The 72,089-nt window shown below is 44.7% G+C and overlaps 2 protein-coding genes across 2 annotated transcripts; both read left to right on the top strand.

The window, feature by feature from the left end:
- The first annotated feature begins 17,998 nt into the window (after positions 1 to 17,998).
- LOC122399900 lies at positions 17,999 to 41,562 on the top strand. The gene is made up of 7 exons (XM_043400957.1): positions 17,999 to 18,104; positions 24,941 to 25,806; positions 28,450 to 28,547; positions 28,646 to 28,764; positions 33,161 to 33,329; positions 33,704 to 33,858; positions 41,462 to 41,562. The coding sequence occupies exons 1-7, from the start codon at positions 18,023 to 18,025 to the stop codon at positions 41,560 to 41,562; spliced, it is 1,590 nt and encodes a 529-aa protein (XP_043256892.1). The 5' UTR covers positions 17,999 to 18,022.
- An 11,274-nt stretch (positions 41,563 to 52,836) lies between these two features.
- On the top strand, positions 52,837 to 71,348 carry LOC122399899 (IQ and ubiquitin-like domain-containing protein). The gene is made up of 3 exons (XM_043400956.1): positions 52,837 to 52,905; positions 69,709 to 70,007; positions 70,145 to 71,348. The coding sequence occupies exons 1-3, from the start codon at positions 52,837 to 52,839 to the stop codon at positions 71,346 to 71,348; spliced, it is 1,572 nt and encodes a 523-aa protein (XP_043256891.1).
- Positions 71,349 to 72,089: the final 741 nt, after the last annotated feature.

The raw sequence follows: 72,089 nt of genomic DNA, 5'->3' as shown, positions 1-72,089 counted from the left end.
TACTGGCCTCTTCTTGTACCTGCAACCCTCTGCTCACGTATGCCACCATCTCTGGACATCAGCTGCCCTCTGCTGACCACCCCTGACCCCCCCGATACTTCAGACATCGTACAACGATTACTACTGACCTCTTCTTGTACCTGCAACCCTCTCCTCACGTCTGCCACCATCTCTGGACATCAGCTGCCCTCTGCTGACCACCCCTGACCTCCCCTAACCACCATTGACCACCCCTGACCGCCCCTGATACTTATAAGATGATGTATATGTATTAAAGCTTTGTATAATGTAATCTACAGCAATAAATGATGTAATTTCAAAGAATTCTATCTGTTCTCGTCATTTTTACCTTCCTTTACCTCTCCCAATCATTGCCTTAGTCTTAAGAGACCGTTTTCCCGGTTAAAATTGGATTCCCGAAGTATCCAGCTCTCGTACTTGCCGCCGAAGTCAAAACTTAACTTTTCGAAAAGTCCTGAAACAATTTCAAAGTCCTGAAACAATTGGAAAGTCCTGGAATAGCTGGAAAGTCCTGAAACAGCTGGAACCCCTGAAACGACTTTAAATTTCAGAAGTCCCGAAAAATTGGAAAGTCCTGAAACAGCTGGAAACCCTGAAACGACTTTAAATTTCAGAAATCCCGAAAAATTGGAAAGTCCTGAAACCGCTGGAAAGTCCTGAAACAGCTGGAAACCCTGAAACGACTTTAAATTACAGAAGTCCCGAAAAATTGGAAAGTCCTGAAACAGCTGGAAACCCTGAAACGACTTAAAATTTCAGAAATCCCGAAAAATTGGAAAGCCCTGAAACAGTTGGAAACTCCTGGGACCGCTGGAAAGTCCTGAAACAGCTGGAAACCCTGAAACGACTTAAAATTTCAGAAATCCCGAAAAATTGGAAAGTCCTGGGACCGCTGGAAAGTCCTGAAACAGCTGGAAACCCTGAAACGACTTAAAATTTCAGAAATCCCGAAAAATTGGAAAGTCCTGGGACCGCTGGAAAGTCCTGAAACAGCTGGAAACCCTGAAACGACTTAAAATTTCAGAAATCCCGAAAAATTGGAAAGTCCTGAAACAGCTGGAAAGTCCTGAAACAACTGAAAAATTGGGAAATCGTATCTTATAACTATGGGAATGCTTTGGAGAGGTAAAGGAAGGTAAAAATGACGAGAACAGATAGAATTCTTTGAATTTATATCATTTATTATCATAGATTTACATTATACAAAGGTTTAATACATATACATCATGTTAGAAGTATCAGGGGCGGTCAGGGGTGGTCAGGGGTGGTCAGGGGTGGTCAGGGGTGGTCAGGGGTGGTCAGGGGTGGTCAGCAGGAGGCAGCTGATGTCCAGAGATGGTGGCAGAGGTGAGCAGAGGGTATCAAGTGCAAGAAGAGGTAAATAGTAATCGTTGTACGATGTTAGAAGTATCAGGGGGGGTCAGGGGGGTCTGGGGCGGTCAGGGGAGGTCAGGGGTGTTCAGAAAAGGGGAAGCTAAAGTCCACAGATGATGGCAGAGGTGAGCAGAGGGTAACAAGTGCAAGAAGAGGAAAATAGTAATCGTTGTACGATGTTAGAAGTATCAGGGGGGGTCAGGGGGGTCTGGGGCGGTGAGGGGAGGTTAGGGGTGTTCAGAAAAGGGGAAGCTAAAGTCCAGAGATGATGGCAGAGGTGAACAGAGGGTAGCAAGTGCAAGAAGAGGAAAATAGTAATCGTTGTACGATGTCAGAAGTATCAGGGGTGGTCAGGGGGGGTCAGGGGTGGTCAAGGGTGTTCAGAAAAGGGGAAGCTAATGTCCAGAGATGATGGTAGAGGTGAGCAGAGGGTATCAAGTGCAAGAAGAGGTAAATAGTAATCGTTGTACGATGTTAGAAGTATCAGGGGGGGTCAGGGGGGTCTGGGGCGGTCAGGGGAGGTCAGGGGTGTTCAGAAAAGGGGAAGCTAAAGTCCACAGATGATGGCAGAGGTGAGCAGAGGGTAACAAGTGCAAGAAGAGGAAAATAGTAATCGTTGTACGATGTTAGAAGTATCAGGGGGGCTCTGGGGCGGTCAGGGGTGGTCAGGGGTGTTCAGCAAAGGGGAAGCTAAAGTCCAGAGATGATGGCAGAGGTGAACAGAGGGTAGCAAGTGCAAGAAGAGGAAAATAGTAATCGTTGTACGATGTTAGAAGTATCAGGGGGGGTCAGGGGGGTCTGGGGCGGTCAGGGGTGTTCAGCAAAGGGGAAGCTAAAGTCCAGAGATGATGGCAGAGGTGAACAGAGGGTAGCAAGTGCAAGAAGAGGAAAATAGTAATCGTTGTACGATGTTAGAAGTATCAGGGGGGGTCAGGGGGGTCTGGGGCGGTCAGGGGAGGTCAGGGGTGTTCAGAAAAGGAGAAGCTAATGTCCAGAGATGATGGCAGAGGTGAGCAGAGGGTAACAAGTGCAAGAAGAGGAAAATAGTAATCGTTGTACGATGTTAGAAGTGTCAGGGGGGTCTTGGGGGGTTAGGGGAGGTCAGGGATGTTCAGAAAAGGGGAAGCTAATGTCCAGAGATGATGGCAGAGGTGAGCAGAGGGTAACAAGTGCAAGAAGAGGAAAATAGTAATCGTTGTACGATGTTACAAGTATCAGGGTGGTCAGGGTTGGTCAGGGGGGGTCAGGGGCGGTCAGGGGAGGGCAGCTGATGTCCAGAGATGTTGGCAGAGGTGAGCAGAGATGATGGCAGAGGTGAGCAGAGTGTAACAGGTGCAAGAAGAGGCCAGTAGTAATCGTTGCACGATGTCAGAAGTATCAGGGGGGGTCAGGGGAGGGCAGGGGCGGTCTGCAGGGGGCAGCTGATGTGCAGAGATGATGGCAGAGGTGAGGAGAGGGTAGCAGGTGCAAGAAGAGGCCAGTTGTAATCGTTGTACGATGTCAGAAGTATCAGGGGTGGTCAGCAGTGGTCAGCAGAGACAAGGGGAGACCAGTAGATGTTGCCACAGATCAGCAGAGGGTTGCAGTAGCCAGTCATAGTCGTTATACGTCGCCAGATATATCAGGAGTGGTCAGCAGATGCAGGCAGAGTCAATCAAAGGGCAGCAGTGATCAGCTGCACATAAAAATGCATTACAGATTAAATACACGATATATTTATTATAAGAACATATGTATTTGGTCTTTTGAATGTATGGAAATAATTCTTATACCTAATAAAGTTATTTCTACGGTTCTCTGTGGGTTTTTAATTTATTATACCTGTTCCTAATTTTTCTATGAGATTGTCGAAAGTATCTAAGAGTCATAGGACGAAAGAAGAGTGATTTACGTCTATTATCCGGAGGTTTAATCAGTTCGAGAATATTTAGACAGCGATAGATGTACGTAACTTTGCGCAAGTCCGGTGGACAGTGGAGTATTTATCCGTGCTATTACCAGACGCTACTCGTGCCTGACAATGTTAGCCCCGAAAGTATAGATTGTCAGACTGACCAGTGGGAAATGCGGGAAAGGTCCGATCGTTCGAATTGAAATGAACCGGGACGATGGGGTTTCGATTGAATCGTTTCCCGGGTAAGTGGAGCCGCGAACGCCACGGTCCGTGGGTTTCCATGAAAATTGGGGGACAGCGAAACCGCGAGGCGCCTCGTTCCCGCGGAAATTAAACGTAAACGTCCTGCTGGAGTTAATCGCGGTGTTCTGGTGACGTTAACGTGCTTGTCCGAACACCGGAAGCTTCGCGTTGGTTTATAGCTGGTCGCCCGATTGCAAACCGACCCGAATTCAGTCTTAATCGGTCCTGTTACCGAACGTTTTGTCATCTTATTCAAAAATTATGTGTTTGGAATCTTTGTTAAATAATATATTCCGACGCAATACAGAGACAAATCAGTTAGTTGAAAAATGTTAACAAATTGCTGTATTGTTAGATAGTTTGGACGACCTGAGCCGAGATTTAGGATGTTCGCCAGGGCTGGTTAGCACGTAGCGCGAGAGACGCGAAAATTAGCGAAGCTGGCAAGTTTTAGAGGCGAAAATTAACGCGACCCCGTTCCTTTTCGCAACACGCACACGTCCTTGGTCTGCATAAGCAGGTGGCGGAGTTGCAGTAATTAAGAGTAGGGGTTAAATAAACAACCAGCCTCGTCTGCTTTGTGCCCGCGATGGGGACGAGGGGGTGGGAAGTGGCGATCAAGAATACGAGTAAAACTAGCCGAGCGGATCTCCTCGTCGATTAATGCACTCAGGAGATTGCGATACTCGGCCCATCCAACACCTGCTACGAAGGGAAGAAAAAAGAATGGGCATTGATCGAGTATCGGTTGAACTGTCCTCGCTCGCGAGTATCGCCAGGCTTGTTTAAAAAATATTTTACCTTTGCTATTTCGTTCTGGTTTACCTTGGTCAAGAATCTCGACTGGAAAGAACGGGGCTACGGGAGAGCAGGGAAGAAATTGCGTTCCAGGTGGCCGAGCGGAGCATCAACTGGCTCGCGAGTAAAAACAGGGAAGCGTTTAAGAGCGGTCAGAAGACGAAACGGGGCGCGAGAGATCGGGGCCAGCGTGGTAAATTAAGCGCTTAACTCCGGTTGTTCGTGTCCCGAGGACGGGAACCGGGCTCGAAACCAAGACCAGAAGGCCATCGCCGCGAATTTCTCCATTTTTCTTCCCCTCTTTCTTTCTCCTCCCTGCCGGACTCCGCGTTTACCATTAGCGAAGGTCGGATGCTCGTGATGCAGAAGTGGAATGCAGATGAGATCGCGTCGGGGAAATGGTGAAAATAAAAAAAGAGAACGAAGCGAGGCGAAATAGGGAAGAGAGGAAGAAACGGGGGATGTTCGAGCGAGACGGGAAACGCTAGGAAAAATGCAATCGACGCGAATAGGGAATATTTAGTAAAATCGTAGCGTGCAAGTCGAGACATGGCCACGGTATCGTTATGTACGACCGCCTTTTAGAGTCGTTCCGGGGTAATGTGCCACTTAGCAGCTAGCAATACTAGTTCGGTTCATCCGGCGTGCCGACTGCACGGACAATATTTCCCTCCGCGCGCGAAAAACGTAAAAGCCGACGTAAAGGCAAACACCGAGCAAACCTTTTATACTTCATAAGCGCGCGAGCTATAGAATTTATAGCTCTTCGGCCGGGAGAGCTATGAAATACGTTGCTCGACTATCGACGACGACGACGACGATATAAAACGGACCGGGAATCGGCGAACACGATCCTCACGGACTCGTCTCGTGTTCCGTATCAAGATAAACGACGGTTCCGTGGACCCCGGATCGACGATCATGACGATTTCCAATGCCTCGACCGAGACTCCATTCACGTTACGGAGCACCGACCATGGCTCGTTTCCTATTAACGCGCGACACTTGGCTTCAAAAGAAACACGACGAAGAATTTCATTTCACCGCGTCGCAGAGACACTCTTTCCGCGCGGGGAAAGCTCCAAGACCCCGAGATAGAATCTTTTACTTGCCTGTTGATCACGAAACGCTTTTCACACTCTCTATCCTCTTGACAACTAATTATCAACTTATTCTTTGAAAAAGAATGGAGAAAAATTCTTATCCGGCAGGGCGACCTAGATTTTCGTGCAGTGTATTTCCCCGGGGCGAATATGATCGAAAAACGAGCGCGAAGACGCGTCGGAAACAGCAAAGAGGCGCACTTAACGCGTTAAATCGCCGAATCGGCAACTTTTACGACACCCACTCGGATGTTTACGATCGACGCGTAAAGTGCGCTTTCGTGAACTAGAACGATACGCAAACTTGATGCACTTAATGCACGTGCTTCGACGACGTTACGAACTTTCCTGATAACACCGGGTTACCTTCCCGGTAATGCCCCCGCGTTGCATATCGGTTCTTTAGTGCGAGTGGTCACTGCAAAATGACGGGGAAGTAACGCGAACCAACTTCGAGGAACAGTAGTTTACTTTGGATATCGCTACCGCGATTTCCGCCCTGGTAAACTTTGGATCTTCACTCAGTTTATTTAAATATTACCTGTAAAGTTGATTTTCTCGAGCAGAAGATGGCTTGATGATTCGGGGAAGGGATAAAATAAATGGTAGACACAGGTTTTTCATATATTTTTATACATGTTACTGGTTCGAGGAATAGTAGTTTACTTTGGATATATCGCTACCACGTAAACTTTGGATCTTCACTCTGTTTATTTAAATAATACTAACATAGTAACTGCAAACTAACCAACTAATTGACAAACTAACTAACTAACTGCAATCTCTCTTGATTCTCTCGAGCAGAAGATGGCTGATATTCGAGGAAGGGATAAAATAAATGATAGACACATTTTTTTCATATATTTTTATACATATTACTGATTCGATGTACGAATCGAGTCTGGTTCTTGGTCTCCTATCCTCTGAAACATTCGAAACTACTACTCCAGTACATGGAAAGACAACCCAACGATGCAGCGACATCCAGAGTACTCGTCGACACTCGAAAGGTCCTCTTCTCGCCCTTTTATCGAATGAAAGAAGATGTCTGGGGAAGAATGAACGCAGCTAGTTCTAAATGTCTTTCTTTGGGAATGTAGGGAGTTTCGCGGAAGTCTGATGGTTGTAAAGCGTCGGTCAGCATATCCTGTTTTTTGCACGAGACGCCAGGTTGGTTTTATTCCAGGCAACCGGTGGTCACCGGCTTTCACGAGGGATAAGACCGGTCCCGGAACCGCAGTCAGCTGCAGATATTTCCACCCTCGGCCCTCTCTGATAAGCTTATCTCCGCATCTTTTTGAGGAACACGTTCTGCTCGAAATGCCTTTGAAATCTCGCGTTGTGGAATTAAGACCGGCTTGGAAATATTTTTCCGCGAGAAACGAGACGTATTTTAAAAATACCATGATATCGAGCCACGGGTGCACGAATATTATTTAAAAGGAGGAAAAAAAGCCTGGTGTTTCGTCTAGCCCGAAGGAATGCAGGGATTCGGCGGATTTTTCCAGAAATTCAAGTGGGTCAGCTTTTTGTTTCGGCCTCTAGCGTCGAGACGCCGTGTCAGCAATGTTTTCTTCTCCGTTTCCGGCCGTTTTCTGGCCATTCTATGTGGGCCAGCGGCACCGTTTAAAGCGATCTATCGCTCGAGCGTACAACGATTATTCGCCTGTCCCGATGACGTTAAATTTCGTCGGCTCGACATTGATCCAGCCAGGCAGCTCCCCGACGAGGCTGCGATTTCGCTCGTGCGCGATTATCAGCACGTTACAGATTCAGACACATTGGATTAATATGGCGAGTCCCGTGTTACACAATAGTTCCGAGCCTAGGCACCCTCCAACCACTTCTGTCTCTGCCACTACCAATTACAGAAGCTCTCCGAGAAACTTGGCCCACCAGCGAGCACACGCCTCGCGCTACCTGTACCTGAGTAACTTCGATAATGACGTTTCGTCCTCGAGCTCGTCGCTGGATATTAGCGAACTTGCCACGTTCCTTTTTCACCCTCTGAGCCCACCAAGAGGTCCGATACCACCTCACCCGGCGAACGAATTACTCCTACAGCTCGGATTTCCCCCCCCCCAATTACCAGCTGAAATCACTTCGATACCGAAACAGGCAAAATTAACCTCTTCGAAATAAAAAATGCGATATTAAAACACTCGAGGGGGGCGTTAAACGTTCCAGCAACAGGTATCGAGGCTGAAGAGTCCAGGAACGGATTTATACGATCAATATTTAACCCTTTGCACGTAACACGAATCAATATTTATGTATGGTACGTTTAATCAACGAAGGAATTTTAATCTCGTTTTAATTTACTCTGGCATTGATTTCAACGTCGAACGAAAGTTGCTACGCGCATAACGGGTGCAAGAATGACTTGTATGGACCGCTGGAAATGTTTCATTCCTGTCGTCGTCTCGCCGAGGTCCCCGGAGAACTATTTCCAAGTCGATCCGCGGCGTTCGCGCGAAAATACATCTCCGTGATCGTCGTCGGTTTCCCAGTCACGTGTAACGTTAACGGCCAATCGACTCCGCGAAGCGATTTTAACGGACGAGCGTGTTCGATTAATAAAACGAGACGTTGGACTCGCGGGGCCCGATCAACGCCGGGGAACGACCGCTTCGGGAGTGTTAATTGCGACCGTTTTGTTCTAACGACCCTTCGATCGAGCTGCTCAATGCAAATAAGCAAGGCAAATGTTTTAAAAAATTCATTGGACATGTACGAGTACAGGGGAAATTTATTTCGGAAGGAATTAGGTGAAAGAAGACAATCTGCAGTGCCCAATGTCTTAGGAAACGGTGTATTAAAAATAGTTAAACTTTAGACCTGTGCAGTTCCAAAGCTATTAGTGTTTTATTAATTATCAAGGTATCGTTAGAAGCGGTGAAGCCTCCCCTTTAAAATGGCTTTTGGTTTTTGACGATCGGACATTCCGTTCTCGAGATATCGCAATTTATGTGAAAGGAAATTTATTTTAATCCGCCTCTCTCACTGCGTGTCGCGTGTACAATAGCCTATTCACGCGTATTAAAAATACTAAAAGTTTGGATGCGTGCAGCTCCAAAACTGTTAGTGTTTTATTAATTATCAAGGTATCGTTAGAAGCGGTGAAGCCTCCCCTTTAAAATGGCTTTTGGTTTTTGACGATCGGACATTCCGTTCTCGAGATATCGTAAGTTATGTGAAAGGTAATTTTTCTTAATTCGACTATGTCTGTCTTCGTCTGACGCGTCGCGTGGTACCTCTTTGTCGCGCGTGAGTCGAGACAGTCACGTGACCAGGAAGTCGTAGTATTTCCAAGAATTTACTACGCATTGTTTACGTTTTGATGCGCGCGCGAGAGTTCATTGATAATGCACTTCCGCATTCGGCCAGCGCATCGACTCGAAACTAAAATCGCTATATCTCCGGAACTAATTAAGCTATCGACCTGTACGACCTCTCATTTTAAAGGGCATTTCATCCCCTATCCGATGACTATACCAACTGCCATAATTTATATTTCCTTCTATGTTTATTTTGCAATTTACTTTGACGCAACCTACCTAGAATGTTTCAGCAATTCCTATTGAATAAAATTACATTATAAATTGTTTATTTAATTGAAAATGAATTTAAAATGGTATACGTAATCTGTAAAATTGTATCACAGCACGCACAAAGCATATTATCGTGTACCAATTTTCCCCCGTGCATTAGTAAATTATTTAAACTATTTACTGTTAAATTCTGTTATCGTGCTGGCATTTATTGTCGGTAATGGTACAGGAATTTCAAACCGCGCGTAACCAAGGATGTTGCAGAACCTGAAGAGAAATTGAAGGGGTACGATATAGGCAACCGGTATGCATTAGGCAACTCCCCCCCACACGTAAGGTTGATTATTTGCGAGCAACGCAGGGTTTATCTACCGAACCATCGCTTAAATTGTTGTAATAGTCTGTTGCCGTATCCGTACTTGCTCGAATAAACTAGTCAGGGTACGCGGAATTCCGTGATAATGCATCTAATTTCGCGAATACGTTCCCACAATTATTCCGCGATAATATGTCTAATTTTACGATCAACTAGCACTCAAGTTCGGCGACGACCATCTTTTTTAATAATAGTAAATAATGTCAGGAGTACCAAGATAAAGCCTAATCGTAAGTCTCACGTGCCACCTATTGGATCTCGTATTTTAATTCTCGTTAGTTAAATTAAATACTATATATTAGCTATTAATAAACGTTAATTGAAATAATATACTGTGCAATAAAGTTTCAACAAATAACGTTGGAATATAATTGTAAGGTAAACGTAAATAAAGACGGTGATTCTTGAAATGTTTGGGTCCAAGAAAGGAAGTTTCAAAATCAATCTATAAGGCACCTACTTAGGTTTTCGAATAAAACAAAGTAAGACGCGGACGGGGGAATAAAAGCGTTCTATCGTTATTCGGGTCGACGGGAAGGAACCTCCGTGAGATACTCGAATACCCGGCCATCCTCCCCGATATCAGCCATGAAGCACGCACGTGAGAAACTTTGAGTTCTTCGGTCGCTTTGTTCGCTTCTCGTCTTCGGTTGCCAGGCAAACTTTCCAGCATGCATTCCGTGCGCACGAATCGAGGTATCGTTGGCCACTGAGAGACCCGAAACTTCTACCTACTCGATGCACTCGGATATATATTCGCGAGAAACCCTCTCCGGCAATGGAATCAAAAAACTTGCCGCGGAAGCGACTGGTTAAGTTTCGAGAGCGAAACACCGCCTCTGGTGAAATAATTACCCGCACGTCGAACGATAGCGGGAACGAGTTCGACGTCGTTCGAAATACGTACTACCGACGAGAATAAAAAACGGCGGAGTTCGCGTTAACGCGACCGATATGGCCAAGAGGTTCGAGAACGCTGACGTCTCTCGTTAATATTCCAGAGCAGAGTAAACGAGCTTGATCAGCGGAGTCGATCTTAAAAGCAGCTTGTATCTGGAAATTAATCTTCGTTCGATGCTACCGGACGCGTCAGATTTCAGCTGGAAAATTTCCCCGGCAAGTTTCCCCGAAATTTCCTTTTTTTAAACGGCTTGTCGCTCGAGAACAGAAACGTATCCATTAGGGAAGGAAGGGAGAGGAAAGTTTTTCACGAGTCCCGTCCCCGCCATATATTCATTAGAGCCGGCGGAATACACTTTTGAAAATAAATACGCGTGCCAGCCGGGGTCTCCGGGTGAAATTAGTTTTCTTTAGTGCCCCGTCGTCCTCTCCCCGCGGTAAGATGAAACTTTGCACAAAGGGCCAACTCGAATATCGCGTTTAATTAGGGAACGTGTAAGGCGAACGGGGGGGACAACAGTCGCGTGCAAATTCAACCGCGAAAAGCTCGCGGATTCCACGATTTTTCCGCAGGGAAAATATCGATCGTTGATTACTTCTGCTTATGCGGGGGGAAACAGTCTTCCCGACCTTCGTTCCTTTCGAAAATACGAATTGTTTAAAGTACAAAGTAGTTTTAAGGATCGCGATTAATTCCGTCCGCTGGAACAAGGGAAACGGCGACACAGAAATTCGCCCGGCGAAACAGGATTAAACGCGGTAAAAGTTAGAGCCGTTCGAAAGAAAAGTTTGAGTATATCGAACTGTCGGTGGGGTGTAAGCCGCGTTACTGGGGAGGCCATTACAGTTAAAAAACTTTTTTACGCGTTTCACCCGCAATATATTAATTATCCTCCCCTGGACACGTCGCGAGCGACTACAAATTAGAACCTAGAAATTAGAACCTTCCCTTCGAACCTGTTTAATTAACAAAAAGACGGACAACCATTCCCCGCGAATTCGATTATTGTTGAGCTCTCTATAAACAAACTTTGGTTAAAAATTAACGAATTAAAGGACTAATTTCTTTGGCGAGTTGAAAGGGACTAATGATTCCAGCAGAAGCGAACGTCGCGCGGAGTTTAAATTTACTGCGCTTCCGAGGAACTTTGGAGGTTTCTTTGAACCCTGTATCGGAAAATCGATGGTCAAAAAAGCCTGACGGAAGTTAGCGATGGCTCGCGAGCTAATTCAATACTTTCCCGTTCTTTTTTCGCGACAAAAGCCACCGGTTCCGTTTGTTTTTGTCGGAGGAGGATCGATGCGGTACCGATCCGACTCAAAGTCCCCAACGCATACTGCAATGCGGTCCAGTTTTTGCCCCGTGTTTCGGATCATGTTTCAACTTCTGGATTACAGAGTGCAAGCCGTAATAAAGGATCTGATCTACCGTGCATTCGTGTTCCGTGTACATAGATCTCGAAACGAATCGTCGAGTTATAAGCGTTCGCGAGAATCAAGCTGTGTTCTTTTGTGGAATAATAAAAGCCAAAAGGAAATTTCCAATTGTCGTGCAGTGAGTCTGGTATTAAATTAGATGACTTTTTTTGAATAAATTTTAACTTTTACTCGGTCCAAGGTCGAAGGAGAGAGAAACGAAGGAATCGAAACGTTCGTTCGTTCAGGAGTATAAATTTCATCGACCGTGAAACGAGGATGCGTGAATTATTCATTCGCGAAGGTGTGTTAACGTAATCCAATCGATCCTCGGTTAATCCTGGAATATCCTGGAAGCAACCGCGACGCTCTGCTGGCCCAGATTTCAGATTTTCCCGACAACTTTTGGAAATAGCCCGGGCCAACAAGCCCCGAAATTTATGAATCGTTAAAACGACGTTAGCGAAGAGACGTACGTTTCTAATCTGCTCCCAGGAACGCGTTTGCCCCAAACGTGAGGCCGTCGGCAAATAGGATTAAAGGGATCAGATTAGGTGTGACGTTAAATACTGCGCAGACGAGTCTACGTTCCGTTACGATTTACCAAAGGAACGCCAGGATAATTTCGGAAAATTCTAAAGGCACGCGTCACTGTGCGCTAATCAATGAGAAGAGTGACTCGATATTTAATAATTTAATATCCGGGGATGACTCGGTGCTTTTTAAATCGAGGGAAACTCGCTCGGAAAATTGATCGTTCAAAAGAATATTTAAAAGGGCAAAAATGTCGAGTACAGGTAGGAATAAGAAATGACTATTAGAGATAAACGAAACGACTTGGTTGAACTGGAATAATGGTTATTAGTAGACTGCGGATGTTTATGCATTTATGGGGAATTTTAATTCTCAAGAAAAATATAAGAAATACTTAAAGTAAGATACGAATTATTATATTTAAGGGTTGAGACAATCGTCTACAAATTTTAATCTCCCATTTTATTAATTCTATTGATAAAAATAGGAATTTGCATAAAGATCCGCAGTATAGTTATTACGAATAATGTAATTTCACATTTTCTAATAAGACTAATATAATTTAAAGTTGCTAAAATGTAACCAACATTTTGAGCGTTTCTGAACAATTCTGAATGGGGAGTTGGGAGGATGTGGGGCGTCGGTGGAATTCATAGGGGCACACGTGCGCTGAGATTAAACTGGAGCTCGTCAAATAGATCGAACACAATTAAAAATTGAATTTTCAACGGGGAGACCGGGGAACCCGGGTTCCAAGCATGCAACGAAGGACCGCGGATCGACGAATTCGGTTATATTGTTTCGCGGGCGCGTCGCTTTTTTCGATTCGTCCACTTCCGAAACGAGAAACGAACAAAAATACACGCGCCTACGATTCGACAGGCTTTATTATTTAATAAAATCCGTCACTCCGAGCGGGACAACTTGGCAGGCCATCGGACGTGTGTCGAGAATACCGAAAACCGCCGCGAATACCAAGGGAAGTCCTACCCCTTCCGCTTCCGTTCTTTTTCGAGGTGTTTTTTTCGCGAAGAAACGAACAGGGATACAATTAAGATTAAAATTAGAAGCTCGAGTACCGTTCAAATGTCGAGACAAATGTCTGAAATCGGAATGTTCAACTTCCTCGACCTCGGTAAAAATAATTTCACACGATCTCGCGTGTCTTATTTCGGCGATGGACCAGGGAAAACAAGTACACGATTAAACGATTCGTTCGATTGTTCATTCGTTTCTCCGGCTACTCGGTAATTTGCTTTGTAAACAATCTTAAAATTCAATTTACTTTCTAAGCTCAACGAAAATTGCGTTTACTTACAAAGTTTTCCGGAGGATTTTCTTCGCATTCTAAACTTCCCGAAAGTTATACATTCGCCCGAAGTTTCTCTAAGGATTTTCGCGACCGTTAACAAAATTGAGCCAAGTTACTTACGCGCCAAGTTAAAACCGCAATTTGACCCACGATCCAACGTTTTAAATCGCTGTCTCGCTCTCGTCGCGCTTCGACATTATCAGTGATTACTAATTTCAACATTATTACTTCCCATGCACGATAATCGTGATTATCGCTTCCCCTATTTACCCGCTGGAAATATTACCGTCGAACAAGTACGTAATTCACCGAGAGAAGCACGCACTCGCGAAACTTCTTGGCACATGTTCCCGTCGCGGCACCGAAATTGCGCCCGGTATTACGTATTACAACCCTTTGAAGCTCGATTATCTTCTACGTAATTTCCATCAGTCAGTCGCTCGGTCTCTCTCGGCTCCTCCGAGAATTACGATTAACTCGAATATCGAGCCCAGGCCCCTCCGTAACTCGATCAGAGAAGTTCCTGTCGAATCGTCTTAACTAACATCTCTGCCGGGACACGCGTTCGCTATAACTCAATGTACATTCAAGATCGGCCGTCTTACCGGAAACTGAACTTCCTGCGGTTCCTACGACAAATTTCTCACGATCTTGATTTCAACCTATCGATCGATATTCGCGTCGTTCAGGATCGAAGAGTACCGAAAACTTATCAACGTATGGTCAGACATTTTCAGTAATTAATTTTTTTCTCGAAAACGCGCAGGATTTCGAGGGTATGTCTATTAACCAAAAATAATTGTGATTGACCCCCGCAGTCGATAATAATTTTTTCAGAACGATTTGAAAATTTCTTTTTCAGGCGAAAAATTTAGGCATCTGTTCGAATTTTTTTCTCGAAACTGTGTAGGATTTCGAGGGTAAGTCTATTCATCAAAACTAATTGTAATTGACTCCTTTAGCTAAAAATAATTTTTCCAGAACAATTGGAACAGATTTTTTTTCGCCGAAAAATTTAAGGGAAACAACTCGACGTATGGGTAGACATTTTTAGTAATTAATTTTTTTCTCGAAAGTGAGCAGGATTACGGGGATATGTCTATTCAACAAAAATGATTCTAATTAACCACTGCGACCAGAAATAATTTTTTTAAAACGATTTGAAATTTTTTAATTTTGATGAAAAATTTCACGACTTCTCGAATTTTTTTCTCAAAAGTGGGTAGGATTTCGGGGGTATGTCTATTGACCAAAAATGACTGTAATTGACCCTAGTAACTAAAAATAATTTTTTTAGAATGATTTGAAATTTTTTATTTTCGCCGAAAACTTCAAACCTATTCGAATTTTTTCCTCGAAACTGGTTAGGAATTCGGAGGTATCTCTATTGATAAAAAATGATTGCAATTCATCCCTGCAACTGGAAATAATTTTTCAAGAATGATTTGAACAGATTTTTTTCGCCGAAAAATTTCAGGGAAACATCTCAACGCTTGGTCAGACATTTTCAGTAATTAATTTTTTTCTCGAAAGTGCGTAGGAATTCGGGGATATGTGTATTGACCAAAAATGATTGAAATTGACCCCCGCAACTGAAAATAATTTTTAGACTACGAATAAACAGCGTTACAGTGCTCGATTTGCTTAAAACATTCCGACGAGCCACGCGATAGGGAAACCTAAGTCCCGAGGTCATTAAAACGGTTGAAATGTATCGAGCCACGCGTACGTATTTCAAGATTCACGCTTCAAACAGTTCCCCGGAGGGTCAAAGGTTCGATCATCCTCATTTGCCGAGTAACGTCTATTGTGTCCAACCAGGTTTCAACTTGGTTCGATCGAGTTTCGATGTTTTGTCCCGCGAGATCGAACGGAGAAAGCTTGCTATAATATATATGGGGCTCGTGAGCATCGAGTGTCGCGAAAAGTACCTGGCATACAACTTTCCGCTGGATATTGCAACGCGGGGAAATCTTTGATTGCGTTGCGTCCAAGTATCGACCCAAGTGTTTACATGAACTTTCCCTGGGAACAACCTACAAGAGATTTATCGCGGTAAAATTTTTTAATTGGACTGGTAGACTTTTTCGCGAATATATGCGTATGAAAATTCGTTTGTTATCCAAGGAAACACTCGAGACGTTCGCTCCGGGATGTTTACAGGATCAAGGATACCCTCGACGCGAAAGAGGATCGTACCCATCGAGAGCCTTTCGTTTATTTTCCTTTATTTATATTTCGGGCCGAAATTCGAGCGCGTATAAACTGGAGACAGGAGTCTGCGAAAATCCACAGCCGAAAAACTTGGCAAAACTAACGAGATACCTTTCTAAGGTCGGTCTCGATTTAAATTAGAGGCCAGCCTTCGGTTTTGACACTCCTGAAAAAACAAACCGCCCCGGCTCGCCCTCGAACTTGTTAAAACAGCTCGAAATCTCGAGCACTTCCTCGGCTTTTCGCGGCAAAATGTATAAACTTCCGAACTTTGTTCAACTTTTCCAATAACAGTAGGTAAGATTCTCTTTTCACTAATAAATCACGCGACAAAGACCCCGAGAAATTTCGACGGGCCATTCCAAAGCGATTGTTCAACTATTCTTTTCGAATGAAACAGTGTAGGTTAATATTTTGTAAGATATTTTCCCTTTAATATCTAAATTCAATGTTTTGTACAGAAAGCTGGCTCGATTAAACGATTAACTAATAAAATGAACAACTTCTAATACATACTTCACGCGAAACACACACACATAGTCGGCAATGCCTTCGATCGAAACTCTCACATAATATAAATTCATTCATTACAAACCTAAAGGTTGCTTACAATTTAATTTCGAGCAGGTCATACGAGTCCCAGAGACTAAGGAATGTTCGTAAAAAGAGGAGACCATCGATTCAAAGTGGTCTAGCGCGTAATCGAATAATCAAGGGAAAGTGTCTGCTCGGCGAAACAGTCGTGGGTGGGCTCATAAACGTTTATTACTTGACGTAGAGGAGCGGGGGAGGGCCGGAAGTGTGAGTATTATACGGAATCCTGGGGAAAGCAGCGTGCAGGACCGTGCTAAATCGTGTAATCGCATTCGTGCGAATATTTGACTTGCCCGTGCAAGGCAAATTTCATCCGTCTCCAGTCGGCAAGTGGCAGCCGCCGCCACCGCCGCGCCATTACGCTCCGTAGACATAATTACACGTCTGATTAAACATTACAGTTGCAAGTCAGCCGAGATTTGTCACGAGCGTCTGCGGCCTTGCGGTCTCCCCTATCAGACGTGTCTGTTCCAGGCCCGAGCTGGAATCCAAATCGCGTCGTAATTTGGTCACGAGCGAAACGAGCTTGGGAAACGTTCTACGATACGGGAATACCGAATCCCTTTTTATTCATTTTTGTTGCAGTAACAAAATGCAGTTGGAAGCAATAAGTCGGCTAGGACAGGACGCATGTAAAGTCCTGGGCTCATTTTTCCTTTGTACACTCAAATATAGATATAATCAAATATATATAAGTTTTTCCGGAGAACTGTGCCTTTCATTAACCTAAGAACCAGCTTCCATGTAATTGGAACAATACCCTCAACAATTTTAAAGGTACAAAGCATACGAATGTACAATGATAGTAATGTAATTAAATTGTACGATCCGTAGGTCGATTTCTAAAAGCCACTTGGCCCTGAAACCGAACGAACAGTGTCGAAAATAACGGAACAGAGTGTTTACCCGGAGCTAGTAAATATTTTCGAGAGCGATTTTAGTGGGCGAAGTGAAACGAAAAACCAATAACTGGTATTTATATTACGACGCGAAAAGCAGGCCAACGTTTATTTATTTTGTAGCCGATAGATATTCCAGGATGGAAAGAACAGTCCTGGAGCGGAATAAAAAAGAATTTTTAACGCAAGATGCCCATACACGAGTGGCTATCTAGCTGTTGACGCGTTTCACAGCGACCAGACACCTGTAACATTTAGATTTATTCTCGATGCACGTACGATCGAAAGATTCCCATACTCGCTTAACTATCCCTAAAAAAGGCTGGAATGCGATCGAAAATACCGTACGCGCGATCCCGATTCGAGGAGCTTAAAAGCTCGGGAACCGGGGAAAAGTTTCTCTCAATTAAACGTGGGGCGGAACGACCGCGGAATTTAATTAACATCCCCCCCTCCGTGCATAAGGAGACGAACTCCGGGAGAGAAAGAAAAAAAACCCTCCATGGGTCCAGCATGGGCGCTTCGATCTTTTACTCGAGCCGAAAATATAGTTCCAAAGTCCTAGTGTATATCTCGACAACTTGAAAAGTCCCCCGTAAACACGGAATTAGATCTCGAAAAGCTTGAGGGGGAGGTGTTAAATCAAGTTTCGCGAGGAGGGTTTACGAGGGCTTCTTAGCGCCGCCTCCGATCGTAACGCTTTAACGCAGCAATTTCGCCTTTCTGCGCAGAGGGAAGATGAACGAGACGATGGACCAGATTCCTGAAGGCTGAGAGCGAGCGGATCCTCGACATGACCGGCCGGAGAATGCGGGCTGCATCGGTGCTCGGCGTCATCGCCATTGTCTCCGTCATGATCACCGCCGCGGCGTCAGGTGAGCACTAGCTTATTTTTATTGATTTCAGAACAATACACGTTTCTCTCACACTACTAACAACAAATTACTCCCGGCAAATCATGACCACCCAAGAAGTGCTATGTAACGTGATTCTCTGGTATCGCTTAGCATCTGGCCAACATCGAAGCTTCTCTCGCGATATGGAAACCGATCTCCGCCTGATATCCGACACTTCGGTTTACCCTCTTTCGCCGCCTCGGGAAATCGATAAAAATATTTGAAATACAGAAATAAAACAAATTTTTTAACCCCGGTAATGAAAAGCTATTTATTTTTATTCGACGGTTTGCGCGATACTTTATACGCAGCTGGAGCTCGCCAGGATGAAATATACGGGCTCTGAATCAAATATCGGATCTCGTTACAAAAGGTCCGACATAAATTCGCCCACCTAATTTCCTACACATTGGGCTACATCATGCGTGCGACAGATCCGGAATTATCATCTTATCCGCGATGGACTCGGCATCTTTATGGCGAAATAAACCGCTCGACCAAGAAAATTCGATTGACCCATATTTGGTACCAACTTTCTTAAGATCGATCTTTCGAACATGTGCCACTGAAAATAGCTCATTCGAATCAAGTTTCGGACGCTGTAATTATTAATTTTCCTACATATATTGGCCCCTGGCCCGATTTCGTTTCGGTTGGACGAATAAAAAAAATACACGTAACCCGAAGAGATCGCAGTTGGTCGCTTTTTATGACGCGATCCGCCAGGCCGGAAATAATCTCTGAAATTCGTTTACGCGCAAACAACGCGCTGAAGATCAATCGCGAGCGCGGCCGAAATGGGACGTTGTTGAACGTTCTGTGAAAGGGACGGTGCAAATAGCGTGCTAGAAAAATGTTTACTCCGTTATTCTGAACCCCAACCCTTTCCGACTCGCTCTTCATATCCTCTCCGCGCTATTTATTCACCCTTTGGAGTTAGTTACTCGAACGAATCCTAAGCCTCTTCTACTCTATTACTAATTAACGGACCGTGAAATTCCATTCGATTGCCTATCAGTTTGCTTCGATGTATATTATTATTATTACTATTATTATTATTCATTTATTAACGGGTAATTAAACCCTTTAGTACAACGATGTAATATCTAAGGAACTACAGATGTGGATTTTACATAGTCAAACATTATCGCTTAGTGAACGTAACAAGAATAAATTAATTTACAATTAATTTACAATATATTATTCTTAATAAGCGACTGTAGGGACCATCGTTAAGTTAATTAACTTTCATCGAGGGTCACTGGTCTTTCAGTAGAACGAGACTTCAAAAAGTGAGGCCATCTTTGCAGTTTATTTTTGATTCAGTGAACCCTTACCTGTGAATTGAGAGGATACTTCGCAGCTAAGGGGGTAATTAAGATACTAGATCGATGAATTAATTTTTAAGCTCGTTAATCGAATGTTGAGTTCACGAGTGACTAGATATTTCACGCTATTTCAATGTTTTTTTATTGTTGGGAGTGTTGGAGAGTAGGTCGAGCTTTGAGAGCAGAGGAACAGGGCCCAAAGGTCTTTGCGTGGGTGGCTAGATCTCGTAAGGCCTCGTCCTGACTAACGTAACTGCTCAGGGTCTTGTATCCTGCTATCGACTGACAGTCAACGGCTGTGTATAGTGCACGAACAAACTGATTCGGGCGTAGCCTAATCCCTCGCCTAAGCACACCGTGTTTAGGGAGCCCCGCGGCATCACCAGCTAAACTAAATCAACTCTAAAAGCCAGAAACTATTTTTCTTCTCACGGAAATAGCCCAAAAATCTTTCTAAATTTTACTCGAGATATATTCCAGCGTATATGAAATGGAAAGAAATATTTTTAAACCCCAACGACGGAACGAGTTTTATTCCATGCTCCAGTTGTCCCCAAAAAATATACAAACGCATTTTCAATCTACTTACGATATTCCCTCGCGCGAGAGAATCGAAACGCATTGAAAGCCGCGGACTTGGTATCGACATATCGGATTGCACGCCGATACGATTACTAAATGATACAGACGCGTGGTCTGCTTGAAAGTTTGTCCACGGAGGAGAAGAACACGAAACAGGAGCTGCAGGAGTAATCCGTAAAATTTTCCGGTTCGCACGTTCCATAAATCCGGGCCTCGAGATCGGTAAATTATGATCGACGAGCGGCATTTCGCAATTAAGCGAACTTGCGTGACCGATTGCTCGGTACTTCGGCGTGTAATTACGGCGAATTAACGTTGCTTTTTTCACCCCATCCTCTTCAGAGCTTAATCTTAAAGCCCCGGGATGAAGTATGCAGTCGATACGGAATAATATATTTATATTTTTAATGGAAATAGTTTCGTTGTTTAAAGTTGTGGCCTCTGCCCGGTGACCTAGCTTCGTTCGCGTTTTCTGGTTCGTTCGAATCGGGTCATGGGCCACATTAAATCAATCGGGTCATCGTTACGTTTCGGGGATTGATTTAAAAGTGCCCGAGTTAAGGATCGAATAACGTCCAACGAACACACAAAGAGCGCATGGGAACACAATAACGAATAAAAGGGCAGGAAAGCAGAGCCCAAGTTGCATCCTGCTCGTAAAAACCGCGGGGCGGTGTTCTGAATATTCGCATTACAATTTCAATCGGCCGGAAGGAACGGACGCGACAGGCGATCGAACGAAAATTTAAACAATAACGTTGAGAAATAAAACACTGGGTATTTTGAAAAATATTCATCGGTAATATCGTTGCGTAAACTCTTTACTAACGAAGCGACTGAGTGGACAGAGTTATTGTTAACGACAATTTTTATTTTTACATTACACGAGCACCGAGTAGTATTGTTCTCTTTGCGAATAAATATGGTTTTCAAAAAGAGATACGAAATATTGCGTATTTTTAGAGATCTATCGTGGACTAAAGGACCGTATCATCGATCAGGCGATCCTAACAGATGCGAATCTTTGGCAAACTGCTTCCTAGTCTCGAGCATTCGGTATTCCGCGCGAGATTTGGCAGAAGAAGACGCCACTTATGCGAGCGGATATCGTTGTCGCGTTAACAACCTCCGAAACAAGATTTCGAACCTCTATCTTTGATTTCGAACGCAGATAATCTTATCTTTATACCAGGGGCATTGATAGATTTGAAATTCAAACGATAGAATTCATTTGGCGAAATTTTCCGTGAGCTGTGATTTAAACTCTTTCTGGACATAATACTGGAAGCTCAAACGAGAGCTCTGAACAATTTAAACACTTAAATCATTTGATAATCGATCGTTTTACGAGCATTTCTGACCATTATTGGATATTAGTACTTAATTCGTGAAAATTCTGTACTTGTAACAATGTTATGGTCCTCCTTTAACACAGAATGCAGTTAAAAGCATCGTATTACCGTAAAAAAGATTTTATTTCTCTGTCTGACCAAACCTCGATCGCTACTACTTGCACCACGTTTGATCTATGATCTATAATTCTACTTAACTTTATTTCTACCGCAATTTACTAATAACGTTCACTTTTATGGATCGTTTAATAACAAGATCGATTAAAAATTTCAAGGATAAAGAACGAATCGAAAAGCCACGTTCGAGCGTCGACGAGAATAAAGTTATTTTCATTTTCCAAACGTGCCGCACTTTTCTTATTTAGCCCTCTTCGATATGGAACCAATCCCCGTCACGTACAGGTATTTTCTTTTTCTTTTTTTTTTGAAACTACATCGAGCTCATGTTCTCGATTTTCGCAAAAACTTCGCAATCCCCTTTCATACGAGAAATCCTATTCTCTCGAAATATAGACAGGCTTTTTGTGCTTCTGCTAGTGGGAAACGAAAGCGATATAGTTCGAAGCACCTTTCGGGAGCCGAAATTCCGAATCTGCGATATTTCTTCCGCGGGCCAGGAAATCCCTGCGATCGTAATCGATTTTAAGTGGTATTTACGACGTCGTTGGGACATTAAACGAGTTGTTTATTCGAAAATGCATGCAGATCCAAAGGGTTTGAGAGTTTAAGTATAAAATTAATAGAGAACTTTTATTTAGTTATCAATTTTCTCAGTGAAGGGCCACAAAATGAACTGGTTTGCGATATTCCACGGTGCTAAATCATTTACGGAGAGCTCCAAGACTCCCGCGGTTGTCGAAAGTCATGGTATCTATAGAACAGTTCCATTTCGAAGTTTGCTAATGAAGTGAAGTGCTTGTGGGCAAAAGCAGCGCGCGTGGATTACGATAATCAAGTATACGGGACCATAAATCCAACTGTCAAAGTGTTTCGATGCAGCTGGGATTCGGTGAGCAGTTCATTTTCAAAACGAGATAATTTTAAGTATCTGATTACTTCGAAACTCTCCTCTGTGCCTATTTAAACAATTAGGGCTAACTTGCTCTGATAAAGGTGACTTTAATCACATAGAATTCCAAGTTAAGAGTATATAATGTATAAAAATATGTAAAGTTTCGAAGGAATCGGAGGCTGGGACCGAAAACCAGCTCCTTGCGATTTTTCTTAAATTTCCATTTCAGAGGAACCGTGGGGAACGCGTTTCCCGGCTTTAAAATGAAATTCCCACGGCGCTAGTTTTTTGGGGGGGTAAAAACGCAAGGCCTCGGAACAAAGAAATTAGACGGGAGCATTGTTACCGCGTACGGGGCAGCGTCTGGAATTTTTCCAGGCACAGTAGATATATTTCGTTGCCGGAGAAACGTTTCAGCACGGCCGCGAAAGAATGCGACGAAATTTTAATACGCGTTATAATTCCTCTGGGTAATGGGGCGAATTTTGTCCGAGCGGTGGTCACCGTTAGCGAACCGTACGCGAAGAATGCGGAACGTGTTCTACGAAAATAATCAGTGGAATCAAAGAATAGAACGTATGGAATTGAATTTAGAACATACGAAAAATAGCGATAGACTGTAAAGAAATCGAAGTTAATTATGCATCGAGAAATCTGTCGAAAATCGTTCGGATATAAAACAGTTCCGAAAATTTTTTATTTCAGGCGAAAAATTTAGGCATTTGTTCGAATTTTTTTCTCGAAACTGTGTAGGATTTCGAGGGTAAGTTTATTCACCTAAAGTGATTGTAATTGATCCCCTTAGCTAAAAATCATTTTTTTAAAACGATTTGAAATTCTTCAATTTTTACGAAAAATTTCACATCTTCTCGAATTTTTTTCTCGAAACTGAGTAGGATTTCAGGGATATGTGTATTGACCAAAAATGACTGTAATTGACCCTAGTAACTAAAAATAATTTTTTTAGAATGATTCGAAATTTTTTATTTTCGCCGAAAAATTGCAAACCTTCTCGAATTTTTTTCTCGAAACTGAGTAGGATTTCGGGGGTAAGTCTATTCACCAAAAGTGATTGTAATTGACCCTAGTAACTAAAAATAATTTTTTTAGAATGATTTGAAATTTTTTATTTTCGCCGAAAAATGTCAAACCTTCTCGAATTTTTTTCTCGAAACTGAGTAGGATTTCAGGGATATGTGTATTGACCAAAAATGACTGTAATTGACCCTAGTAACTAAAAATAATTTTTTTAGAATGATTCGAAATTGTTTATTTTCGCCGAAAAATGTCAAACGTTCTCGAATTTTTTTCTCGAAACTGGATAGGAATTCGGAGGTATGTCTATTGATAAAAAATGATTGCAATTCACCCCTGCAACTGGAAATAATTTTTCCAGGACGATTTGAAATTTTTTTTCCCCGTTGAAAAATTTCACACCTTCTCGAATTTTTTTCTAGAAAGTGGGTAGGAATTCAGGGGTACGTGTATTCACCAAAAATGCTTGTAATTGAGCCCCGCGACCGAAAATAATTTTTAGACTACGATTTAAACAGCGTTACAGTGCTCGATTTACTTAAAATATTCCGACGACCCACGCGATAGAGAAACCTACGTCCCGAGGTCATTAAAATGGTTGAAATGTATCGAGCCAACGAAAATAATCTGTGGAATCAAAGAATAGAACGACTGGAATTGAATTTAGAATATACGAAAAATAACAGTAGACTGTAAAGAAATCGGAGTTAATTATGCATCGAGAAATCTGTCAAAAATCGTTCGGATATAAAACAGTTCCGAAAATAGTGGCTGAAATTAATCAACATCGTGGTGTATCGATCCCTCTGACAGCAGCGAAGAGGCGAGCCCGCTAAGATGGACCTCGGGGGGCAAAAAACCTCCATTAAGTCCGGCAAATAAAACAACAAGACCGTAGCGGGGCTAGAAGACGCGAAGCGTGGTCGCTGAATAAAAGTGTTGCGGACAAACGAGCTCGCGTTTCGAGTATTTGGCTGCAAACAAGTGTAAAAGACTCGGGGGGGGAAAAAATAAATTCTACGTTAGCAATTTGTCATTTGTAACAGCTATGAGAAATAAATGAATAAACTTGAAATTGTCCCACGTATCGTCCTTTACGATTCCCTTTAAATTCGAATAAAATATAGAGAAAAAGGAACTAATCATTCTAAAGCACAGGCTAACAAAAAGAGAGAAAAACGTCGATATTTTCAACCTACTTCTCGCGTGTATATTGCTCGACGTAAAATTACAAATGACGGGTATTTCTCTTCAAAGTCCTGAAGAGTATAGAGTACCGAGGCCGCCTGAGGGTTACGATATTCGCTTTTTCTGATGGGCACTGAAAGATGCACGACCAGAATCGCTACGAAAAAGAGATATTTCCATCCTATCTGTTCCTGTATTTATGGCCTAACCATCCTGTTAAGGGTTCGTTAAAAAACTGGAGGAGGCATCCGTGAAAATTAAACTTTTTCCCCCTGAAAACCACTCTCTGACCGTCGGTTGTGTTTTTCTGTGTCGCAGAGCCGGAGAACGGCGCCATCGAGAACAGTATCAATCATCCTGTGGTCGACGAGGAGGATCGACGCGTGGAGGAGGACGAAAGGCTGACGAAGGTGACCGTGGAGACGACTTGGACGGTTCGAGGGAGCAAGGAGGAGGCCGTTAGCGAGGGTACGATACCTGGACAGGGGGATAACGCGGGTAACATCTCGCTGGCGGAGCCGCAGCAGGATCAAAGCGAGTCGTTGGCTACTCCCGTGGCGCTTAACGACGTCCAGAGGATATCCGAGCGCGACAAGCCCGAGAACAAGCCGCAGCCCACTACGGGGGATTACGTTACCTCGACCAGAGCGGAAACCACGTTCAGCACCGATATTCAGGGCGATACTGCCACGGACGAGCCCGCGAGCGTAAAAATTAGCGCCGGGGAGCCGGACAAACACAAGATCGCGGAGGTCGTTGCCTCGACGGCGGTCTCGATCGACGCGGGTACGAGCCCCGTCGTCCAGAAGAACATAGAGGACGTTAGGGCGATCTCGTTCCAAGTCCCACCCCCGGCGGAGGAACGCCTCGTCAACCAGGAAACGAACAAGGATCATTCCAGGCCGCTGAACAATCTTCTGTCGAGCGGCAAGTCCACCAAAGGTTTCTACGAGATCAAGCCGCTGATCAAGACCGGGACGGAGGACGATCGCGATCCCCAGCTATCGACCACCACCCAGAGAACGCTCGTGCCCGTCAGAAAATTCCTCGTGCCCACCGTGGACAGCGCCTTCGGGAAATTCGGACCGTACTTCGAGGACGGCGAGCAGGAGATCAACGTCACCTCCAGGATAGGGAACACTATGCTGCTCGACTGCAGAATCGGCATGCTAGGAAACAAGGAGGTGAGTAAAACTTGTTAAATTTAATGCTTTTAGACTGGTTTTTCCAGGTATTTAGAGGACCATTGCTTTGTCGAGAATATTCGATCATCCTGTCGCGTTTTTCGACGTTTTCGTGACACAAAAAGGGCTCGCGACGTTTGCTTTGTTTCAAACTCTCGAGACGATGAATTAGGATGAAAGAAAAATGTATCGCAACGCGAGGATTGACAAATACGGTTCCCTTTCTCGTGATTTCCATCCCCGCGGAGGACTTTTTATGCATCGAGCAGGATAAATGGAGTGTGTGACGTAACGATGACGAATAGGATCGTACGTTACCATATCCCGGATCCCTCTTCGGTTGAAATATTCCGCTGCGTTAAATCAGATATATTGAGATTGATACAAGCCCATCGAGCGATCCAATTACGCCTTGTCCGTAATTCTTAGTTTCTCGGAAAAATGGTGACTGCACAGGGAGACAGAGAGACGGTAAAATTTGTTCTGGACTCTACTGTACGTACGAGTATTATCTTCCTGCACGAAACAACGGCGATCGAGGGACGAAACCAAGAATCGTGGCTGGCCTCAAAGTCGGAAAGCAATCTCGAAAGGGCCGATGCTTCGAAGAAACGATCGCAATTACCATCGAAGCGCGGAGTTTGGGAAATCCAGGCGTTTGCCCGTTTGCACGGGCGAGCGCAGCTGGTAAATTCAGCGAATCGCGAGGAAAACCGATTGTAATTGCAAACATCGTTCTCGTTAGCGTCGTCGGAACGGTCCTTCCGAAGAAACTTTTCGCATCGTAATCAGCTCCCGTCGAATCCCGCGTTTCTCCGGTCGCTCTGTCGCGGGGGACGCGCCCGCTTGGGATTCCAGATGGATTCATATTCCCCGGAATACGTAATGTGAAACCGATTCCGTCGACAGCCCCGTCGCGAGACGAAAAGATACGCCGCGAGAATATCGACGACTTCCCTAGCCAATTTCTAATCGCGAAACGCCACTTCAAATGTATACACACGTGGAAAACATTTTAATGGGAGATTCTAGAGGCCAAAATAAGTCGAAAATCAAGGATACTAATTTGTTGATTGGGGCTTCGTTAAAAAGTTATAGAAACATTTCCGGCCACATAGTATATTTTCGGTAAAGAATTTTTTTCTCGAAAGCAGGTAGGTTTTCGAGGGTATGTGTATTGACCAAAAATGATTGTAATTAACCCCTGCAACCGATAGTAATTTTTTCAAAACGATTTGAAAATTTTTATTCAGGCGAAAAATTTAGGCATCTATTCGAATTTTTTTCTCGAAACTGGGTAGGAATTCGGGGTTATATCTATTCACCAGAAGTGACTGTAATTGACCCCAGTAACCAAAAATAATTTTTTCAAAACGATTTGCAATTTTTCAATTTTGTCGAAAAATTTCACAACTTCCCGAATTTTTTTCTCGAAACTGGGTAGGAATTCGAGGGTATGTCTATTGATAAAAAATGATTGTAATTAACCCCTGCAACTGGAAATAATTTTTTCAGAACGCTTTGAACAGATTTTTTTTCGCCGAAAAATTTCAGGGGAAGAACTCAACGTATGGTCAGACATTTTCAGTAATTAATTTTTTTCTCGAAAGTGCGTAGGATTTCGATGGTATGTCTATTGACCAAAAATGACTGTAATTAACCCCTGCAACTAAAAATAATTTTTTTAGACCGATTTGAAATTTTTTATTTTAATTTTTGAATAACTTTTTAACGAGGCCTCAATCAATAAATTGATATTCTTGATTTTGGTCTTATTTTGACCTCTAGAATCTTCCATTAAAATTTTTCCCAGGGATGGCCGAACACCCTGTATAAAATAAAGAACATTTTGTTTTTTTCTGGATCATTAGCGCTTACAGGAACGTTGGCACGGGAGGATTAAAATATAATGCCGCGATGTAGTTTATCCAGGAATTCTGCGAATACCTGGGAAACGATCGTATGTTCCGTACACGAGATAATCGTGTAACGTATTGTATTTTAAATCGGCGTTGCGGCCCATTCGCACTCGATTAATTAACAAATCCGGCCGCGAATTCTACGGGGGCATTTGCATTAAACGTTACAACTTTAATGCCGTATAATTTTGGCCCCGTTCAAAGCGAGGCGTTTTCATAACGACGGAAACGATAGCGTCCGTGCTATTATCGCGCATATTTGGCGGCCGTGCTGGCATAATGTCAACGCGTGCCGTTATTTGATTCCCCGGCGCGCAACGAAATCGTTTATAACATCGAAATTGATTATTTTATCGTCGAATATCGGTTCGCTTTAGTTGTGCCTCGCGTTTAAAAATTCGACAACGTTTCGTCACGAATCGAATCGAGTTCACGGCGATGAAAAAGGTCGAAGGAGGCGAAGAAACGAGAAACGTAAGCCGGTCTCTTCCAGAACGCTTACGAAGAAATTGCCGGGCGCATTCGTTCGCCAACGATTCAGCCAACGGCTTCTCGACTCTTTTCCCGCGAAATTATTAATTTTCCGTAGAGATCCCGTTTAATTTCCCTGGTCGTTGGACCGCGGAAACAATACGACGCCTCTTTGCTCGACGAGGCGACCTCCTCTCCCCCGAACGAATCCCTGATTTACGAGGTAATAACGAAGGATATTTTCTGTGTTCAGGTGGCGTGGCTGCAACAACACAGCAACGACTCTTTTCGACTCCTCACGATCGGCAGGGCCACCCACAGCGTGGATCGACGGATCAGCCTCAATTTCAAGTAAACCTCATTTTATTTTATTAATTTTAGCTCAAAAAAAGCTATGAATTTCCTATAGAGATGATTTCTAACTTGTGAATTAACGTTTGATCCCCCAGGTACCCGAGCAATTGGAGGCTACAGATACAATACGCGACCCCGAGGGACTCGGGACTCTACAAGTGCCAAATCTCGACTCATCCGCCGTTGGTTAAAAACATCAACGTCATCGTCACGGGTGAGCGAAAATTCCGCTTGGCTCTGGCTTTAAATTTGTAAAACTCGGTGCAGGAAAGCCAACAAATCATTTAATCATCGTTATTCCACCGAACGTCCTCCCGCAATCCTCGAGAATCCTCGGTTCTAAAATCCGTAACGCGATTAGGGCAAGCCGAGAACGATTGTACGTCGCGACTAATCCACTCTCGGGACCGGTAGAGTCCGCAGAATCGTTGGGAACGTAAACAAAACTGGAAATAAAACTCGGTCCTGATCTCGTTCCGCCCGGAGTCGTTTCCCATCGACGTTAAGGGCCAGACAGCTTGACCGAGAGGCGAGACGAAGGGTGGTCGAGGAAGGTACTACAAGGGCGACATTCGAGATCGAGGTAACAGGAGGCGAGAGAGAGCTAGCCACCACCGATGGAAAGGGTTAGGTATCGTTGGATAGGTCCGCCGGATCCCCTTACGTCGCCAATTCGGTGCAATGGAAACCCGCATTTCCTCGACTAAAGCGCCTCGTGGCCAGTAATCTGATCTGATCCGAAGAGGGCCGCTCCGCGAACAAAAGCTTGCCGTAAGGACCAAGTAGGGCAGAACAAACCCGGATAGACCGACATTGTTACACGACTCCTTTCCCGTCTCCGTCCCCGTCGATCGGTCGAGCTGCTTGGAATTTCTTTGACCCGCTCCTGGCGGCGGTCCTTCCGCTCCACGGGCCCCCCACCGGGCCAGGAAATTCGCGGATCCGAGTAATTTTACGAGATCGATGGAACGAGAAAGAACCGGACCCGATCGGGAAGCAAAAGCGAACCGCGAAATTGCATATTTGTCACGGTTCGGACGATGGCCATCGATAAGATTGATCAGCGTTCGTCAAAGTGTTCGACGCTTTATTAGATCGTCCAAGAAAATATTCTGTCAATTTTAGCAACTTTAAATAAAAGGAAATAACGAAGCTGGAGTGTTTATTTAACCCGCCATTGAGAGATCGAAACGTTGCATCGAAGAAGAAGAAGACGCAGGTGATATGAATTCCGCGGTCGGTTGAACGGAAACAGTGGGAATGACACAAACTGCGTCAATAAAACAAGGTTTGTCAATAACGTCCGCATGAATATTCAAGCTTCATGAATAGCGAATTAAATTTATTTAAAATTTACATTCAATATTCATGAATGGCCATCCACCGGCAACTTCTTTCCGCGACAGTTGACGTTTCGTTGCTCCTCCATTGATTCCTCGACTTCTTTTCGCTTGTGTCGGGAGCGCATCATTGTACAAAAACACGAAGCATAAAAGACATATGGAAACGGAGACGGAAACTCGACGACAGGCGTGCCAGTTTTAATACTCGACGTTTTCCTGGGATTCTACCTTTAATTATTTTAACCTTCAATGGTCTTAAACTCGTTTACGCGGACTGTTCGTTCGAGTGTACGAGGCAGAGAGGCTGACGAAAGAATCAAAGAGTATTCCTATAATTATTAATTCCACGAATATTCAAGGGATCGTTTGTCCGACCAGGCGTCGACCCTTTCTACTCGAGCGTCTCGCAACCGAGCGATAGAATGCTTCTGCGAACAGACGCGTCTAATTAATTATAATTAATGCTCCATTCTCCTAATACTGATATATATTCAACGGAATACAGTCCTCCTTGAGTAACCGAATTGCCTGAATAGAATCTAGACCATTCTGGCAGTCACACTGTCTCGCGAGCGACGGATTCAATTACCACCTAACACAATACCACCTTATTCTACTTAGAAACCTTCTCAATGTCCTTGCACGATGGATTTTAGACTAAATTCTACAGATTCCTAAGCTCGGTGCCTCCTTTTTCGTTCTTGTCAAAGTGTACTGCAAACAAAGGAGTTGGAACTTTGCCGCAATTAACCGAAGGAATCGTAAAGAATGATGCAATGGGTTCAAAGGGAAGGCCTAATTACAGACCGGAACAACGATACTTGTCTCGCCTATTTGACTTTAATTACGAACAAAGAATATCGTTCCAAGATGGACGGAGAGGAGTCGATCGTAAAGTCTGATCGAGAGACGACGATGTTTCTCCAGGATCGCTGGAGCAATCGACGCGAAGGAGGTTGTAATTAAAGGAGCCTGATCTCTTTGTCCCGCGACCAACGGACGAACAATGACTCGGTCGATGGAAATATCCGTCCATAACTCCCAAAAGGAATAACGTTGCATGCGTGGAGGAGCATTCCTCGAAATGTACGGAGCGTAAGGAGCTTAATATTTCAGCGTCGACGAGAAATCAATTCGCAAAACTGATCGAGAAAGTCGAAGATCGGGGCGGCGTGGAATCCGCGCCATACGGAATCGCGGAATCCAATTTAAATAATATAGAGTACTTGCCTCTCTCCCATCCCTCTTCTTCTACGCGACTTCTGATGTCCCCCTGGGAAACCATCCGGCTGGATGTGCATCCTTTCCGCGTCGTCCCCGTTCTGGTCCGCGGACCGTTCCTCCCAAAGGAGCTTAAAAAATGATCCATCGAAAGAAATTTCGAACTCCCGCCCGGGCTCGACTATCGCCTCCGCGGATTATATTTTCCATTCGATTCCTGCTCGCGTTTGTTCGTCGAACCATGCTCCCAGGAACCGGTTACTTCGACTACTGTTATTTCACGAATCGACGTCTGCAAAGGATTTCATCTTATCGCCAATAACGAGGAAGGAATTAGTAATTGCAGATGGCGGGGGAAATAAATCCAAATCTATCGCGTTCGCGAGTATCAAACATTTTTTTTTCTCGAAAGAGTTAATACAGGAGTGATTCACATTTAACGAAAATTGCTTTTGCATTTATATCGGGAGTTTTCGAAAAATGTAGCTTCGTATAAAAACGACGTTAAAAAGTTAAACATCGTGACACGCGGACGGTTCCATCCGCGCAAGCAGCTGTGTATACCGGAATAAAGTTCGCTACTGAAATTCAGTTAATAGTTTAATCGTATCACGTCCTTCGCTAAATGGGAATAAAAATACCAACAAATATACTGCCCGGGCGCTGCGAATTTATCCGCCCGCGGTTATCTTTCGAAATACAGTCGCCAATTTTTCCTATTCCATCCCCTCTGGTAGCATTATTCAAAAGCGTTGTAAACGTCCAACAGAATTCTATTATAATTATTGTTCAGGTTATAAAAACTTTGACAGGAATTCGGTGTGCAATTATTTATCCAGCACGATCAATCGGTAAATGAGCTCTCACGTGCTGGCTCGAGCTCGACATGATTAATCGCGCGACCTGTCCGTTTAGGCGATCCATCCGTGCACCTTACGATATCGTCCAGGATTGCTTTTTCATGTTACAAGCTTTTTGTCCGGATCGAGTTTACAGATTTTTGCAGGTTTCGACTGGTTGAAAACAACGTTCGAGAAAATCTGTTGTTTCTTAACAACCTCTCGTATAAATTGAAAACTCAAGAAAGATTTATTCTCCGCGTTTCGAACGTGCAGCAATCCTTTGGGAGAATATATTCGCTCCAGACTTTTTAATCCCGATCTCGATCCGATGGGAAGAAGACTAGTAGGTGGTCCTTAGCGAATTAATCCTAAAGTCCCCTCGTCGTATCATCGTCGCCTGCATTAAGGACATTAATCAAGATCTGTTTCGTCTACCGCAAAATCCCCTGGGATTGATTTGTGTTTAAGTAAAAGGGTCGCGAGCCACGCGCCATCGATCTTCGATGCCGTATCACCGACGCGTAAACTCCATTATTAATGTAGTTTACACCCCGGTTGGGTAGAATTTCATAAGATGGAAAGAGCATCTATTAAACTAGCTCTGGACGTCCAAAAAATCATCGATACGTGACTAGAAAATGTATAAATAACCGTTTATTAAATCTTTTCAGTCACGTAGCTTTCTTTACCCTGAAACTCTTTAAGTTTTAACACGATTATAGGGAAAATTCACTATCTAGATGTAAGATTCCACCAAAAAAATGAAACGAAATATTCGGGTAACCAGATAAAAGTGTGTTCGATCGAAGGATAACGCAAAGATCGCCCACGCATCGAAGGGTTGATGTTTCGAGGCATTAGCGTTCCCAGTCACGGACGCTCTTCGACGTCGATTTTCTTTCGCGAAACCTCCTGCAGCCTCTACTTTCTTTCGAGCCTAATTTCAATGGCCGGTCACGTACCGATACGTTCCTGTCCGTGTCCCATTTGTCACCCACGGTGTTGGCTGCCCCGAAAGGCAACCGAGTCCTGATAATTTGTTGGCTTCCGGTTGAATTTACCGCCGCGATTCCCGTGCCTTCGACATCGCAATAAGGAGCGATCGTACGTTTTCGAAAGTGAGCTTTTTAGAACTATACTCGACGTATGATCGATAATATATAAGGGGTAAGTATGTTTTAGAAGAGTTGTTTTTTATTTTCAGCGCCGGAATTGACGATAACGGACGATTCCGGGCGAGTAGTGCCTAAAGAGAGACACCTAAAGGCTGGAAGCGCTCTGAAGCTTAGGTGCGAGGCCAGAGACGTCCTCGAGGACCTCAAGGAGTCTGTCATGTGGACCAGAGGGGATGAAACGCTCACCGAAGACGTCAGGTACATTTTACCCTCGTCCTTCCGATTCCATTGTCCGGGATTAAAAATACAGAGCCTTGAAAGATAGTTCCCGTTTGTATCTTTGATTAGAGAATAGCTCGTCCCGGTTCGTAGTACCGTGAAAGGAGAAGTAAATGTTTTATTTAAACGAAAGGAGATTCGAAAGCGACGCGCGATAAGGTTCGTCGACCGAAAGCAATTTCCCAAAGGACAATCCCGCGTTAATGAAATTATCAGCCGCGCGGGTTGCAACCGGAGCGCGAAAACACCTAAGATCAAGACTCTTGGACCACCCCTCGACTCCTTTTCTCGAGAACGTAGGATCCGAGATACGCGAATCGGATGTGGGTCACGTTTGGGTATCTCTATTCCAGCGAGAACAGAACGACGGAGATCACGGGCAGCAAGGAGGTCCTGGTGATCGTCAGCACCCTGATCGTCGAGAGAGCCAGCCCCAGACACGCTGGCAACTATAGCTGCGTGGTTCCCGAAAAAGCCAACACCACCATCGCGGTACACGTACTGAACGGTGAGTTTCGTTCGCCAGAGAATTGCGTTTAGAGTATTTAAAAAAAAAATATTGATCCAGGATATTCGTAAATGCGACACGCGACCGGCTCGAATTACCCCTCGAGCGAGAATTTTTACGCGAACGCGTATTAATAACGATCGAACGAACGAATACCTACGGAACGGAAATTAATGCCTTTGTCGTGGCGGCGGTCGCGTTGGAAAATTCATTAATTTAAATCGCGCGATCGTATATTAAAGTGCTTCGGAGGATGATAAAAACCGGAGCACCCGTAAAAAATGGAGTACGTTCCGCGGGAGGGTCGCGATTTATCGTTGCGTCGAGTTTTTCTCTTACAATTAAGGGGGGACATCTCCGGGCATGCAGATGCTCGCGATCCTTCCTTCTATGGAAACAAGCGGATGGAAATACGATCGGTCTTTTTATGCAACCCTGTACCTTCGACCACCGAAAGCCTGATTTATCGTGTCCACGCGAACACTGAAACTACCTATCAGAAGTCATCGACTCTGAAACAGAAAGGGTTTGCTCGTTGGAAGCAATCTGCGTATTACTTACGTGACGATTACAGGAAACGTTGCACAGAGTACCTACAAAAGCAGAAACGGGATAATAATGAGAGAAGCGATCGAACGTCCCTAGAAAGTAAGCGACAATGCGACTCACGTTTTCAGGATAAAAGGGAGCCGAAAGCTCCCGCGATGAAGCTCTTTCTCGTCAGAAATCCTTCCGTTCTTGATACAGAAAAGAAGCCTGCTGTCCTCGGTTCGATTGTGCGCACGTAGACATAACAGAGGTTTTTTGCTTTCGGTATCCTTTCCGGAATTCCACCGTTCCTGGCAAGTTATACGTCCCCCGATCGTCTTTAACTTAAGCCTTAATAACCGCCGTCCTCGTTGGAATTACAAATCTCTTCCAAGCCGAGCTATGCCGAGAGTAACCGAGGGATAACGCGAGATTAATCTGGTCGTTAGAAAGGCAATCCGCCATCGAATTACTTTGACCTCTTTCTTCGGTTCCATCGATCCGTAAATTCGATTACCTCTGCGTGCATCAAGCTCGAAGAATATTCTCGCCGGTTGGTATTTACTTTCTATTTATTTACGATCTCTGAACAAGTCACCCCGGGGGGGCTCTATCCGGCAAGATAATCGATCGATCGCGCGTGACGAATTTGAAATACGTATCTGGCCTAAATTCTGGTTGACGCTTGCAGTCCTTGTCAGCCATGTTTCCGGGTATACGTCGTGTCCTAGCCGAAATTCATTCGAGCGTTCCGTCAGCATTGCAGCTAGCTACGGGTATCGATTGCTCGACCGACGAGAGCACGTAGCCTCTTCAAAATGTCTCCAGAGGCATCGACTTCTTTTCTATCCCTCCATAGAAATCGCGGACGATCTCTGAATAAACATTACAATCATTCCCGGAAAGAAGGTCAGTCGCGAGAATCGATCTCGGTGGTAAATTATCGACTGTTTCGAAAAAATCGGAGGAGTCCTCTTTGCCGGATTTCTCGAGCATGGCGCGATAATGGGCTCGACTCGAATGCAATCTTTATGCTCGTCCGTCGACGGACCGTACTTGCCCGGCGTTTCATAAAAATGGAACTTACGGGTACCGGAAGTGCCCGGTAAAGAGAGAGATAGCGAGCAACGAGGATGAAAGGTAACGTCGTGCCAGTTATCGGTGGGCCACTTTTTTCCGCCATTTGCCAGCCTTATCCGGGAGGTTCCGCGGAATCTTTGACTGTTCGTGACTCGCCAGGACACTTCTAATGCTTCCTGACCCCGGGGCACGAGAATTTTTATCGCGTCGAATCGAAACACCCGAACAAATTAACTTCCGGGAGAGGGAAGCCACGCGAGACCTTCTTGCCAGCGTACGAGCAAATATTAGTCCTCGTCTGAAATCTTCTCCGCGCCAAAGGATCTTAATCGCGGGTAGAATTTGGGAAGCCCAAGGGAAGTTCAACGAGTCGCGCATCGTCTTAATGACTCCTCTGTGCTGGTTTAAGTTTTATTAGCCACGAGCAACGGGGCAAACGAGACAATAGAGCACAGATCAGACTCGTCTATAATTTGCAGAACGTCAAACGTCCGACCACGCTAATTGCTCAAAGCTCCTTAGGTAATTCGCGCAATTAGAGAATTGGACCAATTTCAGGCGGAGTCGGATGCATCCCGCATAAGATGACTAATTATCGACGAACGTAAAATTGATAATTATCCTGCACGACGTCCTTAGATCGAACCCCGTCCGCCTGATCGACGACGTGGATATTTTTCAGCCGAGAATACGTAATTAAGAATCGGGACTGCTAACGAAGGCAAACGTTAGAAAGTAATTAGCTCATTTAGCTAAAAATAATTTTTTTAGAACGATTTGAAATTTTTTATTTTCGTCGAAAAATTTCTAACCTATTCGAATTTTTTTCTCGAAACTGGGTAGGAATTCGGGGGTATGTCTATTGATAGAAAATGATTGTAATTAATCACTGCAACTGGAAATAATATTTTTGTTTCGATTTGAAATTTTTTAATATCGCCGAAAAATTACAAACCTATTCGAATTTTTTTCTCGAAACTGGGTAGGAATTCGGGGGTATGTCTATTGATAAAAAATGATTGTAATTAATCCCTGCAAATGGAAATAATTTTTTCAGAACGATTTGAATAGATTCTTTTTCGCCGAAAAATTTCAGGGGTAGAACTCAACGTATGGTCAGACATTTTCAGTAATTAATTTTTTTCTCGAAACTGGGTAGGAATTCGGGGGTATGTCTATTGACCAAAAATGATTGTAATTAACCCCTGCAACTGGAAATAAACTGGAGAATACGTAATTAAGAATCGGAACTGCTAACGAAGGCAAACGTTAGAAAGTAATTGGATTATTCACGGAAGGACGATTTGTTACACGGAATTTTTATCGAGAAAAAGCAAACACGTTTCTGTAAATTTCCGTGCGTTTGTTATCTTGAAAAATACATGTAAATTGTTAGGGGTTTGCCTATCGTTGTGTTTGTTCGCGTTACAGGAAAAACACGCTAACGTAAACCGGCACGTCGCGACGGAGAATTTCGCACACACTAACGAGATACTTTATCCAAGTTGTTAAACCCTAGACGACCATAAGCTTAAGTACGCTCTTTGCGGACTGGCCGCCGCACGTTGTAAGCGTGCTGTTACGCTATCCAGATTATCGGTCGATTTTAGTACTGGCGCGTAAAATATTCATTTATTTTAATTCGTAACGGTACTTAACCACCGCTGTCGGCAAGATGCATTCAAAAATTTATGCAGGCTCTTTATACTTTCGTTTGTTATTACAGTCTTCCATTCTTCTTTACAACGAAAGAATTATAAGACTTGGTTAGCGGTAATTAGTTGTAAAAGCAAAGGATCCGTTTAATCTCATTTTGGAGTCTAAAACTAAGAACGTTAATATATTTTTACAGTAACCAATCTGTAAACGAATTCAGTTGGAAAAATCGGGCATTTGATATTAATTTCACGAACGATCGAGTAGACTGACCCATCCTGCTTGCTGATTAACGATGCAAGTTACGATAAAATCCTCTTTTACATTCTCGACTGAAATCGAACAGGATTTATTATTATCCGGAAATATGGAAATTTCATACGTCCAAGGAATTTAGCAACATTTCTGCAGTCTGACGAAACGACTGGAGTAAATTTTATCTTGAAAATTGAGCTTGACGAATGGCCAGAAGGGTTTGTCAGTTCGTTGGCAGAAAATCATTCGGTTGAAAATGAGCCCCGAGTGTCGCATCAGCTTTATTCGTTCGACTATCATCAACGAGACCCAAAGGATCACGCGGCTAACGCGCGTCACGTCTACTCTTCTTAAACGAAATAACTTACTAGCGGTACGTGCCTCGGATTCGAGGGAACCCCGATAATCAAAGAAGAGAGGAAAGGATCGAGGATTCGATCGCGATTGCCCGGTGGCTAGTTTATTTCAGGAGGCGTCGAGGACCCCTGAAGCTCGCAAGGACTATTCTCTCGCCAAGAGAAATCCTTCGGGAGGCGAAAGAAACCAGGTCCCGGTGTCGCGACTTAATCCACTAATTTCTCTTTCTCGGCTGCCGCCGGGGCAAATCAAACGACGAGGGGAGCGTCGAGGATCACCGGGGTCTAATTAAAGTTCGCCGGGGGTCTCGATAATTCGTGTCTCGCTTGATTAAATCGCGGCGAGCTTAATTCACGGAGATTTTTCTTCCATTTATGCTCGTACAGTTGACAATTTCACGAGCTGTTCGCTACCATAGTGGTCAACGATGACTGACAATATTCCATTGCGTGAAATGAAACGAAACACGATAAAGAAACGTAAAAAGTTATGAACATAAAATAAATAGAGCCCCAGGGACCACCAAAGGATCTTCCAAAGTAAAAGCTTTTGTCTCGATGGCCGCGATAGACTTAAATTTAAGGCTTCGAAGAGGATCCCCGTCCTCGATAAAATCGATTCGTGTATCGTTGTGTTTCCAGAAAGAAACATCGCTTATGATAAAATTCGCGTTCGACGGAAGACGCAAAGTTGGTGCACGCTTGGAAAGTAGTCCTGGCAAAGTGGTTCGAAGGAAAGTTTCGGGGAAAAAATGAAGGGAAAGAAGGATCGGTGGCGTCGAGGCGTGAGAAACGAGTCGCGTACGATCGCGGATCCGAAAAAGCAGCCGGACGATCGGTCACTTCCGTTCCGGGGGGCCAGGAATTTCAATTCCTGACTCCAGTCGGAGAGGAAGTGGTCAATAGGAAGTTCTGCTCCGTGCACTCTCGTCGCGGAGGCTGCGGAACACTCGACCGCGCGCAGGAAATGTATCCAACCGGCCTGAATCGAAACAACAATGAACTGGCGAGGGACGACAAGCTGCGAATACATTGTTCACCGAACGCGCCCCGTTGTCCATTGATTAGCGGACCATTCGTTTGCGACCAATTGCCGTGACACTGCACGCCTCGTTGCTTACTTGTTTCTTGTTATCTCAATATTTCCACAACGTACGATAAAACACCCAATTACAGCCCCTACAAGCTATTTTATTTAACCCAGTACTCGTAGTAAGTTCTTTGTGCAAACTTTCACGATTACTGGCTTGTTACCGATATATTAAAATCAATAGATATTAATTCGAGGAATAATTTTGAGCGTAGCTTAAAAGGACCTGCGTCTATATTTTTGGCGGCCAAAGTAGATCGTGTAAGAAAATTACGAGGTCCTGTTTCGTCTTAGTGGGTATCTGTGTTGGCCACACATCAATTTTATCCAGTGGTATTGACCAACCACCGGGCCCCCCGTCCACGAAACTCTAATAATAAAAATCCTTGGCTTCGTATCCGCTTAGCGGTGGCTCGCGGAAAGATCAAATTTTTCGACGAGCATTATTGGAAACTGAACCACGGCTACAGCATTCGAAAGAATTTCATCAAATTTCAATCACGGCGTGGGTGCGAGCAAATTGTATCAATTATCGATCCGGCTCGATCGATCTAGCGAAGCTTCAAACTCGATTTCTCGGGATGCTTAAAAAGCAGCTGTTTAAATATTTGAAAGCCACGTGGAACGTTCAAAGGATCGAAAGGAGAGTATCGGAATCCTGAGATTATATTTGCTCTTCCATTCTTTGATATCGAGCAAGATGTACGACTCGAGAGATCCGATTAAACACTCGTTCTGGATATTAATTGTAAGCAGAAATCGGAGCACGCGCGACAGCGTCGAGAAGAGGAATAAAATTAGGTCGATCAAAGCGGACCGTGACGATACTCGAAACCCTTTCTCTCGCGCGACGACGACAAGGAAGATTAAAAGGTTCTGGGATATGGGTCGGAGCCAAGAGCTATAAAGTGGCAAGTCTTGGAACGATTAGGCTTCTAGGCGATCGTCGAAGCGAAAGATCCGCGCGTGAAGATGCGTTCGGAGACGAATGGCCGGATTAAGAATGGCAACGTGAAATTCTGCCGTTTGCAGCCGCGAGACTGAATGGGAAATATATATGAAATTGGAAGAAATGGGGGAAGAAGCCGCGACGACAGATTTAAAGAAGATGGAAGGACCCGCGCTGCTAGCGAAGGAGCAATGGACCGGAAGAAAACGAAAGAAGCTTGATGAAGGGAAACAATAAGAGCAGAGAGACTGTCTTTTCTTTGTTCTTGTTATTCCCATATAATGATATAGAAGGGAGCCATTTGTTATCGACTGCGTGGATGCTGGATGAATAAATGGGAATTTGACTTTCGACGTTGAAATGTAAAAACGAAACGCGAAGTTGTACGAAGAGAAAAACTGGAACAGAAGACGATTGAAAGTCCAATGAAAAGTCAGCGGGTAAGTTGCGCGAGGGAAAAGAAGAAAATATAGAAACTAAAACGCGAGACAACGGAGAGCGGAGGAACTTTGGCCGGAAACCGTGGGGATAAATCTCGAATTCGAAGAGAGGACACGGGCTCGCGGAATTGAGAGATCAAAGGAGGCAGCCGATGAAACGCCGGAAGGAAAAATTCGGGAAAGAGAAGGAAACCGAGTAGACGCGTAAAGGTATCCGGCGAGAAGTCGCGGGAGGGACGAATTGAAAAATTCCAAGAAGAAACCGAAAGGACGAGGATAGCTCGCTGGTCCCGGAAAGGGGAATCGAGAGAGACAAATTCTCGAGCGATCCTGGACACCGGCCGGAAGCACGTTTTCTATCAGAGACTCGCGACGTACCGGAAGAGACTTGCCGTCGATCCTCCGGGAGGAATCGGACGGTCGATAATCACGGCTCCTATTTTTCCACCCCCGAGAATCTCTCGAATCTCGAACGCCGGTGATCAAGTTGCGTTTCAATCTGTGTTGGAATTTTTTAGCGAATAAGAAGGCCCTTAATTTAGGTTGGAACGAAGAAAAGAATCGGCGTGCAAATTACACGCGAGAAGGCTGTCGCGGGTCTGTAATCTGTCCGAAGCGGCAAGTCAGCATCACGAGCGTCCCGGAAAGGAAGGAAACGGATGGAAACGTTGGTGGAAAGTTTTGGGGGGCCACGGTTAACCCGCGCGACGAGGCTTAAGTCGATGCGCTTCTGGTTGAACGAACGAACGAACAAGAGGAGAGAGCGGATAGGCCGCTCGTGGCGCAAGAGCCATTAATAAGGACTGCCTAATTTCATGAAAGCTCCGAGCCTCCAACTATTATCTAGGAAACGTAACTCGGTCGAAGAGCGATTAAACGGACGCCGCCAAAATACATCAAGCTGCGGCGGGCTGCGGCGGGCTGCGCTTGACAGAAAACCTATAGATGGAACAACCATTAATGAAATGACAAATGTGTTCTTGTCGCCGGCACGGGCACCGTTTACAAGTCTGTCGCCGGCCACGCAAGCGAAATAAAACATATTCGGCTGCGTGATTTACCGAACCGCGCCAAGATCTCGCGTAGAAACGTCTATGGGGATCGGGGAACAATGATTAGGAAGGAAGTTTCTATTTCCAAGGTGGAGGTATAAAAATTCCCGTATTTTTTACTAATATATGGTGTCGACTTTCGATGACTTTCGGTGGGAATTTCGTTTCATTTATTTCCTTCTTCTCCGTGGTTTCAGGGGAACTGCCGGCCGCGGTGCACGACGGGAACGGAGTCTCAAGGGCGTTTCTGAACCTGTGGCTAATTCACTTAACGATGAGTTACGTGTTCTCCAGATGACAATACTAAGGTGAGTCTATTCGTCTTCGAAACTGAAATAAATTTCGTTGGGAATTACTCTGCCGCGAAATAACGAATTATCGTGGTCGCGAAACATCGAAGAATTCAAAGTGACTCTGCCGAGGATCGGATGTACGGAAATTGAGGCGAAATTTCAATTTCACTCCTCGCGGAGCCGACTCCAGGAGCGAAGAAAACCCTGTCGAATTCGATGATACGGTCTTCCTAGGAAACGCTATGGACCCGCTGGCGCAAACTCCGCGCGAACAGGCTGGCGTTCGCATAAAACCGTCCGCGAACTACGATTATTACGATGGCCGAGTATTATTACGTCCGTTGGGATTTCCGCGAGAACTTGGTCGATTTCCCGTAATTATTAACGCCAACGTGATGCGGAGCACTTAAATATCGTTCGATGTCCCCCTTTGTTTTTTCTTTAACCACAGAGACTTTCATTCGTTTACTTTTAACCAAATATACGAGTCGTGTAACTTATAAATATGGGATTATAAATCCTAGTAAAGGTAGCGTTGGTTTTATTAACCGCGAAAAATCTGTTTCGTTCCTTTCGGTTTTATTTCGAACGCCGCGATCGATTCCCGGTAGCCTTCTATCGTCTCTCGTTCTTCATTTCTGTCAACTTTCCTTTTCTTTACTTTTCCCGGCGCGTTTTTTTTTGCGCGCTGCGCTTTTCCTGGTTCGTTTCTCCGGGATTTAAAGCTCCGCTCGCAACTCTGTTTCCGTAACCCGCTGTTCGTTTTCGTTTCGTTCGTCCGCTTTCGGCCTCCATCCAGACGGTTCCTTCATTTTTTTTTTTTACTTCTACTTTCTTCGTTGTTTAACAAACTTTGCTTCTGCTCCCCGACGACGATTCCCCCTTTCCCCCCACCGACGTGTTTCGCCGCATTTGAAATTTCAACTTTCGCGACGAACGTGTCCGGTCCCTTCCACTCGCGCTTTCCGGTTTATTCTTCTTTTTTTTTCTCTCTTTGTTTTCAACATTATACCCTAATCCGAGTTTCAGATGAGTTTTCAGGCTCTGGGAGCCCATCGGGTCATAAGAAAGTTGCGCCAAGTTTCCGGGTTAATGCGAAATCTTCCGCGGACTTCCGTCGCGGCACCAGGAACCGGAAGAATACGGTGACGCTTTAATGAGGAACAAATTGCCCCGCGGCTTTCACACGTCACTGCGCATACGAGATGCTGCATTAAATTTCCCCGTTCACCTTCAACGCGCACTATGAATACCACCTTGTCAAACTTTTTTATTCTCCCTATTATTTAAACGCTGTTCGTTACAATATTGTTCCCTAACTAGAAGATAACCTAGGAATTATTAACACTTTACCGACCGGTAGCGGTTGATTAATCGGCTATCGGTCGGTAAGCGTTGGTCGGTAAAAAAGTCGATTAATACGCTATCGGCCGGTAATGTGTTAAACTCAGGCGTTGTCACGGTACACTGAACAAGAGGACACGCGAACAAATGAACAGACATTCGACACGAAGGCGTATCCTGTGCAGTGAATTAACCGATATTCATAATTCAAGCTTTTATCAGCGAGATCCTTGTATTGCGAGGGTATAATTTCAAAGCTGAAGCAGAGAAGGAAGCTGGGGTGCCATGTGACGGGTCTCCCGCGGAAACTATAGCTTATGCGGGTGAGCTTGCAACGCGGTATCTCGCCTTCCGTGCTTTCATTATCAGTTACCATAGATCACTGTGTGAGCCCCGATGACGTCGCATCCGTTCGTCCATCCTTCATCGCAAAACATCGTTCGGCCAATGACGATCCAACGAACTTCCTCGACGAACTAAAACAAAGATGAAACGGCAGAAAAACGAAATTTAATTTTCATCCTATTCTATCGAGCTCTCGTTTATTCTATCACTAATTACACTATTTAATCCTCCTTGTATCTGTACATTACCAACAGAAAAGACACTCCAAACAGGCCATTGTTAGAACCTGCAACAAAGTTTAATTTGTGTTAAAGCGTTGCGACGAATTATTTAAAAGCACACACGATTTTATTCTATCGCTAATTATACAATTTAATCCTCCTACTATCAATATCGACAGCTTCTATCACTTTGTACATTACCAACAGAAAACAGAGACACTCCAAACAGGCCATTGTTAGAACCTGCAACAAAGTTTAATTTGTGTTAAAGCGTTGCGACGAATTATTTAAAAGCACACAGGATTTTATTCTATCACTAATTATACAATTTAATCCTCCTACTATCAATATCGACAGCTTCTATCACTTTGTACATTACCAACAGAAAACAAACACACTCCAAAGAGACCATTGTTAGAACTTGTAGTAAAGTTTGATTTGTTTTAAAGAATCGCGACGAATTATTTAAGAGCACACACGATAGATCGTCATCCTGCGTCGTATATCGAATAAAATAAAATTAAATATATTACGATTGCGTTGAATACGATGCCTAAACGTTATTTACAACGTCTCCTTGAACACTGAGCGATGGTCGTGTTATCAGTCTTAGCAACAGCTGCCTGGACTTTGTTTACAAGGTTGGTCCTTGGAATTTACGAGACAAAGACAACCTACTATCGAACGTTGTCGCTATGGAACCGTCCTTGTTTATCTACGATGCTCGATCGACCAGGCGTCCTTCGTTTCGCGATTATATTGGTTTACGAAACGAAAATTCCAGCCTCGAACGAATATTCGCTGTGATTCGACAAATATTTAATACTACTGTGAAACAAGGGACAACTTTAAAAATTTTTAAATCAAAGATTATAAATATTGCAATAAAGAATATAATATGAAATCAATAAATTGAATTGCCAGAATTTATTTTTATTTATTTATAGATATCGACCGGCGTTGCAGTATGAATTTGATATTTTTATTCGACACATTCGCGTATGTACACCAACAGTTGAATAAAAATACCATTCGTTATACATGCTAGAACAAATTAAAACTGTGAAAGGTGGAAATTGTTGGCGAAACGATCGTCGACGGAACTCGGCGTCGATGAATAAATATTATCGGTGAAACGAATGTCGGTGCGTGCCATAACAGTTAGGGATCAGGCTCAATGTTTACCTACAGCGAGAAAATACCTCGGACAGGAACGAAGGAATGTAGAAGAACAGGTGATCCGCGGTGTAAACAGTTTAACGACCATGATTCATTGGTTTAATCCAATTACGAAACGAGCCGTGCTATCTCGAGAGACGCAGACCGGCTTTAAGGAGGAATTCATAAATTTTCATCGTTCACCGTCGATTCTCGAGGCTCGAGCATTCTCGTGATCCTTCTACTATTGCACACGTAAATATTGTTTGTACGAAAATCCTTTGTTCAAAGCAACAACGATACCGGGGATTCGGTTGACTCAGCCCCTCTAGGGAAGCTTCCAGTTGCCCTGGTGTTTATGGAGAATTCAGAAACACGTTCTATTTTAATGTATGTATTTCAGATATTTCCACGATGCAACGTTTGTCCATGATGATACGGAACGGGTGATACGATACGCGGATATCGCGCGTGGATTCGTATCAAACGACCAGTCCGTGGAACACTATACTCTTGTATACAAAATGTTTACCGGTCTTAAAACACGAATGTTCGGGTAACAATGTCGAAGGAAGCGTAAAAGTTCGTGTTACATCTTTGGAAACGATTGAAACGGACCCGGGGAACTCGATTCGAAAGTTTGACTGTGATTTTAATGGGGTTATCGGGAACGAGCGCGCGGCAAATGGCCAGGCATTAACTGTAACCCCGTTTTCTACAGTCAATTTCTCATAATCGCGATAAAGGGCCCAGAATGAATCTGTCAATTAACGCGGGGCGAAGTGCCAATTACCCTGGTAAAAGTGCGCAAAGCGGATTCCTCATTAAATCCTGTGGCCAGTCTACTTTTACTCCTGCTGTCCGCCAGATCCGACGCGAAGAAGATCAAAAGCCCTAAAATGAAACCGGATAAACTGTCGTCGAGGAAACGTTTCACCTCCGGCGACATAACGCGACGAATTTCGAACGTTTTGCGATCCAGTTATTTTTTACACGATCTCCCGAGAACGTATTCTCGACGCGCGTGATCCTCTCGAGGTTCCCTTTCAGACCGCGAAAGCTTCTCGGGTCGTGGAATTTTGAAAATCGGACGGTTCCTTTTTCTAACGCTAAATCCGTGTTCGGTGTCACGTTTTTTTTTATTTTTCGTCCACGGAGTGTCGGTTGCAAGTCGTTCCTTAATTTAGACGCTAAAAATTTACAGTTCCGCCCGCGGGCACTTGAACTTAATTAATGCTGAAGGTCGGTTTCTTTATTTTTTACCGCGGCAGGAGCATCCCCACGTGTTATCACTCTTTTGACAAGTTCGGTAGAGGAGGCGGCTAAAGCGGGAAATTACCGCGGGGCTCTTTGCGGGACCGCGTGCCGGAAAAATGGACCAAAACGTGTACGCGAAATTAGAATGTTTTCTCTTCTTGGATTTTCGCTTCTCGGCATAGACGGGGCAACGTGTTAAACGCGAGAGTAAAAGCAATTACGGTGACTCTCTCGCCGTGAGATTGAAATTTCTCTCGTCGGAGAAACGGGAGGCGTTGCGTTTTTCAGCCGTTTTATTCCGATAGAAAAAGAGGATCGGTCTCGATACGAAACGTGGAACCGTTTCGAGCAAACAATAGAAATTAGATCGGGTTTTATCGGGCTTTCATTATCCCGTTCTTCGCTCTCTGTTCGCGCAACCGTGAATTCCAAGAAACAAACTGTTTCTCCGCCCTCCTAAGCAACAATGTTTCCCGCACGGACACTCCTTCTCTTTATCCCACGCGGATGCTCTAACTTAATATTTCTAGAGACTTATCATTACATCTCCTGGAGGTTTTTTTAATTACACGTTATTCGAATCGCTTCCAGGAAACTTCCAATTAAGTATAACTATGGTTTATCGTGATCCTGCCTTGTTTCAGAAAACTCGTTACGAAGATAGTCGCCTAATTAGAACATCATTTTGTTTACGCTGTCCAGTATACATTGGTTATTCCAAATATAACAGAGTTATTTTAATAAAAAAAAGTCCGTGGAATATATCGGCAAATACGAATACCTTCGTATGAAAATTCTGGAACAAAAGCAGAAAAGCTCTCGGGAAAGCGGCAAGAGAATCGATCGTTGGTAAATAGGTCCGCACGAGATACGACGGTTGTATTTAGAACAGAATCAATTCACATCGGTCCGCGTTGCAATTATTATTCCCCTCTTTGGTTTAGTTATCGGCCTCGGCGCCCATTACGAGAGCAATTAATCGACCTTGCGGAAAACTAGGACCGCGATTAATTTGACGAAAGGCACGGCCGAGCGGATTCGTCGGCTTAACGAACAGCCACGCGTTTTTCATGCGCATTCGAACGTGTCGAGATCTCCTTTTTTCCCCCGTTTCTGGCCGGGGTCCAGAAAAAAGAAAAAAAATGAAAAAAATGACCGCAAATGGAGAATCGATGGAACAACAAGCGCGTTCATCGGGCTCATTAATTCTGTAACTGCAGCGAACGGCGTGCAGAATCGCGCGCGTATCACACGCGCGGACAATTTATCACGTTTCGAAGGAAAATATAAATAAAACGAATCACGCGGACACGATGATACAACGTGGCCTGGGGCGTAGATAAGAGGAGAAAACGCCGTCCTGGCGAAATTCGACTACTTTATGGATGGTATCGAAATTACTGTGGCGTTCGATTATACCGACACTTATTATTATTCCCTGGAGAATTACAACGATAACGCGTATAATGTTTGTAGAATATTATCAGTCTCGGTAAATTTATCGACAGTCTGCTTCCACTCGTCAAATTTGCTCGAAATTTCAATACATAATATCAAATTTTACAAAGCACATACGAGACCCGCATTCTATGATCCTGCGTATGCGTTTAAATAAATAGTGATGGAAAATCCGTTTTGTTATTAATTTCGTGCAACGATATATCTCTAAAAATTAACAAAGATAATGAATCAAGAATTGGCCCTTCGAAGGGAACAGTTCGTTCACATGAAACTCGAAAATGAGTCGCATCGACCGTATCGATCTCTCAACTCGATTAAAAAGTTGAATTGCATCTTGGCCCGTACGACTAGAAATTTCCGAACGGCGTTGGAATTCATAGCAATTTTCATTTGAATTACGAAACGCGAAATTGGAAAACCGGGTTAAATTTCCCGACGACCCCATCGAGGAACCGTGAATTTTGTCGAATCCCGCGTGCTCGTGTGTCGTCGGACTTCCGCGTGACCGACATTAAATCACATTTGTCGCGATACAGTTCGCCCAAAGGAAACTAACTCCATACGATCGGTGTTCGCGAAAAATCCTGAATATTATTTATACTCGTACGTTATTGGAAGCGGTTCGAATCACCTCAGTGCAGCATTATAAATATTTAAGGAACGAATGACCACCGACGAAAAATTCCGTAATAGAAGCGTGACTGGCACTCGTCAAACTGCCATAAATCTCCTCGGGAAGAGTTATAACGGACGCACTCCCATTGTCCGGGTCGCGCTTTATCTTCGTCACCGGTTTCCTATGCGAACGACTCCGAATTTTCAATTTTCTTCCTCTCTTTATCTGTCAATCCTGCAATCGCGGCACGCCGACGCAGGTTTTGCAGAATCTGCATCGACGCGACTATTGGTCCCGGGCATGTGTACAGGACGATTCCCTTCGGTTCTGTTGAATCTGACGCTATTCGAGAAACACAGTCGACCTTTTTAAACGACACGACACGCTCTATTTTCAGAACTTTCCCAGCTACAACCGGGAAAAGCCACTTCTCTCGATATCATTGTAACCTTTTCCAGCGGAGGCAACAAAGTCGTTATATCCAATTGAAGCTATTTAAATGACCAATTTTAACACGCGGACACATTGGCGTAAGATATTTACGAGACCGGATGGCCGCAGAATTTAAATATCCATTACGAATCCGCGAGAGTCGCGGACAATTTTTCCCTCGAAAATTTATTATCCTTTTATTGGGACATTCTCGCGAATGTTAGCCAAACAATGCCCTTTGTTCTGCCCTCGCAGGTTTTAATCCACCAGGGGGGGCAGGGAGGCACGACCGTTAGGATTTAAAAGAGGCACTGCATTCAGGATTCAAGTGCATCTAGGATTGCGCGCGTTTCGTTTGATTTATACCAGCGCTACAGTGACGCGTTGATAAATGTGTGCCCGCGGATGGGCTCGGGAAGGACGCGTATCGATTTCCGGGAATGAATTCGCTACTGAAACCGAATCGTTCGCGATAGAGCCACGGATAACCCTATTTGCTAATTGGACTTGAAATTATAACTAATTCGTGTTGAATATTAATTCATTCGTGCTCTCAAAAGGAACTTCTCGAAATTTGCTACATCCGAATATACTTATTATCGATATGTACACGCTTGGAAAATGATCGATACCGAAACTGGGCCTTCTCTGAGCGCGTTAAGGGGCCTTTCTACCTTGTGGGATTAAAAAAATCGATATTTTTTTTTTTGCATTTTTCTTTAGTATGTAGTCTCGAAAATATGTCTACCAAATATTGAATTAAAATTTGAAAAACTAACGAATTTATAGCCTGCTGAAATGTACCGCGCGCAGTTATAACAACTGGACGTGAAACTTTAAAGCTGTTTTTCTCGAAACTACATTTTTCGGCACTGCGTGCGTGATAACTAAAAAACTATTCAAGATATCAACATCAAATTTATACAGTATCTTCAGAACTGGTCTCCCTATAGCACGAACTAGGATAATTGCGATATATGCAATACTTTTTCTTTTATTAACAAAAAAGCAACCAAATATATGAAAATATTCAGTATTTTTTCGTAAAATAGCTGCCATTTTGCCATTTTTTGTTTTTTTTGAAAAGATCCTGGTTCATGCTATAACCACACTCATCTATATTAAGAATATCGTTGGTTTTAGGATTTCGAATAACTTGTTCGCAAGATATCACGTACGCAGTCGGGGGTGCCGTTCGTAAAAACTGTTGTTCGATGATCAACAAAAACAGCGTAATCGATAGATATTATGCGTTGCAAAAATTCGTAAATATAGCTAAATATATAATAAATGTATCTACAAAATCCGGAATTAATCGCTCTTTAATAACCCGCAAAAAAAAAATCACAAAGAAACACGTATTTTTCATGCCTACAAGGTAGAATGGTCCCTTAAGCTTGGAATCGAGATCCGATGGGTGAATTTCCGCGGTGCTTTGGAAACGCTAGATCAGTACAGTCTTTTTCTCTGGGAATTGTAATTAGTATATTCACGCGGTTTACCTTGTACAAACCAGCGGATAATCGAGTTCCTGGTAGCGCTCGACAATCCCCTCGTAATGACGCATTCAATAATCCCTCGCAACCTGGAGCCCCGCGGTGTGTTCTCATTACAGGGACGGTATCGGGCCACGCATCCGTAGGTAATAAATCGGAATCGACGTTCAATCGTGCCCAAAATACTTGGGCAATCGACACAGCCGCCTCCCCCCTCCCCCGCGCGCGAGGGGCGAACGCGTCGTGTAAAATGAATAATTAATATATTCAAATGGAACACACTTAAACCGTGTAGTGGCACTCGTCCGACGTTTCCGCGGCATGCATACACCCCTATCTGTCCAAATATCCATTACACGCGTCCACACGCGAGCAAACTCATTTGAATTCGCGCCTACAACCCCCCCCGACAATTCACTGTGCTCGTTCTTACACACGCTCAATGTATTCATATTACATCCCCCCCCGTCGGTGCTTCAATCTCCGGGTGAGATTCAACCGAGACACACTCACGTTAGGGTTATAATCTTCACCAACCCCTAACGATCAGTATTTCTCTATTTTAAAATAGTTTCCGTTTAATAATTCCGTTCCAGATAGCCCACGAGGAGGTCGTTTGTTTCCTGGAACGTTGTTACGTTAACCCTCCTAGAAATAATCGTCGAGTGCAAAGGATAGGGTCTACGGGCGCTAAAAGAATCTCATCACGGTGCCCCCTTTTATTTTTACTGTTAATACGTTGTTTCGCTTTTATTACCCTGTTCGCCCCCGCTGAGGAAGGCTCCGGGACGATTTTGTTTCCGACCCTAACGCATTAAATCCCGTGACTATCCCTCCAGGAATATATACATGCACGTGTATCGGGTGTGTCGGGGAATATTAGGTTGCGCTATTACTGGCGTTTAAGTTGTCTAATTAGGAATTGTTCGAGATCGTGTTTTCGAGGGACGATCGTGCGGGGTTAGATCCCCCGTAAACTTCGCGCTACGAAATAGTTTGGTTCATGGCTGAATCGCGCGACCCAGCCGTGTGGCTCTTCGGAACTTCTCACGTTCGACTGCTGTATCGATTCAACTATTTCACGGGCCGCTGATTGTTTGTGCCCATGTTGCGGCCGCATAATAGGCCGAATTGTTACCGAGAGCAAAGTAGCTACACGCTATAAATCCACTAAATCAACCGGTCGATTCGAGCCCCACCAGCCTACGCCCGCTACCTTCCGTATCCACGACGAAAGTACAAGCAAAACGATTCGGTTTGTTGCAGGGATGTTACGCCAGCGCCGAGTGGTCAACCTGGACTTCAATTCCGCGGCGCGAAATCGCAGCATTCGATCAAGGATCGTCCTGGAACGATCCAGACGCACGGAACGACCCCGGTGAATCATTCTTACTTTTCTCAATATCGTCTCTTCGATCGATCAGCAGCGCATCCTCGACGGACTCGATGATCGTTCCAACGACAGGGATCCACGGAGGATCTCGAGAGTGATCCCAGCGAGAAAAGGTCGGATCGCCGTTACAAAGTGGGCCATTATTGTACAGTATAATTTAAGTGGACGTGGATTCTTCACGATTATACACTAGTGTTCGTTGTCGATGAGCCGTCTGTGGGGATCGAAGGTTGAACAGTGCGCGGTAAAAAAAAGATACGTGGAACGCTGAGATTTGGTGGGAAACGGGGTCGCGTGGTTTACGACGCGACGTTGCGTCGATGAGAGTCGAGAGAGATTTATCGGCCAGAAAATAGAAGCACAGACGAGGTATACGAGCAGACCTTGCACGTTATGGAAACTCAAAAAATTTCGAATCATTCTAAAAAAATTATTTTTAGATGCAGGGATCAGTTACAATCATTTTTGGTGATTAGAAATACCCTCGAAATCCGCCCCACTTTCGAGAAAAAAATTCATTAGTAAGAATGTCTGACCAGACGTTTATCTGTTCCCCTGAAATTTTTCGTCGGAAAAAAAAAATTTCAAATCGATCTAAAAAAATTATTTTCAGTTGCAGGGGTCAATTACAATCATTTTTTATCAATAGACATACCCTCGAAATCCTAACCATTTTCGAGAAAAAAATTCATTGCTAAGAATGCCCGACCAGGCGTTTATCTGTTCCCCTTAAATTTTTCGTCGAAAAAAAAAATGTTCAAATCGTTCTGAAAAAATTATTTTTAGCTAAGGGGGTTAATTACAATCATTTTTGGTGAATAGACATAATCCCGAAATCCTACCCACCTCTGAGAAAAAAATTAGAGAAGATGTGAAAGTTGCGACAAAAAAAAAAATTTCAAATCGTTCTGGAAAAATTATTTTTAGCTAGGGGAGTCAATTACACCCATTTTTGGTGAATAGACATATCCTCATAATCCTGCTCGCTTTCGAGAAAAAAATTCGAGAATTTGTGAAATTTTTCGTCAAAATTGAAAATTTTCGAATCGTTGTAAAAAAATTATTCTCGGTTGCGGGGGTCAATTACAAGCATTTTTGGTCAATAGAGATACCCCCGAAATCCTACGCATTTTCAAGAAAAAAATTCTTTACCGAACATATGTGTGGCTAGAAATGTTCCCTTGAAATTTTATGGTAGTAGGGTTCTAAAGCTCCAGAAAAAGGGCGAGAAAAATACATAGGGTGTAAGGGCTACTCGTGTACCTCGTCTGTGATGGAAGTTCCGTTGTGATTACCACCGAATACCGTTTCCACGGAGATTATCGATTGTTTAGCGAATCGTCCGACGTTCCGATCGTATTTCCTCCATGATTACGTGTGTCTCCGAACGAAAGTCAACCCGAAAGGGATATTGTTGCCCGGTTCTAAAGGGGAGTCGCGTTAAAAGGCAGAGTGACGGGGCAGAGCCTTTGTCGTTTCTCGATTTTGATTTTCCGATACGCGACAAAGTCCAAGACGGTCGCTATCGCTGCCAGTCAAGCCTGACAACCAAGAAGATGGTCTGGTCGGGATACTTGAACCCGTCAATTGCAGTTGTCGAAGCCATCGACAAACACTCGGCACAGGTAAACTATTACACGGTCCCTGATTGGACTCCTGGATCCCGCCTCCCTGCGATCTACATTAAGTCTCTCGGTTTAACCCGGATCCCCCCCAGAGGTATCGCCGACTTCTCTCGAATAGTTTGACCGGAAGAATGCTGCCCAGACGGGTATAATTAATTAGTCGAGGTACCGAGATTCTTTTGCAACCGCTTCCCACCCCGAAGATTATCGTCTCCCAGCTCGAGGAAAGGATTCTGCGACGATATAAATTCGTCTCGACGGTAATCGTGTCTCGCGTAAACTGACTGGAACGTTCTGGTGCATACTATCGACTTTCTGTCGCAACTAGGCTCTAGGTCCTCTAAATTAATTGACTAAAATTTCTTCTAAAATTCTAATGTTTGCTCAACGAATAACACGTGGCACGCGTAGCCTGAACTCTAGATTCCAAGAAGAACTTCCGGTCTCGAGATATTTCTGCTCGAATTGTTTGTGCTTTAGCCGCCATAGTTCGCGCCCGGAGGCAAAGAGAAAGATCGCAGCCTCTTCGGGAATCGAAAATGGAAGACGATTGCCGCCAAGAGGAGAACCAGAGAGATAGTATACGACGTGTACGACCAACTCCTTGGAGAGCCAAGCACTGGAAGACTGGTGCTCGCTTGAACGAAAAGAAGCTGTATTCGGTTCGTTTGAAAGCTGCGAGAAGCACGACATCGATCGGCGTAAAATGCCATTCCGCGGAACACGATTACGACGAAATAATATTTCCCCGACGAGCGACGACGGAACGACCGCTAATCAATTTTCTCGTTCTATTACAAAGCTAAGAAAAAGCTGGCGATTTAGCAGGAATTATTTTACCGTTCCCCGACGAGCAATATTTTCATTTTATTTTCCGTGGCATAAACGAACAGGGCTCTGCCGCTCCTGATCCTCGTAGGATATTAAAGACAGGATGGGTCCTGTATTGGGCCAATATCTCGGTTACTATCGATCCTCTCGCGAGTACACATGTACAGCGTAAAAACGTTTTTTTGTTATTCCAAGAATGATACGCGTATATCGATCGAGGAGGAAATGCAATTAGAACTATCTCGTGTAAAGAGGATCACGCGCTAAACGATCCGTGAAAACGTTTGCCTAACGCGTGTATTTGCAGTTCTTTCGATTCGATTTTATTTCGAGTGTTCCATCGTTCCTCCGATCATTTTCCTTTTCGTTCCTGGCGCGACAAAGCGAGCCAAGGAAATTGTGATGTGCGAAAACGTATCAGAACGAACGCGACGACGTCGAAGGGAAGATTTTATCTATACATGTTAACGTACACACGATTATACATATTATTATAAGTAGTCCCGATCGATCGCGATAAGATTATATTTTTATATGTAAATATGGCGTTCCTTCTTGTTATCTAATACATTTAATAAATTATATCGACGAAAGGATGGGATCCAGAGAACGATCGCGAAACGAACGAATCGCTTAGATCTATGAATGTTTCATAAGAAACGGGACGCAGGCAGAGTGCATCGATTTTAACGCATTGTTTGACGGGAAGAATAAACTCGATTTCGCCCGTTAAATTCTTGTCGAACCATTTTATCGGACACACGATCCATTTATTTAAGTCGCGGATGCAAAGTTTCCGAAAATATACCGGACACGAACCGAACATTTCTGTGATCGATCGCGCGAGGAATTAATGAACGACAACGGTATAGGGCCGAGCTCCGTTATAATGGGTTGGGAATATAGCGAGATCGCGATTGTAACGAGCAAAAATTCACAGCGATTTCAGTTTGCTCGCGGCCCCGTGCAATTGTTCACATTTATAGCGGAGCGTACGGAACTCTAAATTTGAGAAACACGGACCGAAATTGCTTAAACGTACGTCGATTTTCAGGCTCGTAATAAAAGCTCGATAATAAAAATTCAAACCGTGTTTATTATTAATTAATATCGCCGGCGAGAGAGCGCGGCACGAAAATTACGAGGGAATAAATTGCATTTAATATCGAGCGTGTCATAGTTTATGCAAGAACACGGGTTATTTTATCGAATCCGAGCTTCGTTTGTCGGGAAATCAGTTTTAAATAGAAATGCATTAACTTTTCATACGTGGCCGTTGTTCGACGTATTTCACGTTTTATGAACCGATCGGTTACAGGTTAGTCGATGCGTTAAACAGTCTTTATTCTAGAAACGTTCTATGTACCATTAAGTCATGAATTGTGACTCGAGTAAATCTTGTTACAGGGGAAATCTAGTTTTCCCTGGGTTTATTCAGCTATCTCTCGTAAAAACAGCCTCATCACGAAGGGTGGTCTTCCCTTCTCTTCCACATTATCCTCTCTACTTCGCTACAACCGATCCAATTTTCCTTTTTGCTTCAAAGTCTTGTTTACCGTCCCCAGGCTAACGCAACATTCCGTATCCCTTTGAGCAGTCGAAGCTTATTCGCCTAAGCTAACGTGCTTTCTCATTTTCTCAGAGCAAGTTAACTAATCCGTAGAGACAGTGAGAAGTATCGTGGATGTCTAAACGCTTCATTCTCGTAAAATTCCGATCCGGAACATTCGGTTTTGCGTGTTTGATGGACATTAGTTGGCCGTATAAATATCGGTCGGATACTTTTTTCAAACCGAAAAGGAATTACTTTTCTCGCGGTATGCTGATCCTGGATGGGCGAATCGTGGCCCCGACATTCCGGCGAGAAAACATACACACACGAGTCGTGATGCATGCGTCAGGATTCCGCGAAATTGCGCTGTCAGCGGCGTGTCACGATCGCGACCTCCCTGGCGACCCAAAAATCGCGAAAAATCCCATCGCCGAGCAGCCAGACGGCAGAAAAAAATCGTCCCGCGGTTAACCCCCATGACCCAACCTTTGTTTCTTCCCTTATCTCTCGGATGGACCCATCAACGGGAAAACACCTCGTCCATCGATAACAAAAGCACGGACAATGGTGATTTTTGATGCGCGCCGGAAAAGGAGACGTTTCGAAATCTCGATGTTTATTTATTTTATACATTTGGGTGTGAAATGTAAATATTGCAAATTACATGTTGACGCAAATTGAATGTTTTTGATTTTTTGAAAGAACGACTCGAGAACCGCGAACGCGGTATTCGCAATAACACGTGGGATCCATCGGGACCGGAAGCGCCGGTTAGGTCCGGATGCAATTGCACATTCTTCCAGCAGTTCGGGGCGAACCTTTCGGCAGCGGAGTGCATTCCACCGGCGCGGTTCGCTTGCAGCGAGAAATTTGGCCGCTATCGGAGCACCAATTTCTCGGAGGCATGCGCCGCGACGCTCCCTCGTTTCGTTCCTAACTGCCGCGAAAGGTAATTGGAAATTTTTCGCGACCAAGGGCGGGGAAAGAAGCGTAACGCGAGCGAATGTCTTCGTTTGAACCGAGTCGGATCACAGGGGAATCCTTTGTGACGGTTTTCCTGTTTCAAGTTACGCCCGATGTAATTGTACCTAAGTCTCCCAGGGCCCGTTCGACCGAATTAATTATAAGGATCGATTGCATCGGTCGTACAAAGCGTCTGACCACACGAATTTTGAGAAAGCTCGCATCGTACGGAGAATATGGAAACGCCATTATTTGCTAAATTAAACCCGTTGCTTCGAAGAACGTAACAAGCACGATACCATGTCCGCATTTTAATTTGCGCGAATGTATTTACAGTAGCAGCTGACGTGTTCTGATGTTTAATTAACAACTCCCTGTTACGTTATCCGCGCCGGAAGCGTCGTTAAATGTATATTTCGTTGTGTCTCTGGTAATATTATGGTCAGAGTTACGATCGAATGTCCGGCGCGTTTATCAATTAAACATTGTTGAAAACTGACCGTATATTCGAGGGAAAAGGGAATTCTATACGCTCAAATTATCTTTCGAATCATAATTAAATATAAGTACGTAAATAAATCATTGTTATTCGACGTTGGATAATTACGCCAACGAGGAACTGAATGAAAGAAATCGGTGCACTGCTGCCTGCAGAGAACGAAAGGACAAGGGACGTAAAGAGAGAGAGAGAGATAGAGAGAGATTTAAGAAACTACGAGTTAGCCATAAGTTGTATAGCTGTTTCTATATAAAACTACGATACGATATGATAAGTAATACCTTAAAGTCCCTCGCACTTATCGACATCATCGCTGTAAAGAGAAGAGAAGCGGAGAAAACGGAGAAGAAACGTTACGACGGATTAATTCGAGAAGAGCTGTATATGTAAAGCAATTGTCAGTTATTAAATAAACGAATCGAAAGCACCATTTCAGCTGCCATTTTCCTCGCCGCGAAATTTCGTTCCCGCGGTCCCCCCCGGGTGTCGTTACAATTTGGAAAAACGCGGCCGAAAACTGTACCGCTCGTTTGGCCGAGCAATTTGCCGGTCGTTTTGCTGGTTCCTCGACGCGGAAGAAGCACTTCGTTTTCAATTTTCTCAATTTCCCCCCCCCCAATGATCGCTGACGTCATAGCCGGACGATTTATCACCAGCTCCTATTTACTTTTTTTTTATTATATTTCTGCGCAGTTTCCGATCTCCGATTTACGATTTACGCGGAATCGAAGACGTCGAATCTCGCGCGACCAGGTAAGTATACAACGCTCGAAAAATGTGAAATTATTAGTAACGTGTTCTGTGTCCATTCGCTATTTGTTACGAGTTTTATTTGTGTTCCGTACGAATGAGTTATGTTCTGAACGAGTTCTGAACGAGCTCTGTTCCACGGCGCAGAATTTCTCAACGTTGCTCCGTTGTAATCGTGAAGGGGTGGAAAGTGAAACAGAGGGAAAGTTTCCGCCCTCTCCTTCCTGCGTGCATTTTCCTGGGATTCTCTTGCTGCGCCGAATTGTTCGAGTAGCCAGCGGGCAAGTGCGGATGCACACGATGTATATAGCTGTTCAAGAATCCCAATTTACGCTTCCGTAAACAAAAAAAAACCGAGTTCTCGTCTAGCCACGTTGCAACTAAACGATAGTATTTTAGAGTGATTCTTCCGACGAAATACGGGTCAGACTTGACTATTAACAGAGTCGCGACAGGTCCTTCGATGGCTCGAAACTTTGGCCAGATTCAACAGAGAACTCCGTGGCCATTCGACAGCTGTGCAAACCGCGCCGAATGGACGTGGAATGATAAATATTCCTCGACGGGATATTAGTTAATGAATCAAATGGGAGAAGAGATTTTGCGGCTGGCTATTGTCCGTGCAAATCTTCTATTCCGTGGTCATCAAGTTCTATTAATTGCCAGATTCGTGCTAAATCGTTGTAATTAAATTCGAATACGTTCAGTTAATGATTGTACAAATGGTAATTCAGCGATCTAATTACGGGTGCATTTCTGCCTTTAAAAGGATCTCGCGTAATTTGATATTAATTTTAAAAATGTAACTTTTCATACGCGTGTGCTTTCACTGCGTTTAATTTATTAATAATCACGAGCAACGTGCGATTCGAAGAATAACTCGATCGTATTTTAAATGACCGTTCACGTTATTATTAAAATCCACGGGAACGATTACGATAATATCTCGTTTAACGCTTCACGCGTCAGAATTACAGCAACAATTCGTTACGCCGAGTTATAAGCCTCCGTCGATTAATTCGAGGAAATTCTGCGCGTTCCGCGTATTACAGCCAACAATTGCGTAGGCGGAATGTAATCTGATTATCCGGCCTCGACTTTATTTATTCGCGATACCGAACGGTAAATCCATAACCGTGGAAGGTCGTGGGATCTCCGTTATAAAGGATCACGGGGGACCGGTGATCGTTTTCTGGAATTATTCGCCTGTAACGCGAGCAGGAAGTAGCGACGCAAGCGTTCGACGATGTTCGATAATCGAAAACACGATGCTTAACATCGAATTATCGGCGATATTCTCGATTCGACGCCGATTAATTATACGCGATGCACTTTTCATTCGATGATGATAACGATTTGCTGCTCTTTTGAAAATTTCTGAAAAAGTGGTCCATTCAGGACAGAGTGGCTATTTTTGACTTATCGAGAACATGGTACACCTTGTGGACTTTCGTGGGCGAAAAAATACATTGGAAATCGTGGAAAGTTTACGGCAATCGGCAACGAATCTCGCGATTCTTTCGCTGGCCCGTGATTCCGAGTCGTTCAACGGAAAGATAAAGTGCCGATCGATGTGTTCCGCTAGCACCAGGATTTATACCCGCCGCGGAACGTGTCTTTTTCCCCCCGATGGTAACTCCCGATGCGAGTGTTTGTCCGAGGTCGGTGTAAACCGATTTGTCCGAGATCGATCCGCCTGACATTTCTGTTAAGTCCGGCTGTCGTCGCCGCGATATCTTGTTCGTTCGCCTTTTCAGCGTTACACGAGCCAACTCAACGGCCCATCGAGCTTGGGGTCCATTTGGGCCCATGGACATGTTTTCAGAGTCATCGGTCTTTGATCTGTTTCAATTTCAGTGGTTTTCAAACGACAGAAGAATTTGTTTTTCTTTTTTTTCCAAGTAGGATCTCTATTTCGCCTCACGACCAGTTACGCGATGGATAGATATATCTATATAGCACGTGACCCGCGATATAGTTTGAATTTCGGGGGTCTTCGATCCCCCGTATTTTTTACCGCTTAAATTTCGTGCTCGATCTCTCCCCCGTTCGTTTTATCGTCGCAAAAAAGAATTCGAGGCACGATTACGGCTCATTTGGAATGCACGGCGGGAAAGGGAAGATAAAAAGAGAAACGGATACGCTATGAAATCTGACGAGAGAGCGGATCGAATGAAAATTTTAGCAGCGAACGAAATCGGAACGAACGTAAATAAATTTCATTTAATTCGAAATTTTTCTATCGCGCGTTGGAAACGATTAAATCGCTCGATTCGAAATATGATAATGCGACTATTTCCGGGCAATCGTTGGACGGTACTATTAATATTAACGCGGAAAAGGATTCCCGACGATTTGAAATGTAGAACGACGCCCAGTGGGTGGGGAGAGAAGGGACGACAGACGGGGAGGACAGCACTTATATAAGCGGAATATATTAATTTTCGTTGGAACACAGGAACCGCGGCTGCGGTGAATAAATTTGGAAACTGGCCGTACCCGAAAACTTTGCTACACAACCCGAAGTTTCGAGCCTGCTTGACGCTTTTTACCGGCCGGCGCAAATTTCCCGCTTCAATGTATCCCAGACCCGGGAGTGCTTTTCCGCAGCTTTGATAATCGTTAACCGGGCATCGCGTTTTACGCTCGCTGTCGCGAAACTTTCTCGGCCAGCAATTTGACCTATCGTTGACGAAACTCCACCGTGGAAAATAGATTTATTACTACGATCTTAACGCCGTAAAAAATTCAATAATCGAGCAATTGCTTGTGGCTACATTAGGCAATGGGGGATGAATGGTGATTTCTCATACCCGTTGACAAATCTATTTCTTTCCCCGGATCATTTTCTTCTAACGGAAGAAGGAGATCGACTACGAAGGGCTGGGGCATCCCCCTCGAATGTATTCATCCCGAACAAAATACGGGCTTATAAAGATATACAGGGTGTTCGGCCACACCTGGTAAAAATTTTAATGGCGGATTCTAGAGGCCAAAATAAGAGAAAAATCAAGAATACCAATTTGTTAAAGTGCCGCCCTTACTGAATTTTTTTCTCGAAAATGCGCAAGATTTCGGGGGTATGTCTGTTCACCAAAAATGACTGTAATTGACTCCCCTAACTAAAAATAATTTTTTTAGAACGATTCGAAAATTTTCAATTTTGACGAAAAATTTCACAACTTCTCGAATTTTTTTCTCGAATGTGGGTAGGAATTCGGGGTTATGTATATTGACCAAAAATGACTGTAATTGACTCCCCTAACTAAAAATAATTTTTTTAGAACGATTCGAAAATTTTCAATTTTGACGAAAAATTTCACAACTTCTCGAATTTTTTTCTCAGAAATGGGTAGGATTTCGGGGTTATCTCTATTGACCAAAAATGAGTGTAATTGTCTCCCCTAACTAAAAATAATTTTTTTAGAACGATTCGAAAATTTTCAATTTTGACGAAAAATTTCACAACTTCTCGAATTTTTTTCTCAAAAATGGGTAGGATTTCGGGGTTATCTCTATTGACCAAAAATGAGTGTAATTGACTCCCCTAGTTAAAAATAATTTTTTTAGAACGATTTGCAATTTTTTTTCTCCGTTGAAAAGGCACCTAATTAGATTTTCAGTAAGGAATTTTTTTCTCGAAAGTGCGTACGATTTCGGAGGTATGTGTAATGATAAAAAATGATTGTAATTGACCCCCGCAACTGAAAATAATTTTTCCAGAACGATTTGAAATTTTTGAATTTAATTGTTAATAACTTTTTAACGAAGCTTCCATCAACAAATTGGTATTCTTGATTTTTCTCTTATTTTGGCCTCTAGAATCCGCCATTAAAATTTTTACCAGGGGTGGCCGAACACCCTGTATATTGCCTTAGCTCCTCGGTATCCGAGAATCGAAATCGGTTCGAAAATCTCGTGGAACAAGCATCGCCCTTTTCACGGGACACGCAAAGTACGTTCGTCGAGTAATCGAAACGAATCAGAACGTTGTATCATTAATTGCGACAGCACGATCGAAACAATTTATCAACGGAGCCGGTCAGGCATCGCGAGAGCATCGTTTCTGTCTCGCGACAGGAAGACAATCCCTGTCGATAGACGTTGTAAAAGGTGGTTGAAATAGATTTATCTATCGGAAGTACCGAGGCCCGTCACCGGGATAAAAATTGAATCGGTCATTTCTGATGGACGCTCACCCGTGGGAATCCCATCCCCCTCGTCGATACGTGTCACCGCTTCCACTCGCCGCAAGTAATTCCTGCTCGTCCAAGTCGGTGCTTCCGTTTCAAAGTATCATTTTCCCAGCCCTTTTGTCGCACGGCACATTTAATTAATTAAATTTTTTTTCTCACGGACGATAGGATCCCCCTGAAACGTGTACCGACGTTCCGCAGAATTCAATTTCCTTCGTATTCGGTGATCTTTCCAAAGGTGGTTCCTTTGTCGAATGGCTCGCAGTAATTTTGAATCCGGGAGGATAGGAGGAAGTTCTAGCTCCGCAGGATTGATGCAGGACGGCAGAACTACGATGGATAACTCGTCGGTCGTTGATATTGATGTCTGCTAGCCCCCGGGCTGTGGTTCTTCCCCGCCAAAACAAAGTAATTTATCTGGTCTGTGACGCGAGGATCCGCTGTCTCACGTTCCGAATTGGCCCCGCGCGCGCGCGCGCGGTCCTCCGTGTTACAAATTGCCTTGCAACATTAGTTCTGTTCGACGCCCTTCCGAATTCGCCGCAGGTGCTTCCGGACGTTGGGAAATTTCCATCGATCGGCCAGAGATCCGTCTCTGTCCCTCCCGTTTCGTCGGATCGTGACCTTTTGTTGGCCTCGCGAATAAAAATGACCGAGGGAACGTTAACAAGGGCGTTAATTATTCCAGCGCGGTCACTTGGCAAAGAAAGGGACCAGATTCCTTCGCTCTCGTTCTAAAACACTCTGGTAAACGGCGGAGGTCGCTTAAACGTTTCATTTTACGCTCGAAAGAGTCCGCGGCCGTTGTTAACACTTTACCGACCGATAGCCTATTAATCGACTGTTTTACCGGCCAACGCTTACCGACCGATAGCCTATTAATCAACTGTTTTATCGGTCGACGTTTACCGACCGATAGCCGATTAATCAACCGCTACCGGTCGGTAAAGTGTTAATGGCCCGCATTAATATTTCTACGGGTCTCGGGCTCGCTGGAAATGCTTCTACAGGGTGCTGTTATTGCGTCCAGCGTGTGTTGTTCGATCCGCGGACATCAAAGGATCCAATACATTCGGCGCAGAGGAAAGATTCTTTGACCCGGATCGAAAGGAATTAAATTAAACGTCCGTTTAAGTAGCGTCCAATTCTGGAAGTCATCCGTTCTCTTATTGCTCCTTTCCCCCCTCGGCGAATCGACGTTCGACTTTTGTCGGTCTGGCAGCGAAGATATTTTATGCGGCTACGTTTTGACACAGATTCGCAGAAGAAAACTCGAGGCGTTTAAAGTTCGTGAAAAGCATGCAACGACGAAACGGGTGGTACCAACAAACGGCCGGAAACACCAAGGCACGTCGAGAAAGAGTGCACGGAGCAGTAACTGAAACTAGCTGGACACGAGAGCGCACGAGGGTAACGAGACGGAGAGCAGAGACGAGCCTTCGGGGAGAAGGGACAGCGAAGATCGCGAGCGAGGACCGGAAGGGACGCGACCAAAGGATCGAAAGCAAGAGAGAGCGGGAGGCTGAATTAATCCGTTGGATCGATTACGCGTCAGTCTATCTTAATATCTCAAAGCTCTGAGGAGTGCGACGAGTTAACTTTGTACAAAAGCGAGCAGACGAATATCCTACGTATAAGGCGATGCACAGACACGTCCATATAATATGAAGCGAGGAGACACTATCGGCGCAGCTGGATATGTCACGTTCGTGATTTATACCAGACGTATAAAATACTCCATTGATAAAGAATTCTATAGAACAAGGGGAACGCACGTGCGGCGAAGAGAGAAAGGATATCGGGTGGACACCACCCGGAAGGGGAAGTCACAACAGGATATTAGCAGGAAGGCAATAGAGGAACACGGAGAGTAAGTAAGAACTAAACATCAAAAAGACTAAGTTAGTAGGGAATACGAATTGAGGGATGTTTAAAAGATTAAATAAGAAGTCAGGCTTGAATCGAGCTTGGCGGAGAATAATTGACGAATTCGCTTCCCGCAAAAGTCGCCGACTTTGGAGAAAGAAAGAAAGATTAAGGAAAGGAATGAGAAAAAGTGTCTACATGAATGATAGAGTATTAATAGGAGGGGTGTAAGAGGGAAGAAAAGGTAGGAATTCGAGCGTGAGAGCCAAAGGAGAATTGCTTGTAATATAAAGCAATAACAGAGTATTAGGATGAGGACAAGCAAGGAAAATACAGATTAAGGAAAATGATTAAAGTAAATAAAAAGAATAGTTGACTAAATAAAAGAATGAATCTTGACTGTCATTGTCTAGATACCATTTCGATTCGTCAGTTGCGCTTGAAAAGGCAACAACGAGGGTACAGAGAGATTGAATGGGAAAGTAAATATTGGAGACAGAAAAGAAGAAAGGGTGGTACAATACTAAAAAAAGGATAATGAGACAGAGAATTAATTTAAAAAACACTATAGTAAATAGAAAACGAGAGTCGAGGAGGTGAAGAGACGAGGGCGGGATAGAGGAACAAAAAAGCAGAGTAGAGATCAAGCCGGCAGGAAGGATAAACAGAGACGCGCAATAGCATAGAATACGCGGGGGGGGAGGGTGGAAAGGTTTGTGTAGAAGGCTAAGTAAGTAAAAGCTTTGAATCCCCATCGCCAAAAGGGGCGCGCAAGCAAAACAACCGCGAAGCAAGGAGGGGAGGGCAGCCGGGAGTAGATAGACAATTTCGCGGTTTAGATATTGTTTTGTTGTAGCAGGAAACGCGCAAGACAGAAAGAGCGGCATAGCAAGCTAGTGAGAGGACTGGGACGAACGTACGAAAAAGCCGTAGAAAACAACGACCAAATCCCCACCCCACACTAGGAATTAGGATATAGTAAAAGGCCCACCGAACTGACCTGAGACCTAGTCTAACTACCCCCAAGACACCCTCCTTCACAGAACTCGACCCACAACCACTAAGAGCAACACCCCCTGCCCCCCCCCCCCACCACCACCCGCCTCCGGAGAACGCCATCACGGCCCTTGGCAACTCCCAAACACTCCCAAACCCCCCCTCACGCCCCCACGCGGTGTGTAATCGCGCCCCCCCACACCCAGCCGCCATCAACAGCCCCTCCCTCCGCAGCCTGCCAACGTCACCCCAGGAAACCGGACGGAGCACTTGCCACCCTCCCCCCACCGTACCCCCCCCGCCCACTCCCCCCCCCCCACCCCCCCCTCCCCCCCTCCCCCCTTACCCCCCCCCCCCCCCTCCCCCCTCCCCCCCACCAGCGGGAGAGCAAGCCCCACACCGCCAATTCTCATTCGGCACCCCCCCCCCCCCCTCCCCGAGGACGACCCTCACCATCCCCGGCCAAGCATCCATCGCCCACGCCTCTAAGAACCACTCCAGTACAACAGATCAGAACCTTCCCGACGCCTCAACTCTTACTTCCGCCCCCCACCCCCGCCCCTTAACCCCTACTCAGCGCCCCGTCCCCGTACAGAAACCCGTATTTACCCACCCCCACCATGCGTCACCCCCCCCCCGACACGCTGCCTCCAGCCCGCACCCACCCCACAACCAAATCCGCCACTCGGCCTTCCCCCCCACCCCAACCCGCCGTCTAAATAATCCACACGCCCCGGGCCCCCCCCGCCCCCCAGCACCCCCCCAATATCCACAACGACACGCTCCGGACACCCCACTCAGACCCCCCCCCGCCCCCCCCCCAGGCCGCCCACTCGCGCCAGGGACAGGCCATTTCTTTCCGCACCCCTCCCCCACCTCCCCCCCACACCAATACCCCCCCGAACCCCGAGTCTCCGGCTCCGAGCCTGGCGCCCACGTCACACACCACCGCCGCCAGACCGCCTATCGCCCCGAACCCACCCCCCCCTCCCCCATCCTCCCGACCGCTATTTCTACCCCTCCCCCCCCCCGCTTTCTCACCCACCCCCGCCCTACCGCGCACCCCCCCCCACCCCCCGCTCCGCACCCACCCCCTCTCACCCCGCAAACGCATTGCCCTTGCCTCTTTCCCTGACGAAACGCCTTCCCGCAGCCAACCCCCCCTTGGTCCATCCTCCCCCTCCCCCGACACCTTCTCTTCCCCTCTCACCCCGTCTTCAATCCTCCGCCACCCAACCCCCTGCCCGTTGGGACGGTCGCCCCCCCCGATAACCCACCCCCCCCTGCCTATCGGCACCCGGACTCCAACAGAGAGCCTCTTATCCCCCTCCCACGGAAATGAGTTCAAATCTCCAGTTCCCCCCCAGCCCCAAACTTTCATTAATGATTCAGACCCCCCCCCTCTTTCCCTCCCCCAAGGGACCGAGTAGATCAAATTCTCACGTCGACGGACGAATCGTAGCGTTTAGGCACGCATACGAGAATGATAGCGACTGTGACTGATAAACACCCACCGATATAAAAAGTAATTTACGACGGAGTTATCCGCACAATAAGCACACCGCGGAAACGCTCCTGGAGACAGAGGGTGGTGAGTACAGAACACGAAATAGATTTATATTTATTACCGTTTCGGGGTAACCGAATATGAATCGACGTCAATTTGTTCCACGCTCGTGTTTGGTACTTTTTCCATGAATCTTTTATTCCCTGGTCGTTGAACCGAACGTTTGGCCACTGGAACAAATTTTAATGGAAGATTCAAGAGGCCAAAATAAGACGAAAATCAGGAATATCAATTTCTTGTTTGAGGCTTCGTTAAAAAGTTATTAAAAAATTTCAAATCATTTTGAAAAAATTATTTTTAGTTACTAGGGTCAATTACAATCACTTTTGGTGAATAGACTTACCCTCGAAATCCTACACAGTTTCGAGAAAAAAATTCGAACAAATGCCTAAATTTTTCGCCTGAAAAAAAATTTTCAAATCGTTCTGAAAAAATTATTTTCAGTTGCAGGGGTCAATTACAATCAATTTTGGTGAATACACATATCCCCAAAATCCTACTCATCGTCGAGAAAAAAATTAATTACTAGAAATGTCTGACCAGACGTCGATTTGTTCCCCTTAAATTCTTCGTCGAAAAAAAAATATTTCAAATCGTTTTGAAAAAATTATTTTCGGTTGCAGGGGTCAATTATGATCATTTTTGGTGAAGAGACATAGCCCCAAAATCCTGCTCATTTTCGAGAAAAAAATTCATTACTATAAATGTCTGACCATTCATTGATATGTTCCCCTTAAATTTTTCGTCGGAAAAAAAAAATTTCAAATCGTTCTGAAAAAGTTATTTTCGATTGCAGGGGTCAATTATGATCATTTTCGGTGAATACGCGTACCCCCAAAATCCTACGCATTTTCGAGAAAAAAATTCTTTATATGTGTGGTCAGAAATTTCATGATTATAGGGCTCTAGAGTCCCAGAAAAAAGGGTCAAAAAAATACATTGGACATAAGGACTACTCTTAGTTTAACGTTAATGATCAACAAATTAGTGTTCTTGATTTTGGCATCGAGAATCATCCATTAAAATTTTTCCCAGGGCTGATCGAACGTCCTGTAATGTCGTAATAATTTGCTGCAATATTTAGCTTGTCGTGGAAAGGATCAATTGCAGAGAACGACCGATCGGCGGGAACAGATTCCCCGTGCGGCGATTTTAACGAGAAGCGCCGTTTAATATTTATGTACTCGAAGTAATTGCGTCGCGTTGCAATCGCGTCGAATCAATTTCGCGATTTTTCGACGATCCGGCGTCGCGATGTTATTAGTGAAACACGGTCCCTCAATTATCGTTTCTACTAATTATCCATCGGGATGCAGACACTCGTTTGTTTGTCTTCCATCAACGACCGAGGTAATGCAAATTTTATTTAAATCCGTATTTTATTTTCGAGAAGTGAGTTCTCTCGAGGCCCACTCGTTAATATTATTTCAAAGTTTAACGAAAGTTTATCGAATTGAAATTCAAACGGCGACCCTGTCCGCCGGTCGTTACGCTATCGCGGCGGAATATTATTTCAGAATATTTATATTCGAACGTTAAAAAACGTTAACCGTGGGGCGAAAAACCATTGGCCCTTGTGTTGGCTCTCTTGCGCATATTCTCGCGTTCCGGAGCTGTTACATCAACCATTCCGTTTTTGCATCTCTTCGATGCCCCGAGCGGTTTGCTCGAACGGTTTCACGTTCGTGTCGTCTCTTAGCAACCTCTATTTCCTTCGACTCGTTAAATAATTCATAACACGCGGAGTGTGTCGGCTTGCGTGCACGTCCCTTGAAAAATTTCAAAAAATGATGAAACATTCAGTTCGGCAATCTTCCAGTTGCCGCTCGAGTACGCCGGAAATTCAAAGACAGCATTACTTTTGCAGGACCTTTAAAAATTTCGAGAACTCTCCAATTTCCGCAAACTGCGAATAAAACGAGTGAAACGCGTACGCGAAATCCTTCGATCTCTGATTAACTCGATAAACAGTGGATTTACCAAAATAAAACGCAATTATTAAGAATTTTAAAGCGATCGATACGTAAAATTTAAAATTGTCAGAACGTTTCGATCGTTGACACCTGTCGGAGCAATTCGAGTTTTACTTTCTCGTTAAAGGAAAGGTTTCTTTTTTAAATTAAATACAAAGCAGGGCAATATTCGCGAGTATCTTAGAAGTGTTTAGACCGAGGTTATGAACGTGGAGTAATGTGACAGGGAAAGGGGACGTCGCGAAGAAAAGGCGAGCTGTCGATTCTTGCGAAAAAAGATGGATCAGCGCCGGGTCCTCCAGTTTTCTCTTTTAATGAGAAAGCCCGGGGATAAAAAGGGATACAGAGTAGACGCGTGACTCGCACGCGTCATTCCCGGTCGGTTGTTGGATTTTTTACTTTGTCCCCGAGGGCGGGGAATCATGAATATTTCATGCACAGATGTACGTACGCGCAGTCGACCGTCGGCGATCCAATTAAACGGAAATTAAATTTCCGCGTTCGGTCACCGCGCGAACGTTTAATAACCAAAACATAAACACTTACAATTTCGCGAGGAGGCCTCGTTTAAGGTAATCTCGCCCGGCTTTACAATGCGAAATTGATTCCCGATATTATCCCATTATCGCCCGCCGCGAATCCAATTTAATTGCAATCACGGAAGATCGGAATTATCTTTCAACGGCGCGAAAAAGGTTTACACCTACGCTAAAACTTTGCACGATCGAGAAGGAGCGCAGAAATGACTACTTTATTCGTCGAATTCCCGATGTTTTCTCGACCGGATGCTCGAGAAGAAAGGGACAGGACGAAAGGAAAAAAAGTTCCATCGAAACGATCCAACAATCCCCGTCGCTGTAGCTCAATTAAAGCGACGTTCAACGGAAAAATAAACGAAGAGCGACGCGCATCCATGCGTGTTTCCCTTGTTTAAGGGGTTGCATTACACACAATGCATTTAATGCACCGGGTGCGCCAAGTTTTACGGTTCTCCGCGTCCCCCCCCGGCAGAGTTGCGCCGTACTGGAATCACTGGCCGGATTTCCATTAGCCATAAAACCTCCAAGGGTGCATTCCTCTATTCCCCGCGGACGCTAAGCTCTCTCGCCGACGTTCGGCAGGATAACAAGGAATTAAGCGACGCTTCTGGACCGAATTAACGGGAATTTATAACTTGGTACCACGCCGAAGGAAACGCTGTTGTGAAATATTATTCCACTCGTCGAGAAATTATTTTCTCCGCCCTACCACGTGGTCCACGTGCAACAGATTTCGTCTTCGGATTTCAGTACCAGATACTAAAATAAAAACAAAGGGTCGATGCTTATTTAGTTACGCGTCCGAGCTTTTCCAAGCCGCAGCTGCGAGCTAACGGGAAAAAATAGAACGTTAACACCCGCGATGACAAAGTACGACGGTAAATATTTTAAAAGCTGTACGTGCTGCGCAAACTCGGTGATAAATATACAGAACTTTTGCTGGAAATATACGTGGAAACCGTGGTTTTTTCCTTTAAATATTTTTGTTTGATCAACTCCTTCGCGACGACGCGATATTTTAGAATGTTTAACGCAATCTGGGTTGAATTTCAGAGGGTTTTTCTATCGTAGGAAGAACGAGCAATGATCGCTAGAACGGAACCGTTTCTGGGTGGATGGAGGAACAGGCTGACAGGAACCGTCTACTGCAACGCGTGCACGCAAACTAGGATAAACAGACAGGACGTAAGCGAGAGGACCACGCAGACCGAATTCTCGACAGACAAATGCACGGACACGCCGTGCAACGTCACGGTTCAAGCGAATTCGTTTCCTGACAAGAGAGACAGACTCCTGGAAGCCACGAGCTTTAAGGATCCCCGAAACGAGAAGATCCTGGAGAGTGTCGTAAAGATACAGAGGTTTTACAGGTGGAGTAATGGACTATGTTAAAGTAGCGAGTAGCTCGAGAGTTGATCGTCGAGGTTTTCAAATTCAAAGATCTATCGTATGCTTGTTAAAATAGCCTAAAATATACAGCGAAGCGTTCGTTGGATCCTGTCCGCAGAGCTCACCGCTACAGGTTCACCGCGATCCGGCCACTCGGCGATAAGGACACGGCCAAGCAGGAAATACCATTGGAGCCGATGTCCTACCGTAGCCAGGATTTCGCCATACTAAACCGCACGTCCCCGAGAACGAGGACGGACTTCGAGTTGCTCTACAATCTCCTGGATCGTTGGCGTATCCGTGAAACGGAGAGGGCGAGACAACGACACTCGGATCCAGCTAGAACCGCGTTCTGCAGACTGATCCTGTCGAAAGAGATCGAGCTCCTGCGAGGCATAGACTCTCTAAAGACAGGCCTGCAGCTTAAAAGCAAGAACAAGGTCTACCGGAAGTTCCTGGACGACCTTTCCAAGCCGATAGTTTGGAGAACCGGCCACGGTGAACCGATTCTGGTGGAGACTCCACGCGTGCAGCGTGCACGACGCTTCAGGGACGCGTTCGAGGCGCTGTCGAACGAGGATGGACCGATCGGTGAACGCGTCGGGACGCTGCGTCGGCTCAGAAACGTCGTCGAGGCTCACACGTGCAAACCGTCGGACGATCTTGTGCGCTTGCTCGACCAGGAGATCGATCTTCTGGGGCGCGACGTCGACGAGAGTAAATTAAACTGGCTGAGAAATCGACTGAAGATCGCCTTTCTGATATTCGCGAGGGAAGCGCTGGGAAACGACTCGGAGGGGGCGAGGCTGATCGGTCGTAAAACGATCTGCGCCAGCTGCGGCAGATTACTATCCGCGGATAACTTTTCCTGGGTGAAACGACGCCGAGCGGCCTCCTGCAATTATTGCCAGGACGCGAGGACTCGATCCGGTCCCCGTGTCGTCTACGGGCCCTACGATAAGATGCTTCGCGATCTGAGACGCAGCGAGGCTGGAAATCGTTGCTACGCCAGCCTGGCCTTCGTCGTCGACGCCAAGATCGTTCACCGTTTGGTGAACGACGTGTGGCACGGTAAATCGGCCATTTCCCAGCGCGATCGACTCGACGAGCTGAGACTCGTGAGGCTTCGCAGGAACGTACAGTGGTCGCCGTGGAACTGTCTTCTCCTGACCGCGAACGAGGCCTCCGTGCACACCAGGATCGACGATCTCGACGAGTTCTACGGGCCAATGATGCTGCACAAGTTTCACACCAGGAATCTCCAAGCCAAACTTCTCTTCGAGTCTGTGGCTGGGATCCAAAAAATGTATCCTTGTTCATAAAATCGAATATACTATTCCTACAAACGATTCGACTCTTAGTAATTATTACCAACGACGAAACGCTAGTATTAGGGTCGGAGAAGTTACCGTCGTTCCCAGTTTTCCCTTCCCCTTCCCCGTTAGCTTTGGTCGCGTTGATAGCGCGAGTTAATCGCGCCACAGTTTATAAACTAAGTTTCCTTCGGGCAAGAAAAGAGACGAGGGATCATGGCGACGTTTAACCCTTTATAATCCCCTGTGTCTTCCCAAGCAATGTCGTCGCGCGTGTACTACGAGCGCCCTTCCGTTTAGCTAAACCCCAAATTGCCTCTCGACTCCATCGCGATACCGCCCAAAATGGAATATCCTTGCTGGATGCAAGATTCGTGAATAATTGTCAGGATCTCGAGAACAAAATTGTACGGTTCCCTTGAATTTTTGCAAATGTAACTGAGGAACCGAGAACGAATTCCGTGCGCGTTGTAATCGATTACCGATGGAAACAAAGCGCGACGAAAAGTGACGGGCGAACAACGCGCGAATCTATCCGTACAAAAAACAACGGACTGTTAAAAATGTGCATAGAAATTGGACACGATGTTCCCTCGCAATCTGTTTTCTTTTAACTGTGCCGGTGCGAAGCGAATGAGCTGCATTAATTTAAATGCCGTGGCTTTACCGCGAAAAAATAAAAAAAGATATTGCTGGCTGCGCGTTCGAAAGGGAAAAATCATAATAAAGCGTAACGAAGTGCTCGCGTTA

Source organism: Colletes gigas, unplaced genomic scaffold (genome assembly GCF_013123115.1).
Source record: "Colletes gigas isolate AHSC1104 unplaced genomic scaffold, ASM1312311v1 Colletes_gigas_Sc00015, whole genome shotgun sequence".
In the NCBI taxonomy this organism is placed as follows: Eukaryota; Metazoa; Arthropoda; class Insecta; order Hymenoptera; family Colletidae; genus Colletes; species Colletes gigas.
This window is presented reverse-complemented; position numbering and strand designations above follow the sequence as displayed.

What these genes read in the sequence shown, in the direction of transcription:
- LOC122399900 (XM_043400957.1), top strand. Translation starts at nt 18,023, where the DNA reads ATGACCGGCCGGAGAATGCGGGCTGCATCGGTGCTCGGCGTCATCGCC. An exon ending in CGGATCAGCCTCAATTTCAA is followed by an intron (nt 28,548 to 28,645) that starts GTAAACCTCATT and finishes TTGATCCCCCAG; the next exon opens with GTACCCGAGCAATTGGAGGC. An exon ending in CGCGGTACACGTACTGAACG is followed by an intron (nt 33,859 to 41,461) that starts GTGAGTTTCGTT and finishes CCGTGGTTTCAG; the next exon opens with GGGAACTGCCGGCCGCGGTG.
- LOC122399899 (XM_043400956.1), top strand. Translation starts at nt 52,837, where the DNA reads ATGGTCTGGTCGGGATACTTGAACCCGTCAATTGCAGTTGTCGAAGCC. An exon ending in TCGACAAACACTCGGCACAG is followed by an intron (nt 52,906 to 69,708) that starts GTAAACTATTAC and finishes TTTCTATCGTAG; the next exon opens with GAAGAACGAGCAATGATCGC. An exon ending in AAGATACAGAGGTTTTACAG is followed by an intron (nt 70,008 to 70,144) that starts GTGGAGTAATGG and finishes TCCTGTCCGCAG; the next exon opens with AGCTCACCGCTACAGGTTCA.